The following is a 72,089-nucleotide window of genomic DNA, read 5'->3' on the forward strand; positions in this document are numbered from 1 at the left end:
ATTCTTCAGGTGAGGAGAGAAGGTGGCCAAGGATCATCTGGCCCCTAAGGACGCCAAGATTTAAAGAGGGGGATATGTATGCTAAGATATATAAAGAGGGGGATAAGGAAAAATGTCCACATTCGTTCAAATTATTTTGCTCTTGGTATGTTAGTGCACTGTATTCTGTTTCTGTTTCCACCCACTCCTATTCCTGATCCAAACTGAATGTTTCCTGAGTCCTTTTAACACTCAGGAGAGTGTAGAGCAGTCAGTATCAAGTGGTTTCTCAGGAGCTTTACTTTACTCAGAATAAACTGCATTCCATGCCAGTGTTTCAAGCTACAAAATTATTCTGGTTCCTATAAACACAAAACTTTAAAAAAAAAATTGCTTTTTTTCAGGGCCACACCTGCAGAATATGGAGGTTCCCAGGCTAGGGGTCTAATCCGTGCTACACTGCCAGCCTGCACCATAGCCACAGCAACTCGGGATCCAAGCCACACCTGCAACCTGTACCACAGCTCACTACGGCAACGCCAGACCCTTAAATCACTGAGCAAGGCCAGGGATCAAACCTGCAACTTCATGGTTCCTAGTCGGATTCACTTCTGCTGCTCCATGATGGGAACTCCAAAAAGAAAAATCTTTACTGCCTTAACTCAACTTTGCCACCTGCCCAGAAACATAAAGCTCAAGGCCCAGAAAATGCCAGTAAATCCAAATTACAATAGGTAGGTGCCTAATATCATTATTTTTTAAATTTCCCCAGCTGATTATTATGTGTAACCAGAACTAAGAAAAATTATCCTAAGGCCTTAGGTTCGATGAAAAATTAGGACAAATTCCAGATGCCTAATGGAAATTTACATTTGTATAGCAACTGAATGTTTGGAAAATATCCCCATGCATATTATTCTATTATATTTTTTAGCTTTGGAAATTTAAATTATAATTCCATTTAATTCTCAAATGTGGAAATCGATTTGTCACTCAGAAATTGGCCGGGAATCTACCTACTGTATTACGTGGATTTGAGATAAAGTGGCCTCGTGTTTTCATTGTATGGGTAATATTTTGGGATTGCATGGATGTCAAGGGACTTTCTCTTTTTGGGACAAAGTTCAACTCCAAGCCTATACATAAAACGCACTTGTAATAGGTTACTTGAGAATCATGAGGGTGGTAAAATCTTCAGAGGTAACCCTTTTTTCTCCACCTTCGTATTCTTCAAACTATGCCAAAATTGTATGTATCCTAGAAAGCATTAAAAAGAATGAAGAGACAAACAGGAAAAAGTGAGTCAACGATCACTCACTCAGGAAAAGAACCTGATACCTAGCCTCACCAGAAAGACCCGTACACAGTCATTTCTCAGTACCTGCAGGGGCTGCTACACCAATGCTCAAGTGCCTTATGTAAAAAGACATAGTACAATGAAGACAGTCAGCTTTCTGTGTCCTCGATCCACAGTTGGTTGAATCCTGGGATATGAAACCCATTGATACCAAGAGCCAATTGTATTTAGCCTTTCATAGGCTCTCCTTTCTTCTCTCCACAGGGTCCCCAACCAGAGGAGAATGGCTACAGAAAATCACTCTACAGTCACAGAGTTCATTCTTGGAGGTTTAACCAGTCGGCCAGAGCTCCAGCTCCCCCTCTTCCTCCTCTTTCTTGGGATCTACTCCATCACCACGCTAGGGAACCTGGGCATGGTCACACTGATTTGGCTGAGTGCTCAGCTTCACACCCCCATGTACTACTTCCTCAGCAATCTGTCACTGTGGATCTCTGCTACTCTTCTGTCACTACTCCAAAGATGCTGGTGAACTTCGTGTCAGAGAAGAACACCATCTCCTATGCAGGGTGCATGTGCCAGCTCTACCTCTTCATTGTGTTTGTCGTTGCTGAGTGTTACATGCTGACAGTGATGGCCTATGACCACTGTGTCGCCATCTGCAGACCTCTGTTTTACAACACCATCATGTCTCATCAAGTCTGCTCCCTGCTGGTGGTCACGGTCTATGCCATGGGGCTCATTGACCCAACCGTAGAGACTGACCTCATGAAGCTCTCCTGCTCTAACACCTATGATGTTGAGATGACAACTTTCTTTTTGGCTGGGCTTAACATCATTCCTGCACCTTCATCCTGTCCAGCATCCTCGCATCTGCACCCTAGAGGGAAGATCCAAAGCCTTCAACACCTGTGGCTTCCATTTTGCAGCTGCAGGATTATTTTATGGATCTGCCACATAAATGTACTTAAAACCCTCCACGCTCAATTCCCTGGCCCAGGAGAACGTGGCCTCCGTGTTCTACACCACAATGATCCCCATGCTGAACCCCCTCATCTACAGCCTGAGGAATAAGGAAGTAAAAGCTGCCATGCGTAAAACTCTGAGGAGAAAACTCATTGGGTATAAATATCATTATTCTTTCTCAGGTTGAAAAGTGTGATGTAAATATAGGGGAGGAGCCCCCTAAAAATTTACATACACATGAAGAGGGAACAGCCACTTCGCAGCATGACTGGTAGAATGCATTTACTCATCTTTTCTTCTCTTTCTCCATCTCACATCTCTAATGTCTTATTCTACTTGAATCTTGCTGAATCAAGGTCATGGTTTGTTTGTTTTTTTTCCTTTTGGGATTGGTTGTTCATTTGGTTGGTTTATCCTTTGCCTTCTGGTAAACCTGTATCTATCTTATTATAATGTAAGTTTAGAACTTTCAGCAATGAGTTTAAGAGAGCTGTCCATTCCTCTTCTGTGGAGAAATACTACCCAGACAAATAGTATTTTGCACTTGAGAATGCACAAATGGAGATGAATTCAAAAGTCACAGGAAGTGGCAAATGGTCTTTTTCTTACCCAGACTTAACCCTCTAGTCTCTCTCTTATTATACTGTTACTATCTCCTTATCCTGACAAAATTATTTATAGTCACTCCACTCAATAATTGCCATCATCATCATGTCATCATCATTTAGTTTTTGTGTGAACATGGGTTTTGACTCCTTTGGGCAAATACAAGGACCACAGTTACTGGCTTCTGTGGTAAGAGTATGTTTAGTTGTATGAGAAACTTTCAAACTGTCTTCCAAAATGGCTGTACCTTTTCCCATTCCCACCAGCAATAAATAAGCATTTCTATTGCTCTGAAAATCCTCACCAGCACATAGTGTTGTCAGTGTTCTTGCTTTTGGTCATTCTAATATATATGTAGTAGTATCTCATTGTTTTAATTTGCATTTCTCTAATGACAAATGGTGTGGAGTAATTTTTCATATACTTACTTGCCATCTGTATATCTTCTTTGGAAGGGTGTCTGTTAAGGTCTTAGGTCCTTTGTTTAACCAGATTGTTCCTTTCCTTTTTTTCCATATTTTTTAAATTGAAATATATCTGAGATATAAAATCTTGTAAATTAAAGGTATACACGTTAATTTGATATATTTAAACATTTTTAATATGATCACCATTGTAGCAATAATTAGCACCTCTATCATGTTATATAATTATCATGTCTTTTTAATGGTTGAAGTAATTGAGTTCTGATCTCTTAGCAAGCTTGATGGCTATAATACAACATTGTTGTCTATATTCACCATATTGTGCTTCAGGTCTCTAGGACTTATTTAATACTTATTGCTAACTTTTACCCTGAAACAACGTCTTTCCTATATCCCAACCTCCATCCCCCAATAACCATCATTTTATTCTCAGGTTTTACAAGTTTGGCTTATTTAGACTCCACCCGTAATCATATCATGTAGTATTTGTCTTTCTTTGGCTGACTTATCTTGCTTAGCGAAATATCCTTAAGGTCTATCGAGAGTTTATATGTTTTGGATAACAGTCCTTTATCAGATATGTCTTTTGCAACTCTTTCTCAAGACTGTGGCCTGTCTTTTCACTCTTCTGATAGTGTCGCTCCACGGAGTAGAATTTTGTTTTAATTTTAATGAGGTCCAGCTTATCAACTTTCTTTCATAAATTGTACTTTTGTTGTTCTGCCTAAAAAAGTCACTACCATGCCCAAGGTCACCTAGATCATGCCCAAGGTCACCTAGATTTTTTCTTGTTACCTTCTAGGGGTTTTACTGTTTGCATCTTATGTCTAAGTCTCTGATATATTTTAAGTTAATTTTTGTGAGCTGTGTAAGTTCTAGCCTAATTCACTTTTTTGCCTGTTCATATCAGCACCATTTTTTGTTAACACGATCTTTGCTCAATTGTTTTTTGCCACTTTGTCAAACATCAGTTGGCTATATACATGTGGGTCTATTTCTTGGATCTCTATTCTGTTTCTATTGATCTATTTGTCTATCCTTTCGCCATTACCATACTGTTTTAATTACTATGGCTTTTTAGTAAGTCATAGTAGTGTCAGTTCACCAACTTCCAGTTCAGTTCTACTTCTTCAACTGTTCAACCACTTCTACTATTCTGAGTCTTTTGCCTTTCCATATAAATTTTAGAACAATTTGTCAATATCCAGAAAATTTCCACTGGGATTTTGATTGAAATTATATTAAATCTATATATTAATTTCAGAAGAACTGAAATCTTGACAGTATTGAGTCTTCTAGTCCACAAACATGGAACAGCTCCATTCAGTTTTAGTTTTCCTCATATAGATCTTGTATATATTTCATTAGATTTATACATGGGTATTTCATTTTGGGGGTGCTAATATAAATGGGATTGTATTTATAATTTCAAGTTCTGCTTGGTCTTTGCTGATACAGGAAAGTGATTGACTTTTGTATATTAACCTTATATCCTTCAACCTTGCTGTAGTCACTTATTAGTCCCAGGAATTTTCTTGTTGATTCTTTCACATTTTCTGCATAGACTTATACCATCTGTTAACAAAGACAGTTTTATTTCTTCCTTCACAATCTTTATAATTTTTATTTCCTTTTATTGTCCTACTTCATTAGCTAGGACCAGTATTATATTGAAAAGTAGTCATGAAAGGGCTATCCTTGCCTTGTTCCTAATCTTGGTGGGAAAGCTTCAGGTTTCTCATCATTGAATATAATGTTAGCCTTAGGTTTTGTGTAGATGTTCTTTTTCAAATAGAGAAAGTTCCTCTCTAGATTTAGTTTACTGAGATTTTTTTAATGATTTTTATTTTTTCCATTATACTTGGTTTATAGTATTGTCAGTTTTCTACTATACAGCAAAGTGACCCAGTCACATATATGTGTGTATGTATGTATACACATATATACATTATATGAATGAATACATATGTGTATATATATGTATATACACAATATATTAATGTATATGTATGTATATTCACATACATTCTTTTTATCACATTATCCTCCATCATGCTCCATCATAAGTGGCTAGATATAGTTCCCAGAGCTATACAGCAGGATCTCATTGCTTATCCATTCCAAAGGCAACAGTTTGCATCTATTAACCCCAAAGTCCCCGTCCACCCCATTCCCTCCCCCTCCTCCTTGGCAACCACAAGTCTGCTCTCCAGACTTTCTTTTCTGTGAAAAGTTTCATTTTGCCATATATTAGATTCCAGATATAAGTGATATCATATGGTATTTGTCTTTCTCTTTCTGACTTACTTCACTTACTATGAGAGTCTCTAGTTCCATCCATGTTGCTGCAAATGGCATTATTTTGTTCTTTTTTATGGCCAAGTAGTATTCCAGCCATAAATACTATACTGTGATATATATACCACATCTTCTTAATCCAGTCATCTGTCTGTGGACATTTAGGGTGTTGCCATGTCTTGGCTATTGTGAATAGTGCTGCAATAAACATACGGGTGCATGTGTCTTTTTCAAGTAAAGTTTTGTCTGGATCTATGCCCAAGAGTGGGATTTCTGGGTCATATGGTAGTTCTCTATTTAGTTTTCTGAGGTACCTCCATACTGTTTTCCATAGTGGTTATACTAATTTACATTCCCACCAACAGTGGAGGAGTGTTCCCTTTTCTCCTCACCCTCTGTAGCATTTGTTATTTGTGGACTTATTAATGATGGCCACTCTGACCAGTGTGAGGTGGTGCCTCATAGTAGTTTTGATTTGCATTTCTCTAATAATCAGTGATATTGAGCATTTTTTCATGTACTGAGATGTTTTTATCATAAATGAGTTTTGGACTTTGTCAAATGCTTTTCCTGCATCCATTGATATGATCATATGATTTTTTCTTCTTTAGCCTTCTTATATGATGAATTACCTTACTTGACTTTTGAATGTTGAACCAGCCTTGCATAAAACTGGAAATATACCACATAGTCATGATGTATAATTCTTTTTATATATTGTGGTGCTTTGCTAATATTTTGTTGAGGATTTTTGCGTCTATGTTCATGAGAGATATTAGTCTATAGTTTTTATTTGTTTTTCATGTGCTACCTTTGTCTACTTTTAGTCTTAGAGTGATTCTGTTCTCATAGAATGTGCTAGGAGGTAATTACTCTGCCTCCATCTTTTGAGAGAAATTATAGAGAATTGGTATCATTTCTTTTTCAAATACTTAGTAGAATTCACCATTGAACCCAGATGAGCCTGGACAGGAGAACTAGGGTGTGCTGGAGTTGGGTACTTCCTTTTCTCCACATGGGAGGCTAGAGGAGCTGGAGCTCTCCCCTGTGCGACCTGCCAGGAAAAGCTTTTGTAATTGCCTGTGATCAGGCATGAAAGATCATACATATGTTTTGACCTATGCTTCCAGGGCCTATGCAAGCCACTTCTCTTGGTCCGTCCATCTAACAACCCACAACACTGTTGGTGTGTTCACTCCAGGGGGTTGTCAGGCAGAAGCAAGGGATGTAGATGGCACCTGGGGAAGTAGACTGAGGTGTTTATGCTGTGTGTGTGTTGGTTCCTCACATTGTAAGGAGAGGGAGAATGGGAGTAAGCTATGGCCGATGTGCAGGCAGAGGGAGTAAGCTGTGGCCTATGTGCAGGCAGAGGGAGTAAGCTGTGGCCTATGTGCAGGCACCTGGCTCTGCCAGGCACCGGGTGGTTCTCTCTGTGTTACTACCTTTTGGCATGAAACTTAAGCTTTTCAGGATTCTGAATCTTAATCAGGCCTCCAAGGTTACTAAAGCAATTTGTCAAAGAAAGAGGTAGGAGCATATTTTACTTAACACTGTATTAATTTTGTTTTTATGTACTTTTTATTGTGGTAAAAAAGCACATAACTAAAATTGACCATCTTAATTATTTTATATGCATAGTTCAGGAATGTTAATTATGTGTACAATGTTATAAAAAAGATCTCTGGAAATTTTTCATCTTGCAAGTCTGAAACTACTCCAATTACACACTCCCCTCTTCTTCCTCCCTGCATCCACTGATAACCATTCTACTTCTGTTCCTATAAATTTGACTATTTTGAATAGCTTATATAAGTGGAATCACGCAATATTTGCCTTTTTGTGACTGACCTATTTCTACCTTAATGTCCTCAAGTTTCATCCATGTCATAGCATGTGATTTCCTTACTTTTTAAGGATGAATGACAATTTCTTTGTATGTATATTCTGAATTTTGTTTATTCATTCATTGTCAGTGGGCTCCTCTCACCTCTTGACTATTGTAAATAGTGCTGCATGAACATGGGTATACAGCTGTATCTTTTTGATATTCTACTTTTAATTTTTTTAGATATATGGTGGAAGTAGATACTGAATCATATGGTAGTTCTATTTTCAATTTTTTAAGGAACTTCCATACTGTTTCCGTACTGTTTTACAAACCCACCAATAATGCACAAGTGTTCAAATTTTTCCATATCTTCACCAATACTTACACTTTTCTTGGATTTTTTCTAATAGTAGCCATCCTAATGAGCGTGAGATAACCACTTACTCACTATAACCTCTCATGGTGAAAGGGGCAAGGGAGCAACAAGCCCATTTGTGAGAGTTCTGCCCTCACAAAGGCCTCCACCTCCAAATACCATTACAGTGGGGATTAGATTTTAGCATGAATTTTGGAGGCATACAAACATTCAGTCTGAAGCACAGTCCTTTGCCCACTTTTAAATCAAGCTATTTGGTTTTTTGTTGTTGTATAGTAGGAGTTCTTTATATAATCTGGGTCTTAACTCCTTATCAGATGTATAACTTGCAGATATTTTCTCCCATTCTATATTTTACTTTTTCACTCTTCTGATTTTGCCCTTTGGTTCACAAAAGTTTTCGAGTTTGATGTAGCCGCATTTCTCTGTTTTTACTTTTGTTGCCTCTTTACTCCAACATCCAGTGCATCACCTAGTTGAAGTGCATAACAATGCCTGTCACATAAATACGTTCTGGATAACTGTAATTTCTATTCCCTCTCCATTTCATTTATTTCTCTCAACAAACGTAAGCCACACAAATGTAAACAAACAGAGACAGATAGATATATAGATAGGTAGATACAGACAGACAGATAGCTCTCCTACTGTAATATGTAGTGATGTCTTAATCACTTAACTCTAGTATATGTTAAAGGACAAAATTATTAAAATAACTATAGCCACAATAATTTGTTAATAGATGATATGAAAAGAAATAAGTTGTGGCATCAGAGATGTATAAAAGGGTAGGGTTTTTGTATACAATTGAACATAAGTTGCTGTCCGTTTAAAACAGCGTGTTTATCTATAAAGTATTTTATGCAGGATTCTTGGTAGCCACAAAGCAAAAATCTAAAAGATACATAAAAAATAAAGTAAAGGGAATCAAAGCATACCACTGCAGAAAATTATTCAAAAGGGAAGGTAGCAAGAGAGGAAGAAATGTACAAAAGAGCTACAAAATAACCATAAAACAATAAGATAGGATTAGTGAGTCCTTGTCTATCAATAATTACTCTTAATTTAAATGAGATAAATTCCACAATCAAAAGGCATAGAGTGGCTGGATGCATATACAAACAAAACCCTGAAGAAACTTATTTCATCTTTAAGGACACACATAGGCTCAAAGTAAAAGAATGGAAAAGGATATTTCATGCAAATGGAAATCAAAAGAGAGCAGGAGTAGCTATGGTTTTATCCAATAAAATAGACTTTAAGTTAAAAATTGTCACAATGGACAAAAAAGGGCCATTATATAATAAGAAGGGGCCAGTTCAGTTTATCAAGAGGATATAATAATCATAAAGTGTAGGCATTAAACATTGGAGCACTTGAATGTATTAATCAAATACTAACAGATCTGGAAGTAGTCATTGACAGCAACACAAAAAGAATACAGGAATATTGTAACCTACTTCCAATGATGAATAGATCATCCAGACAGAAAATCAATAAAAAATGTTAAATGATGCTTTAGACCAAATTGACCTAGCAGACATATACAGAATATACCATTCCACAGCAGCAGAATGCACAGTCTTAGGTGCACATAGAACATTTTCTAGGATATATAATATGATAAGCCATAAACAAGTATTAGGAAATTTTTAAAGACTGAAATCATATTAGGCATCTTTTCCATCTACATTGGTGTGAAACTAGAAATCGATAACAAAAGGAAAGCTGGAAAACTTACAAATACATGGAAATTAAACAACACACTCCTGAAAAACCAATGGGTCAAAGAAGATTTTTTTTAAAAATCTTGAAACAAAATGGAAACACAAAATACCAAAACTTAGGGCTAAAGCAAAAAGTCCTATGAGGGAAATTTATAGTGATAAATACTTACCTTAAGAAAAAAAAGATGTGAAATTAAACAACCTAACTTTACACCACAAGGAACTAGAAAAAGAAGAACAATCGGGTCCAGAGTTAGCAGAAGGAAAGAAGTAAAAAAGAGCAGAGCAAGATAAGTGAAATGTAAACTAAAAAATCGATAGTAAAGATCAACAAAATCAAGATCTAGTTTTTAAAAAGATAAAAAATGGAAAAGGAGACATTACAACTGATAACACATAAGTACAAAAGATTATATAGTGTAATAATAATATACCACAAATTGGATAACCCAAAAGAAATGAATAAATTCATAGAAATATGCAACTTCACAAGAATAAATCATGAAGAAATAGAAAAACTGAACAGATCAGTATGATTATGAAGAATGTATGAGTAATCAAAAATCTCCTAACAAAGCAAAGCCTAGGATCAGATGGTTTCTCTGGTGGGTTCTACTGCACATTTTTAAAAAGCTTAACTCCAAACCTCTTAAACTCTTCCAAAAACTGAAGAGGAGGGAATACTCTCAAACTCACTTTATAAGGCCATTATTATCCTGATACCAAATTCAGATAAAGACACTACCAAAAAAAAAAAAAAAAAACTACATGCCAATATCCCTCATGAATATAGATGCAGAAATTACAAACAAAATTCCAGCAAACTGAATTCAAAAGCACATTAAAAGAATTATGAATCATGATTAACCAGGTTTCATCACCTTGTATATGGTTTAACATACAGAAATTAATAAATGTAACATACCATATTAATAGAATTAAAGACAAAAAGTATATGATCATCTCAATAGGTGCAGAAAAAGCTGAAGAGTAACAAGTGTATGGAGTTGTTGAATTTAGAATTATCCAAGTTAGGATGCTCAAATAACAGAAGATAAGAGGACTAGAGCTCTGAACTGTCAGTTTACCAAAAAAAAAAAAAAAACAGAAAAGAATGATTAGACATTATATTTCTAAATAATAAATGGGTCAAGGAAGAAAATATCATGGGGAAAATTGGAAATATTTTGAATTGAGAAAATAATGAAAATAAAATATGAATCTCATCTGAGGAAATAATCAGAAATCTATACCAAAGTTTTAACAGAAAATGATAATTAGAGCATTATTTATAGTAATAAAACATTGGAAGTCGATGCAATTTTAACTTTCAACAATTTGAAAAAAACTTTTTTATATATAATGACTTTTAGTTTTTTCCATTATAGCTGGTTTACAGTGTTCTGTCAGTTTTCTACTGAACAGCATGGTGACCCAGTTACACATACATGTATAGATACTTTTTTCTCATTGTCATGCTCCATCATAAGTGACTAGACATAGTTCCCAGTGCTACGCAGCAGGATCTCATTGCTAATCCATTCTGAAAAAAAAAGCATTAAATGATATATCTATATACGAAATCCTTGAAAAAGTATAATTCAAAAAGTACTTACTTATAAGTAAGTGCTCACATTATAATGCTAAGTTAAACAACATTTTATAACATGAAATATAAAACGTGATTGCACTGAAAGAAAATGTTATATTCCAGATGAGATTCTCCTTTCCTCATTTCTTAATGATGGAGTCTGTCTGTCTGTCATATCTTGTATATAGCAGTCTCACAAAATTTCATCAGAGTACAACAATGAACATTTGCTCTTCACATGTCTGCAAGATCATTGTGATGGTGCATCTTTTCTGGTCATGGGTGGGAAGCTCTGCTTCAAGATGGTCTCCACATGTTCACTGTGAGAATCAGTTTGAAGCAGTGGCAGTTACCTAGGAGAAGCTCCTCCCAAGGCCATGGCAGAAGCAGAAGAGGGCAAGTCCCACCATGCAAACACATCCCATGCACCTGCTTACATCACATGTGCTAATATCCCATTGGCCAAAATAGGTCATATGACCTAGCTGACCATCAGTGAGGCAAGAAAATACACCGTACCTATAATTAAACCATGGCAAGGGTGTATATGCATAATACTACTAAGTGAGTAACAAATTTTGACCAATAATGCAAGCTACCACATTGAAGCATAGTCATCCCTTGGTAACCACAGGGGATTGGTCCCAGGATCCACCTGAGATACCAAAATCTGCAGGTGCTCGAGTCTCATCAGCTTTTCAACATTCTCAGTTTTATAATACCCCCTTTGATCTGTGTCATATTGAAAGGCAAAACTAGTCATTCATCCAAAGTTCCTTTTTCCCCAAAAGAAGAGAATATTCTCAAAAAAAAAAGCTTATAAGACAAAGTGTCTCCTTGGCACTTCTGGTACTTTTCTAGTTCTTTTCCAAAGAACCTTCCTTTATTGCTAATATATATATTATATTATTTTATATTATATTATATGTAAAATGTATGTATTATAATATATATTGGATGTGTATATATTTCTATACCTGGTATATAATATATTCTATATATTTGATTCTATATGTCATATTATACATAATATATGTGTGTGTATATATTCTGTACCTGATACTGATATATTCTATACCTCTTTACCCAGTATTATGGATTTATAAACCAGTTGAGGTGAACTCTCTCTTTTCCACATAGGCCTGCATGAGAAGATCAGTGCAGATTGCAGTGACTTAAAATTCTATGTAAATGGCCCCTTCTAAAAATCAGCTGCTTAGTACTACCTTGATAACTAACTAGATCCCTCAAATTATTTACTCCTCCTTTAGAACTTAGAGACCCTTAGATGATTATCCTGAGCCAGATATTCCTCTGTCATAGCTAAAACACTCAAACTAACCCTTAGGGAAAAAATTCTAAATTCTGACTCACTTTTAGTCTTCAAATAATGTATGAAACTTTCCAATTCAGCATCTTTATAGCCCTAAATCTACAGAAGTTCTAATTCACTAGGCTGGGTCCTTCAGCTAGTGAATTACCATGCTTTACCTGCTATCTGAGACCTACATACTTGCCCCCTACACCACCACAATTTTAACACAACTCTCTGGTGATTTAGCCAAGATCAAGTTCAGTAAATTTTTTGTCTCCCACCCTCTTGAAAAAAAAGTGTAATATTCAAAAATTATTGCAGAGCTCCCATCGTGGCTCAGTGGTTAACAAACCCAATTAGGATCCATGAGGATTTGGGTTCAATCCCTGGCCTTGATCAGTGGGTTAAGGATCCAGTGTTGCTGTGAGCTGTGGTGTAGTTTGCAGATGCGGCTTGGATCTGGTGTTGCTGTGGCTGTGGTGAGGACCAGGAGCTGTAGGTCTGATTGGACCCCTAATCTGGGAACTTCCATATGCTGCAGGTGTGGCCCTAAAAAGCAAAAAAAAAAAAATATATATATATATATATATATATACACACACACATATATGTGTGTGTGTGTGTGTATATATAGTGAAGTTACATTAAATTGCTATAAATAGGATCAGACTTTAATATGCTAATATATCTTAGCATCTGGAATGCAAGCAATGAAATGAAGCAAGAAAACATGACATAAAGGTAAATCAAGGAGTTCCGTTGTGGCTCAGCATATTTAGAACCCAACATAGTGTCTGAGAAGATGTAGGTTCAACCCCTGGTATCACTCAGTGGGTTAGGGATATGCATCTGTTAAGGATGGTAGATGCAGCTTAGATCTACTGTTGCTATAGCTCTGGCAGAGGCCAGCAGCTGCAGCTCCATTTCAGCCCCTAGCCTGAGAATTTCCATGCGCCATGGGTGCGACTAAATAAATAAATAAAGGTAAATCAATTAGATTGGTATTCAAGGGCCTTGATTCCATCCCCAGTTGTCAAAGCAGTTAGTTGTGTGACCCTGGAAAACATATATTTCTAAGTCTCCCTGTCTGCTAAATGAGGAGATTAGATTAAATGATTGACAATGCCCATTCAAGATTGAATTATCTATGATCGTAGAAAATTTTTCATAAAATAATCTTGGAATAGTCAAGTGGGTCAAGGGATAGGGAAAATAGGTCTGTACTAAACACTTGTTTAAACACAAAGACTTCAAATTCTCTTTCTGTACAGGAGAGCAAAAAACTAGAACTGACATCCTTCATTGAAAATACACACACTGGTAAACAAAACATTATAATTCCTTCTTCACATACTTCTCCTTTATCAAGAAAATATTTTTCTTCCCAAGGTTTTCCTCAGAGCAACTTTGACATCCTTGTTCCTCAAACTATAGATCAATGGGTTGAACATGGGCACCACAATGGTATAGAACAGGGAGGCCACTTTCCCTTGGTCAAGGGATAAAATAGAAGGTGGTTTGAGATACATAAAAGCCCCAGAACCAAAGAAAAGAGAAACCACAATCATGTGGGAGCTGCACGTACTGAAAGCTTTGGACCGGCCCTCAGTGGAGTGAATGTGGAGAATGCTGGAGAGGATTAGAGTATAAGAGATGAAGATGGTGACAATGGGCATTCCAATGTCAATGGCCACCACTATAAAGACCACCAACTCATGGTCATAAGTGCTATTGCAGGAGAGCTCAAGGAGAGGAAGAATGTCACACATGAAGTGATTGACAAGGTGGTCAGCACAGAAGGTCAGATTTGCTATGCTTCCTGTGTGGGCCATAGCCCCTAAAAACCCCATCACATAGACACCCAACAAAAGGAGTAAACAGACCTTAGGAGACATGGTGACTGCATACACCAGTGGGTTACAGATGGCAACATATCGGTCATATGCCATCGCTGACAGAATGAAGGACTCAGAGATGACAAAAAAGCAGAAGAAAAAGAGTTGAGTCAAACATCCAGCATGCAAGATGATGTTCTTCTCTGCAACAAAACTCATCAGCATTTTAGGGGTGATAGTAGTTGAGTAACAGATATCTATTAAGGAGAGGTTGAAGAGGAAAAAGTACATGGGGGTGTACAGGTGAGAGTTCAACCCAATCAACATTATCAAGCCCAGGTTACTCACTACAGTGACCATGTAGAAACCTAGAAACAGGAAGAAGAGGGGGATCTGGAGTCCTGGCTCAAATGTTAAGCCAGCAAGGATGAATTCTGTCACAGAAGAGTTCTCAGCTGCCATTCTCCTGTGGGAAAGGGCCTTCCATGGGGAAAAGAAGAGAGAACCACTTAGAAAGAAACACCATCACCACCCTCCAGGTATCCATCCACCCTGGATACTTGAGAATGGAATCCATGGAGAGATTTGAGCTTTAGTATGGAAGGAAGGTTTTTACTCTTCACTATGGATCTATCTTCACAGCCACAGTGCCCTTAACTTCTAGAGAACAAATAAGAGGCTAAAGTTTGCCTCCAGAGTGCGAACTGGCACTCTAGAGAAAGCAGTAATTTATTCGTATTCCAGTTCATTCAAAAATTAGATAGATGTGTTTTAGACCTTTTAGTCAGTCCATTTTATATGTCCTCTCTCTCCTGCCTCTTTTTTGGAGAGAGTCCTAATTGGCAGATGACACTCCAACCTCTGAGTCACCGCTCTCTAATCAAGAAGGTGAGGCCAAGTTTTCCCAAGATCTCTTAGCTCTAGTGGCTTTAGATTTAATGATAATTTTTTAAGCTTACATTTATTTAAGTGGTTATTATGTGAGGCTGTGTACTGAGATATGTGACATTAATATTATCTGCATTCTGCACATGAGACATCCGAGTTAAGTAGCAAGACAAGTCCCAAAGCAACTGACTTGCACACAGTCTGACTCTTACAGTTTGTACTTGTAACCACTGTGTTATATGACTGACCAGGGCCAGGCAGGCACTCACCATCCTTTAGTTTAGAGTTATAATGCTGTATTCTGTCTGTTGTCCATAATTGTCCTGGGAAAGAAAATGAATAGATGACAGCTTTGAATTTAGAACTCTCTCCTCCCAGTCTGGTCCAAAGAATCAGAACCTCTCATTTATCTTATATCTCTTTCTGCATTGAAGAGCATGATTTTTCAATTGTTGATTTGCCCATAATCCCCTCTAGTTACAAGGAAGGAGATAGTGCCTTTTCCTGACCAGAGGATAACAGGAGAATAGATTTTTATCAGGATTACATATCTCAGTAGCTGATCCCTCAGGACCATTTCCTCAGAGATTTTTTTTCCCAGAGGAAGACATGTTTATTTATATCCTTGATAGTGCTTGATTTGGCTTTTAGAGACAATTCTTTCAAAAAACTTTTATCTGGTACAATTAAGAAAAAAATCATTGGAGTTCCCGTCGTGGCGCAGTGGTTAACGAATCCGACGAGGAACCATGAGGTTGCGGGTTCGGTCCCTGCCCTTGCTCAGTGGGTTAACAATCCCGCGTTGCCGTGAGCTGTGGTGTAGGTTGCAGACACGGCTTGGATCCAGCGTTGCTGTGGCTCTGGCGTAGGCTGATGGCTACAGCTCCGATTCGACCCCTAGCCTGGGAACCTCTATATGCTGCAAGAGCGGCCCAAGAAAATGGCAGAAAGACAAAAAAAAAGAAAAGAAAAAGAAAAAAATCGTTGTGGAAAAAAATTACTATCATTACCATTTCTTGAATAGCCAATAATGTGCCTGACACAGATCCTTTACACTGACTTCTGGCTGCCGGGATTCAAACCACCACACAAATAGATTCCTATTCATTCCTAACGATAATGATACTCATTTTAAGGGTAAGTTGCTCACAGAGGCAATGTGTTTCACAGCCCACATACATAGGTCTGTTTAACTCCAGGCCCCTATTTTGTAATCACTAGACCAAACTTCTCCTGACGAGAGCTATGAAATCTATAAAGCCAGGTCCCTGCCACCTCAGAGCTGGTAATTGGTAATCTCTCAGAGAGTAACAAATAAGTATGCAGTAACTTTAATAAAAAGAAGATATGATTAGATCAAGGAAAAATTGACACAAAGAGCTATTATAATTTAGGGTAGGGCACTCAATAATTTATTCATATTCCAGTTTATTCCAGGGATAATTGCTCTATATCTAGCTAAAACAAGAGAGGTTTTTTTCTTCTTCTTTGTTTTTATTTATTTATTTATTTATTTTTTGGTCTTTTGTCTTTAGGGCCACACACATGGCATATGGAGGTTCCCAGGCTAGGGGTCAAATCAGAGCTGTAGCCAATGGCTCATGCCACAGCCACAGCAATGCCATATCCAAGCCGTGTCTGCAACCTACACCACAGCTCATGGCAACACCAGATCCTTAACCCACTAAGTGAGGCCTGGGATTGAACCTGCATCCTCATGGATGCTACTCGGTTTTGTTTCCACTGAGCCACAATGGGAACTCCAGGAAAGGAGATTTCCGTGATTCCCTGCCCTTATCTTCTCATGAGATATTTTAACTTGGTAACAAAGAATCACTATCAAATACCTGCTCTCAACCTCTGCCAAGAGCAGGCTTTTATCTAAATTAAAACTCCCTTGACTTTCCCTGCCTCCCACCCACTTTTCCTCAAGCACTCCTCTTGACGTACTTTCTAGCTTCTCAATGCTCTCAAACTGAATTCTGCTGGATCAGATTCCTGGTGCAAAGGTACATCCAAATTTGTTCTTCCTCTTTGGTTTTCTTTGGTCTTTTTTTATCTTCTTTTTTTTTTTTTTGGCTTTTTTGTTGTTGTTGTTGTTGTTGCTATTTCTTGGGCCGCTCCCGTTAACCCACCGAGCAAGGGCAGGGACCGAACCCGCAACCTCATGGTTCCTAGTCGGATTCGTTAACCACTGCGCCACGACGGGAACTCCCTTTTTTTATCTTCTACTCCCCAATACAATCTTTTGCCTTGTTAAAAATTGCCTATCCCATGTCTCAATCCTTCGGTCTTTACTTACTTTCTTTAACATCAAGCCTACACATGCCTAGAATTTTGACCTGAAAAAACTCAGGAAATTATCAAATCCATTATTTCACAAATCTGACTGAGCACAACAATTACCTAGAGTGTTTATTAAAAAGAAATTCTGAAATAGGTGGGGGAGATGAAGAGGCGTAAACTTCTAGTTGCAAAATTACTTGAGTCATGGGTATGAAATGTATAGTATAGGGAATATAATCAATAAATATGTAATACCTTTGTATGGTGACATGTCAGATCATTATGTTGCATAACAGGAATGAACATAGTATTGTAGGTCAATTATACTTCAAAAACCAAAACCTCACAGAAAAAGAGATCAGATTTGTGGTTAACAGAAGCAGGGGCTGGGGCAGGAGTTGGGGGTGGAGTTGGATGAAAGCAGTCAAAATGGTCAAACATCCAATTATAAGAAGAGTAAGTCTTATGAATGTAATGTACAACATGATAAATATAATTAGCACTGCTGTATGTTGTATATGAAAGTTAAGAGAGTAAATGCTGAGAGTTCTTATCACAAAAAATTTTTTTCTATTTCTTTAATGTCATATCTATATGAGATGATGAACATTCACTAAACTTACGGTAATAGTCATTTCATAATGTACATAAGTCAATTATGCTGAATACCTTAAGTTTATACAATTCTGTATGTCAATTATATCTCAATAAAATTGGAAGAAGAAAAAAAGAAAAATTCCAGGCTCCACCCAAACCCTCTTAATCAGAGTATCTCTGTGGGTATAAATATGATGGCCATATTTTTAATGATTTTTATTTTTTCCACTACGGCTGGTTTACAGTGTTCCATCAGTTTTCTACTGTACAACAAAGTGACCCAGTCATACATATATGTGTACATTGTTTTTCTCACATTTTCGTCCATCATGCTCCATCATAAGTGACTAGATATAGTTCCCAGTGCCATACAGCAGGATCTCACTGCTTATCAATTCCAAAGGCAATAGTTTGCATCTATTAACCCCAAACTCCCAGTCCATCCCACTCCCTCCCCCTCCCCCTTGGCAACCACAAGTCTGTTCTCCATGTCCATGATTTTCTTTTCTGTGGAACAGTTTGTTTGTGCTATATATTAGATTCCAGATATAAGTGATATCATATGGTATTTGGCTTTCTCTTTCTGACTTACTTCACTTACTATGAGTGTCTCTAGATCCAACCATGTTGCTGTCAATTTCATTACTTTGTTCTTTTTTATTGCTGAGTAGTATTCTATTGTGTGTATATAACCACATCTTCTTAATCAGTCATCTGTCAATGGACATTTAGGGTGTTGCCATGTCTTGGCTGTTGTGAATTGTGCTGCAATGTGACTTTTTCAAGTAAAGTTTTGTCTGGATCTATGCCCAAGAGTGGGATTGCTGGGTCATATGGTAGTTCTCTGTTTAGTTTTCTGAGGTACCTCCATACTGTTTTCCATAGTGGTTATACCAATTTACATTCCAACCAATAGTGCAGGAGGGTTCCCTTTTCTCCACACCCCCTCCAGCTTTTGTTGTTTGTGGACTTACTAATGACAGACATTCTGACTGGTGTGAGGTGGTATCTCATAGTGGTATTGATTTGCATTTCTCTAATAGCCAGTGATGTAGAGCATTTTTTCATGTGTTTGTTGGCCATCTGTATATCTCCTTTGGAGAAATGTCTATTCAGGTCTTTTGTCTATTTTTCCATTGGGTTGTTGGCTTGTTTGCTGTTGAGTTGTATAAGTTGTTTCTATATTTTAAACATTAAGTCCTTGTCAGTTGCATTGTTTGAGACTATTTTCTCCCATTCCATAAGTTGTCTTCTTGGGGTTTTTTTGTTTGTTTGTTTTTATGGTTTCCTTTGCTGTGCAAAAGCTTGTCAGTTTGATTAGGTCCCATTGGTTTATTTTTGCTCTTATTTCTATTGCTTTGGGAGACTGACCTGAGAAAACATTTGTAAGGTTGACGTCAGAGAATGTTTTGCCTATGTTCTCTTCCAGGAGTTTAACGGTGTCTTGTCTTACATTTAAGCCTTTAAGCCATTTTGCATTTATTTTTGTGCCTGGTGTGAGGGTGTGTTCCAGGTTCACTGATTTGCATGCAGCTGTCCAGGTTTCCAAGCAATACTTGCTGAAAAGACTGTCTTTTTCCCATTTTATGTTCTTGCCTCCTTTGTCAGAGATTAATTGACCATAGGTGTCTGGGTTTATTTCTGGGTTCTCTCTTCTGTTCCATTGGTCTGTCTGTCTGTTTTGGTACCCATACCACACTGTCCTGATGACTGTGGCTTTGTAATATTGCCTGAAGTCTGGGAGAGTTATGCCTCCTGCTTAGTTTTTGTTCCTCAGGATTGCTGTGGCAATTCTGGGTCTTTTGTGGTTCCGTATAAAATTTTGGATTGTTTGTTCTAGTTCTGTGAAAAATGTCATGGGTTATTTGATAGGGATTGCATTGAATCTGGAGATTGCTTTGGGTAGTATGGCCATTTTTACAATAGTAATTTTTCCAACTCAGGAGCATGGAATATCTTTCCATTTCTTTACCTCTTCTTTAATTTCCTTGGTTAATGTTTTCTAGGTCTCAGCGTCTATGTCTTTCACCTCCTTGGTCAGGTTTATTCCTAGGTATTTGATTTTGGGGAGTGCAATTTTAAAAGGTATTATATTTCTGTATTCCTTTTCTAATATTTCATTGTTAGTATTCAGAAATACAACCGATTTCTGAATGTTAATCTTGTATCCTGTTACTTTCCTGAATTCGTTGATCAGTTCGAGTAGTTTTTGTGTGGAGTCCTTAGAGTTTTCTATATATAGTGTCATGTCATCTGCGTACAGTGACAATTTTACCTCTTCTCTTCCTACTTGGATATTTCTTTTGGTTGTCTGATTTCTGCAGTAGGACTTCCAATACCTTGTTGAATAAAAGTGGTGAGATGGGCATCCTTGTCTTGTTGAAGATTTTAGCAGAAAGGCTTTCAACTCTTCTCCATTGAGTATTATATTTGCTGTGGGTTTGTCATAAATGGCTGTCATATTAAGATATGTTCCCTCTATACCCACTTTGATATGAGTTTGTATTGTGAATGAATGTTGGACTTTGTCAAATGCTTTTCCTGTATCTATTGAGATGATCATGTGATTTTTGACTTTTGTTAATGTGGTGTATGACGTTGACTGATTCGCACATGTCGAACCATCCTTGTGAACCTGGGATGAATCCTACCTGGTCATGTTGTACACTCATTTTTATATGTTGTTGGATTCATATGGCTAAAATTTTGTTGAGAATTTTTGTGTCTATACTCATCAAAGATATTAGCCTATAATTTTCTTTTTTGGTAGTGTCTTTGGTTTTGGTATTAGGGTGATGGTGGCTTCCTAGAATGTCTTTGGGAGTGTTCCTTCTTCTTCAACCTTTTGGAAAAGTTTAAGGAGTATGGGTTTAAGTTCCTCTTTGTACATTTAGTAGAATTCCCCTGTGAAGCCATCTTGTCCTGGACTTTTGTTTGTAGGGAATGTTTTTATGACATATTCAATTTTGTCTATAATGATCGGTCAGTTCAGTTTATCTATTGCTTCTTGATTTAGTTTTGGCAGGCTGTAAGTCTCTAGAAAGTTGTACATTTCTTCTGGGTTTTCAAATTTGTTGGCAAATAATTTTTCATAGTATTCTCTTAGGGTTTTTTGTATTTCTGCAGTATCTGTTGTGACTTCTCCTTTTTCATTTCTTATTTTGTGTATTTGGGTTTTTTCTCTCCTCTTCTTGGTGAGTCTGACCAGAGGTTTGTCAATTTTGTTTACCTTTTCAAAGAACCAGCTCTTCGTTTTATTGATTTTTTTCTACTGTTTTTTGAATCTCTATTTTATTGATTTCTTCTCTGATCTTTATGATTTCCTTCCTTCTTTAAGTTTATTTGTTCTTTTTCTGATTCACTTAGGTAGTGGGTTAATTTGTCAGTTTGAGATTTTTCTTCTTTTTTCACTATGAATTTCCCTCTAAGCACTGCCTTTGCAGCATCCCTAGATTTTGAAAGGTTGTGTCTTCATTATCATTTTTCCTTGAGGTATATTTTTAATTTCCTTTTTAATTTCCTTTTTGATTTCCTCATTGACCCATTGGTTTTTTTAGTAGGATATTGGGGGTTTTTTTGTTTTTTGTCTTTTTGCCTTTTCTAGGGCTGCACCCACGGCACATGAGGTTCCCAGGCTAGGGGTCTAATCGGAGCTGTAGCCGTCAGCCTACACCAGAGCCACAGCAATGCGGGATACGAGCTGCATCTGCAACCTACACCACAGCTCATGGCAATGCCGGATCCTTAATCCACTGAGCAAGGGCAGGGACTGAACCTGCAACCTCATGGTTCCTAGTCGGATTCATTAACCACTGAGCCACAACGGGAACTCCAAATAGTGTTTTGTTTAGTCTCCATGTCGTTAGTGTTTTCTCATTTCTTTTCCTGTGGTTTATTTCTAGTTTCAACTCATTACTGTCAGAGGAGATACTTGAAATAATTTCTACACCCTTAAATTTGTTGAGGTTAGTTTTGCGCCCCAGTGTGTGGTCATTCCTTGAGAATATTCCATGTGCACTTGAGAAGAATGTATATTCTGATTTTTGGGGATGTAATGTCCTTAAAATGTCAATGAGGTCTAACTTTTCTATTGCATCATTTAGGATCTCTGTTGCCTTATTGATTTTCTGTCTAGAGAATCTGTCCATTCATGTGAATGGGGTGTTAAAGTCTCCTACTATTATTGTTTTCTCATCCATGTCTCTTTTTTGTCTGCTAGTATCTGTTGTATATATTTGGGTGCTCCTATATTAGGGGCATATATATTGACTATTGTAATAACCTCTTCTTGAATGGATCCTTTTACCATTAAATAGTGTCCTTATTTGTCTTTCTTAATGGCCTTCATTTTAGTCTGTTTTTGTCTGATAGGAGTATTGCAACTCCTGCTTCCCTGTCTTGTTCACTGGCGTGAAATATCTTTTCCCGTCCCCTCACTTTCAATCTGTACGTGTCCTTTGCCCTAAGGTGAGTCTCTTGTAGACAGCATATTGTGGGTTCTTGCTTTTTCATCCAATCTGCCACTCTGTGTTTTTTGATTAGAGCATTCAGTCCATTGACATTTAAGGTAATTATTGTTAAATATGTATTTATTGACATTTTAAACCTTGTTTTCCAATTGATTCTATATTTCTCTTTTGTTCCTTTCTGGTTTTGGTTGGATGATATTTTATTTTATGCTTGCATCCCTTTCTTTTTAGCTTTTATGAATGTAGTGTTTGGTTTTGATTTGTGGTTGCCCTGTTTTTTAAGTATGTTAACCCCTTCCTATATTTGCTGGATTTAGCCTGATTATCATATAGGATCAAACATATTATTTAAAAAAAAAAAAGAATCTAGATTTTCTTACTTTCCTTTCCCACATTCTATGATTTTGAAGTCCTTTTTAACCTCTTCATGTTTGTCCTTTTGCTGTTCCTTGTGTTTACTGTCACTTTTACAATAGGTTTTTTTCTCTTGATCTGTATATTGGCTTATTTCAGTGATTGCTCTCCCATTGTGATTTCCTCCATCCCATTTCTTCGTACTTCTTTTTTATTTAGATAAGCCCTTTCAGTATGTCTTTTAGAATGGGTTTAGTATTGCAGTATGCTTGTAACTTTTGTTTGTTGGAGAAATTCTTTATTTCTCCTTCTATTTTAAATGATATTCTTTCTGGGTAGAGTATTCTAGGCTGAAAATTTTCGCTTTTATAACTTGAATATATATTGCCACTCTTTTCTGGCCTGTAGTGTTTCTGTAGAAAAATCAGCTGATAGCCTTATGGGGGTTCCCTTATAATTAATGCTTTGTGTTTCTCATGCTACCTTTAGAATCCTCTCTTTAGCTTTTGCCATTTTTGTTATAATATGTCTTGGTGTGGGCCTGTTTGGGTTCTACTTGTTCGGGGCCCTCTGTACTTCCTCTATCTTGATATCTGTTTTCTTCAGATTCAGAAAGTTTCAGACATAATTTCTTCAAATATATTTTCAATGCCCTTTTATTTTTCTTCTCCTTCTGGAATGCCTGTTATGCATAGATTGGCCCACTTTGTGTTATCCCATAGATCTTTTATATTCCTTTCATGTTTTTTCATTTGGTTTTCTGTCTGCTGTCCTGATTGGGTGATTTCCATTATTCTATCTTCCAAGTCACTAATTCATTCCTCTGCATTATTCATTCTGCTCTTTAGTGCCTTTAGCTCAGTTTGTGTCTCTGCAGATGAATTTTCTAATTTTTCTATGTTCCTCCTTGTATTTTCTAGTTCCTTTCTAAAGGAATCTGCATTACTGTTTCTATCTGCTCTTAATTCCTTCATATTCACCCTGAAGTGCTTCAGTATTTTCACTATCTCCCTTTTGAACTCAGTGTCTATCAGATTGCAGAGGTCTGTTTCATTGTTTGCTACTTCAGGTAAATTCTCCTCTTCTTTTAAACTGGCTATAGTTCCTGAGCTTCATCATATTGCTTATGTTTTCTTTTTCTGTGAGTTTGGAGAAACCAAACTGTAGTCTTGGAGGGCTATTTCTATGCAAGAGCAGCCCTTTGTATTTTGTGGGGGATTACTATTTATTTTTGGTGTGGGAGTTTGGAATCTTGCTGTCTCTTTCTTTGGTGCAAGCAGGCTTTTATCCCCAGGGTGCTGAGTGTGTTTCTAGGGAGAGGGAGGAAATGGGTAGGGCTAGTAGTCAGTGTCTGGTAACTGGGCACTTGACAGTAGCAAGGACTCGGAGGAAGGTGGCTCAAGCTACTCCTAGTTGCAGGGCCCTAGGAAGTGTTAATGAGCCTTAGTCAGATTGAGGAGTTGCCCAGAGCATTTTGCAGTGAGAGAGGCAAGGTGTGTGGTTCCCAGGGGAGTGAGAACAACAGGTGGTGTTCGGTCACAGTGCCCTCTTCTGTGGTGCCCTATGAGGTGATTGGGGCCTCAAGTGGTGTCTGTTCACAGACCCCTAGTGGGGGTGGCCACTCCTACTTCTGGAGTCAGAGATAACTGCAGTGGTTTGCCCCCACAACATGTCGACCACACAAGAAGCACCCATTCTTCTTAGCCCATGCAGGAGGTGCTGCACAGACTGCTTCTAATTATAGGGTCCTTAGAAGGAACAGTGATCAAGCGTGTGGGCCCTGCCCTGTGTGTTTGGCTGTGGCAACAGCAAGGCAGCTGTGTTCCCAGGGAAGTGAAAGCATCAGCATGTGGTACTCAGTTGCCATGCCCTCTTTTTTGCTGAACTCTGAGGTGACTGGGCTGCAGGTGGAGCCTGTTCATAGACCCCTTAGTGGTGGCAAGATACACCTCCCTCTGGTTTCCGAGATGACTTCTGTGGTTTGTCCTGCCGCCTGTAGATCATGCAAGAGGCACCATGTTGCGCTTAGCCCCCTGCTGCCCTTAGCCCACGCAAGAGATGCCTGGCCACCCATAGCCAGAGAAAGAAGGGCCTGGTCTCCCATAGCTTGAGCAAGTGGCTACTCGCCACCCATAGCCTGTGCCAGAGGCACCCTGCCCTCTGAGAGCCTATGCATGCACAGGGAGATTTCTATGGCAGTGTACCCTTCCTAACGATGGTGTCTTGCTTCTCCTATGGGCCTAGACCTCCTCCTGTGTTCCCTCTGCTGTGGCCTTCCACTGCCTAGCCCATGGCACACAGCTTCTTATCCCTTCAGACTGTCTCCACACAGCCAATCCTAGTCCTCTCCCCGGAACTGACCTCTGGAGCCTGAGTCTCAGAGCCAAGTCCCCGCCCAAGTGACTCAGGCTGTGGTGTCCAGGGTGGTGGTACAGATGATCTGTTCAGCTCTCACTCTGCTTTTCCCCCCTCAGTCCAGCTGCTGTTTTTTTCTCAGCAACTTTGAGGTCCTTCCATCTCAGCTGATCTCCCCGTGGGTTAGGTGGCTTCCCAGGGTGTGGATTCCTTTTCTCTTTCACAGTTCCCTCTCATGAATGCTAGTCTGGTCATGATTCCTTTTTTCTCTCTCTGTTTCTCTCTTATTTCTTTTTTTCTACCCAGTTATGTCGAGGGTTTCTTGCCCTTTTTGGAGGTTTAAGTTCTTCTGCCAGTTTTCAGTAGATGTTCTGTGCAAATCATTCTACATATAGATGTGTTTTTTTTATGTGTTTGTGGGAGAAGGTGAGCGCCACATCTTACTCCTCCGCTATCTTGACCCTTCCCCTCTCATGGCCGTATTTTTTAATCTTCCCTAGTGATTCCAGTGCCAGCAACTTGCATATCCACAGAACTACTATTTATCCTCATCTTATGAACAAAGACAAAGATCCAAGAGAGTAAAGCCATTTTTCCAAGGTCATAGACCTAGTTTGTCTCCAGGTTTTCAGTCTTTTTTTTTTTGTCTTTTTGCCATTTCTTGAGCCGCTCCCACGGCATATGGAGGTTCCCAGGCTAGGGGTCGAATCGAAGCTGTAGCTGCCAGCCTACACCAGAGCCATAGCAACGCGGGATCCAAGCTCCGTCTGCGACCTACACCACAGCTCACGGCAATGCCAGATCCTTAACCCACTGAGCAAGGGCAGGGATCGAACCCACAGCCTCATAGTTCTTAGTCAGATTCATTAACCACTGTGCCACAACGGGAACTCCCAGGTTTTCAGTCTTTACTAGTTCGCATTCCCATATGACCTTCAGCTTGGCTGACACACAAGGAACAAGTAACTAAAAAGTAAGCAGTCAGGCTTCTCATTTTTATGCAGTTCATTTACTGCATCCCAGAACAAAATCCAACACTCTGTAGAGAATAACATAATCCACTATCTCTACATTATATGCACAATTTCCAGCATCTTAAAATTAAAAATTACTATAAGTACAAAAAAAACCCAGGAAAGTATGACTCATAATCAAGAAAAAAAAACATTCAGGAGTTTGTCGTGGCACAGCAGAAGTGAATCCAACTAGGAACCATGAGATTGCAGGTTCAATCCCTGGCCTCGCTCAGTGGATTAAGGATCCAGTGTTGCTGTGAGCTGTGGTGTAGATTGCAGGTGCTGCTTGGATCTTGTGTTGCTATGGCTGTAATGTAGGCCAGCAGCTACAGGTCCAGTTAGACCCTTAGCCTGGGAACTTCCATATGCCAAGGGTGTGGCCCCAAGAAGACAAAAGAAAAAAAAAAGCATAAAACATATATATATATGTATATATATATATATTCAATAAAAGCAGATCAACATATGACCTGAATGTTGCAATTAGCAAATAATTTACATTATAATCATTTATTTAACTATTATAATCATTTATTCAAATGTAGATAAAAGAAATGCAAGTTTGATGAATGATGAAACATTCCAACAGATTTATAAATACAATAAAAATAAAGGAAATTCTCAAAAAATTCAAAACTGAAAAATACAATACTGGAAATAAGGAATTCATTAGGTTGACTTAATAGCATTGTCGGCAGAGCCAAAAAAAGAATTGTTGAAAGCAAAATAGATGAGTAGAAATTATCATACTACAATACAGGTAGGAAAAAAAAACAACATAACATCCAGAATCTTCAGGACAGTGCCAATATATGCATAATTGGAGTTTCAAAGGTGAGTTAAAAAAAGTTCCCTTCATGACTCAGCAGTAATGAACCTGACTAGTATCCACGAGGACACGGGTTCAAACCCTGGCCTCACTCAGTGGGTTAGGGATCTAGCATTGCCATAAGCCGAAGCATAGTTCACAGATGCAGCTCAGATCTGGTGCTGCTGTGGCTATGGCATAGGCTGGTGGCAACAGCTCTAATTGGACTGCTAGCCTGGGAACTTCCATATACCTCCAGTGCAGCCCTAAAAAAGACCAAAAAAATTGCTGTGCTTTGTTTACAGATATCTCCCTTGGGCCGTGATCTAGAAAGTGACTCCAGATAAAGATTCAGGGTGAATAGAGGGCTTACCTGATTTGTTCCTCTTCTGCCCAAGACCATAGTCTAGCATCACTGCTGTCCAATGTCTAAAAACAATAATTGTATCTATTTTGTCCAGTTTTCATTGCTTATGGACAGAACACAATTCAGACCATAGCACATGGCCACAACTGAATGAATATTATTACATTCTATCAAAATCAGCTAAAATACATTTTGAAAATGCTGCAAGGAATGAAGGAGCAACAACACTCAGAACTGGAAAAACTCAAATGCTACAAGAAATGAAGGAGCAACAAAACTCAGAATTGGAAAAACTCAATAATTACTAAAACTCAACAACTCAAGAAATTACTAGAAATAAAAGAAAAATAATTTAGGAAAATAAACTAAAAAGTAATAAAAAAGCTAATAAACACAAAAGATAATACATTAGGAGAAACAGAAGGTAAAAAAAGGAAATGAAGAAATGTACGGGAAGTAACATGTAGATACAAGTCAAAGATCTCATCTATGTTAAGTAGGAGCACAAAGAAAAAAGAAAACCAAAGCAAGGGGCAGAACAAATAATGAAAACTATAATTCAAGGAACTTTTCCCAGTGTTAAATAGATATAAATATGGATATGGAGATACACACACACACACACATATACTTATCTGTCTTCTGCCCCTCAATGCCCTGTCAATCTGCAGGTGCAGCAGCAGGGTGACAAATTTAGCATTCCTTTTAAATGAACATTCCTTTACTGAAATTATACTCTTGATTTTATTAAAATATTCAAATCTGGTTTTAAAACCTTTTTAAATAAACATTTTAAGGGTAGTTGATTATGCCCAGTGGTCAGTAACTAATGTTGAATGACAACCCTAATGATAATGACTGGTGATGTAGTTGATGGTAAAGATGAAGGTGGTTGTGGTGATGGTTGTGGTGATGATGATGGTGGTGATGAGGTTACTGGTCAAAAAAATTGAATGGAGCATTAGAGTCTAAGTTTCCCAACCTCCTAGTTGATTCTCCCGATAAAAGGAAAATTAATACACCTGGGAGACAAAAGCATAATTCACAGCACAGTTAATTGCTTCTTTTTTCAGAACTCCAGTCTAAAGTGACTGCATCCCAGGAGGAGTTCTGCTCATATACATAAACAGGCCCCCAAGTCTCCCAATCTCAGTGAGGCATTTTTTATGACAGTGCGGGGCCCTTTGAGTGAATGGAGCCCTAGATATAAATGTCTATGGTCCTCTCATTGCCTGATACTTATTTCCTGACTCTTGACACCAAAGTAACCACTAAAATTTTGACACTTTGTTCCAGTTTTTCTCAGAACAGGTGTTTCATTACAGATTTTAAGGTATTGTATGAGAACTCTTCCTTCCACGATGACTGTTTCTAATGTAGGCTGTTTTCAACGAAATATTTGCCTTCACCTTTAAGTGTTCTTCCTTTGTATGCTGTGTTCATATTGATAGCCATCCTGAGTGTCTGATGGTCTCATAGAACAAGAGTTAATAGTTGTAGTAACTGATATCAAATATATCAGATACATGGGTCATGTTTTCCCATTTTATATGACTAGATGTTGATGGAAGTAAATTATTAAATCAGTTCTGTCTAGGATTTTCACATGTGCACTGCCTAAGTGAATGGTATTCACACTATACTGCTCTTTAAAACACTTTGATTTCTGGTAATGGTGTATTCAAGGTGGATTTTCTATGTTTCTTATTGTTTTAAGAGGTAGAAACTGAGTACAAGGGGGTATGTAAGATATTTTTAACCTAGTCTTGTGACCTAGAAGAATGTTTTTTTTCCGTTGTAATAAATGGAAGTAATATTCAAAAAATCCTAGCTTCATATAACAGCAGTTATTATGAAGTTAACAATTTAACCACCAATAATTTAACATGTAGAGTTACAGTGCAGCGCAGATTTTCTTGTCTTCACACCGCAACGTAAGGATTTTGAGACTTATTACCCCCAGAAAGGGAAATAGAGTTAGTGCTAGAGTTTCTATTACTAGAGGCATCAAATGAGACAGTGTGAGCTGTAGCCGCCAGCCTATGCCAGAGCTGCAGCAACACAGGATCCGAGCCACGTCTGCGACGTACAGCTCACAGCAATGCCAGATCCTTACCCCACTGAACAAGGCCAGGGATCGAACCTACAACCTCATGGTTCCTAGTTGAATTCGTTAACCACTGCGCCATGACGGGAACTCTGAGACAGTGTATTTTAAAGTGCTGCATTTTAAAAAGCAGATTACAAAAAGGTTTTTAAATACATATAGGTCACACATAGGTAAATATATACCTGCATTGACAAAAATCTGAAAGAATAGTGAGTACTGTACCTTGTCTCCAAAGAGGAGAAAAATGGTATTTTATTTTTGCTTATTTATGTATCTGATTTTCTACAAAGCACATATACTGCCTTGATAAACTTCTTTAATGCATCTGAAACTAGTCCAAGAATTCAGTAAGTTAAGTATACTAACTAATAAGAATCTCCTACACAAAGATAGCATCCTATAGCAAAGCAACATAGTTTGGTGAAAACCCAACAGACTGGTGGTCCCAAGTCCTAGAGTGTAGACCCAGTTCTGTGTCTTGGTAGTTTTATGACATGGCTAACTCGTTTACCTTTCAGAGCTTCAGTTTCCTAAAGATTAGGAAAATAATATAACCTTCCCCTTTTTTACATGCTATGCAGAAGCTAAGACATCAAGTATAAAGCATGTTCAACCACACCATTGCATTGAGCTGTAAGTGTGCAAATTTATAAGGCTACACACATAGACCAAGGGAAGAAGCTCAAGATCAGAATAAAATAGATGATAACTAGTAGGTATTTGGCAGATAAGTTAGTGTTTGGCACGTCAGTTTTCTCAATGTGTAAAGAAGAATTCTACTCTAGACACAATTCTTCTCATATCCAGTACTTTGGGAAGGTATTAGTGACACTGACCTTTTAAGAGCAGTATACAAAAGTTATAATTATGTAGGAAAGCAATTCAAATAGTGCATAGTCAATGTTTTCAGCTTAAGAAATACATGTCAGGGGAGGGATAACAATAGGTATCACACCCAGCAATGATGATCTGTGGGCCATGGCTATGACTTTAATATTTTGTCATTAGAAGATAATGTGGCCATGGTTTGATGTTATAATCTGAAAACAAAAACAACAACAATAATGATAAAAGTAGCTATCAAGCACTTACTCTGGACCATACTAAGAGCCAGGGCCCAAGCTTCACCACAGATGAATTAATCAGAACCTCTGTGGGTGGATCACAACCATCAATAGTTTTTAAATTCTCCAGGGGATTATAATATATAAGGAATATTGAGAACCACTGCCTTAGAAACTGAAGTCTGATAAAAAGCAAAGAGCACATTCCAGGTGCCTAATGGCAACTCACGTTTTTATAGGAACTGAGTTCTTTAAAAATGACTAAAGGAATTCCCATCATGGCTCAGTGACGAATCCAACTAGTATCCATGAGGATGCGGGTTCGATCCCTGACCTTGCTTTGTGGGTAAAGATCCAGCATTGCCCTGAGAGTTGTGGTGTTGGTCACAGACACGGCTTGGATCCCACGTTGCTGTGGCTGTGGTGTAGGCAATCAGCTACAGTACTGATTCCACCCCTAGCCGGGGAACTTACATATGTGGCAGGTGCAGCCCTAAAATGACAACAATAAATGACTAAATATGCATTATTATTTTTTACAATCACCTCTGGAGTTGGTATTACTAATTTTTACATCTTTCAGATATATATAGTGACTTGTAAGTCAGTGATACAGCTCTATCATATCACCTTGACACTGCATCAATTTCAGATAGATATTCATAGATTCACATTCAGTGAATATTTAAGACCTGCGTAACTGACAAGGGAATTTCATTTATGAAGCAAAATACATCTCCAACCATAAGCAATGAAATGTACTATTTTCATGACCTTTGAAAGACCCAAGGTCTGGCCTTACTCTAAAAACAAAGAGTAGGAAGAAAGGAATATACACCAGGAAGAAGCCCAGGATCACCCGGCTAGCCCCAGTAGCTCAGAACTAACTTCACCTAGGAGTGCAACATGCAGCCTTTCACGGAGATCCTCTCTCCCATCCCCACAGAGCCCCCAGCCAGAGGAGAATGGCTACAGAAAATCACTCTACAGTCACAGAGTTCATTCTTGGAGGTTTAACCAGTCGGCCAGAGCTCCAGCTCCCCCTCTTCCTCCTCTTTCTTGGGATCTACTCCATCACCATGCTAGGGAACCTGGGCATGATCACACTGATTTGGCTGAGTGCTCAGCTTCACACCCCCATGTACTACTTCCTCAGCAATCTGTCACTCGTGGATCTCTGCTACTCTTCTGTCACTACTCCAAAGATGCTGGTGAACTTTGTGTCAGAGAAGAACACCATCTCCTATGCAGGGTGCATGTGCCAGCTCTACTTCTTCCTTGTGTTTGTCATTGCTGAGTGTTACATGCTGACAGCGATGGCCTGTGACCGCTATGTCGCCATCTGCAGACCTCTGTTTTACAACACCATCATGTCTCATCAAGTCTGCTCCCTGCTGGTGGTCACGGTCTATGCCATAGCCCTCATTGACTCAACCATAGAGACTGGCCTCATATTGAAACTGTCCTATTGTGAGCCCCTCATCAGTCATTACTTCTGTGACATCCTCCCCCTCATGAAGCTTTCCTGCTCTAACACCTATCATACTGAGGTGACAGTCTTCTTTTTGGCTGGATTCAACATTGTAGTCACTGGCTTAATGGTCCTCATTTCCTATGCCTTCATCCTGTCCAGCATCCTCCACATCAGCACCACAGAGGGAAGGTCCAAAGCCTTCAGCACCTGCAGCTCCCACCTTATGGCAGTTGGGATGTTCTATGGAACAACAGCATTCATGTACTTGAAACCCTCCACAGCCAGTTCCCTGGCCCAGGAGAACGTGGCCTCCGTGTTCTACACCACAGTCATCCCCATGCTGAACCCCCTCATCTACAGCCTGAGGAATAAGGAGGTAAAGGCTGCCATGCAGAAAACTCTGAGAGGAAAGCTTAATTGAGCTCTCGGCCTTAGCGCCATCTTCTGAGAAACCTCCGCGCCATGAGAGCGAAGTGGAGGAAGAAGTGAATGCGCAGGCTGAAGCGCAAAAGAAGAAAGATGAGGCAGAGGTCCAAGTAAACTTGTACACTGTGGAAGCCACAGGAGCAGAAACGAGGAAATCCCAGAGGCCAGGGACGTTGGTACAATTTGTTGGACTGCATGCCTTCTGTCTAGAACTTGTCTCAATGGATCTAGAACAACTTTTCGCCGTTCTGATCGCCTGGACCACTCTGAGACCCACCTTGCTCATATCAAAATGGTCCCTTTTGGTTTTTTGCCCTGGACCTGTGACTTTCTGGACTAGTTCTGTTCTCAGTTGTGGCTGAATGTAACACGTGTACAATAAATTATCTGCTGTTTTAGCTGAAAAAAAAAAAAAGCTTAATTGATGCAAATGTTATTTTTCCTTCTCAATTAAAAATCAACTTAAAAATAAGTTCCCGTGATGGAAACCAGTCCCTTCTCTGCATGGCTGGGTGGTTGCCTCCTTCCTCCTTCCCTCTTCCTTCCTTCCCTCTCTCTACTCTCATTTCTGTTTGAAGCTAGCTGATTTCAAGTTGATGCTTTCTTTCATTTTCACTATTCTGCACCCCTTGGTAAACCCTACTATCTTAATTATAATTTAACATAAATATTAAGCTTTTACAAACTCACAGATACAGAGACCAACTAGTGGTTAGCAATAGGGAATTGGAAGAGGGGAAGGGCAAGTTAGGTGTAGGGAATTAAGAGAGAGACACTCTATAAAATGAATAGTCAACAAGGATCTATTGTACAGCACAGGGAAATACAGGCACTTTTGCATAGTAACCTTAAATGCAGTTAACTATAAAAATAGGGAGTCACCATGTTGTACCCCTGAAACTATGTAACTTTGTGAGTCAACAATACTGCATGCAGTTAAAAAATGTAAACTCTCATCAGAGTTGAGCTTGAGAGTCATTCACTGTTTTATTGCCTTCTACGTAGAAAATAATCCTCAACCCAGTTCCTACATTTTTGCACTTGGTAGTACACAAGGCAGAGAGTGTGGATTTGAAAGTCACCAAGAGATGATACCCAGAGTCTTTTCATCCAGACTTGTTCCTGTCTCCTCTTTTATTCCTCTCTACTGATCCATACCCAAGAACTTCTACCTGGACCTTTTATGTGACTTCCTTAGTGACAGTAATAATAATGCCAGCCTCTAACATGTTTTTGGATGCTTACCCCAAGCCACACAACTCTTCTAAAGTCTTTGTATGAAATATTTCAATTATAGGTCGCAACAGATAGGGACTATTGTTGTGGAACTCCCTGTGGAATTTGTCCATTTCCCTGTGGGAACTTGTCCAAATGTGGAATCTCCCCTCTATCCCTGAACTCAAGCAACCACTAACTTATATTCTTTCTTTAGGTGTTGCTTAGTTTGGCCTAATGTCTTAGAATTTCATGTAAATAAAATCCTACAAAAATTACGCTCTTGTGTCTGGTGTCTTTTTCTCAGCCCAGTGCTTTTGATTTTTTTTTTTTCTATTGTGTGTATCTGTAATACACTTTTTTATTGATTAGCAGTCACCCATTGCTTGAACATATCTACAAATTGTTTACCTACATATAGATGGACAGTTGGTTGTTTCCATCTGGGGCTGTTGTGAATAAAGGAGATTTAGGCGTTTGTGTTCAGAACTCTTTGTGAATGTATTTTCCATTTATCTTGGATAAATTTCTAAGAGTAGAATTGTTCGGCCATAGGCAGGTTCATAAGAAATTACCAAATTTTTTACAAAGAGGTGGGCTTTCTCCTTGTGTTGAGTTTTTTTTAACTTTTTATCAAAGTATAGTTGATTTAGAATGTTCTGTCAATGTCTGCTGTACAGCAAAGTGACCCAGTCACACATACATACACATTCTTTTTCTCATACTATCTTCCATTGCGTTCTACCCCAAGAAATTGGACATAGTTCTTTACCTTTCCAACAGCAGTGTATAAAACATTCACTTACCTGCCTTCTCAGTAAAACTTGGATTTTCAGGTTTTTAAATTTTAACATCTCTAGTGGCTACATAATGTTAGGTCAGTGTCTTTTTAGTTTATATTTACCTGATGCCTAAAAATGGTAAGCGGTTTTTCATATGTTTCCTGACTATTTGAATTCCTTCTTTTTTTATTAAGGTATAGTTGACTTACAATGTTGTACCAGTTTCTGCAGTACAGCAAAGTGACTCAGTCATATATATATACACACATATATATTCTTATGTGTATAATACAGATATTCTTTTTACTATTATCTTCCATCGGGGACTATCTCAGGAGATTAGCTAGAGTTCTCTGTGCTATACAATAGAACCTTGTTGTTTGTCAGTTCTAAATTGTTCATATCTACTAACGGAATTTGGGGTTATTTGAATTTCTTCTTTTGTGAAGTGTCATTCCAGATTTTTGGTTCAATTTTAACTAGTTACTTACCTTCTTGATTAGTGGGTTGTGGGAACTCTTTCTATGTTCTGCATTCAAGTCCTTTGACATTGAATATCTTCCCCTTCCCAACATCTGTGTCTTGTCTCTTCATTTCTTTAATAGTCTATTGCAAACAATAGAAGTTTGGGGAGTTCCCTTATGGCACAGCAGATTAAGGATCCAGCATTGTCACTGCAGCAGTCTTGGCCACTGCTGTGGCATGAGTTTGATCTCTGGTTCTAGATCTTCCACATGCCATGGGGGTAGCCAAAAAAATAGAATTTTTTTTCTTAAGTCCCATTGTCGTCTTTTGTCTTTTACGGTGAGTGCTTTTGTACTTCTTCTAAAATCTCTTAACCTGTACCAACATCATGAAAATTTTGTTTTTTCCTCTAGAAGTTTCAAAGTCTTTGCTTTTACTCTTAGATCTATCATCTATTTTAAGTTATAATTTTAATATAAAAACTTTAAATGTATACAGAATAAACAGAATGGTTTACCAAACCCTCTTGTGCCCAACACCCAGCAAATAGTTATCAACCTTTTGTATTTTTTTTATCATCTCTATCTCTACCTATCAAGCATAAAATGTTTTAGCCATTGTATCTTCAAATATTTGCTTCCTTTCTTCCTCTGGAACTCTAATTACACAGGTGTTAGACTTCTTGGTAATGTTCTACATGTTATTGAGTTTGTCCATTTTTTTCTGTGTGGTTTAGTTTTAATGGGTTCTATTGCTCTAACAGTGATTTTTCTTCTTCCATGTCAAATCTACTATTAAGCAATTTCAGTAAAGTTTTACTTCATATTTTTCATCTCTAGAACTACTATTTCAGATGCAGCCTGTTTCCTTTGGAATTGATTAGCAATAAGATCCCGCTGTGTAGCACTATGTCTATTCACTTATGATGGAGCATGGTAATGTGAGAAAAAAGAGTGTATGCATGTATGTGTAACTGGGTCACCATGCTGTACAGTAGGAAAAAAATGTATTGGGGAAATAACAATTGATTAAAATAAAAAAGTAAAATAAAATAAAACTACTGTTTCATTCTTTTTGAAAAAAATCTTCCATTTTTCTTTTTATTATGTTCATATCTTCATTTAAATTCTTGGGTAAATTTATAATACCTGTTTTAAAACTCTTGTCTTAATTTCATCAGATTTGATATTTCTATTTACTCATGTTCATCTTCTTTTCTTTTTTTCATTTTTTAAAGTTTTGTTGTATAGTTGATTTACAATATTGATATAATTTCTGCTGTACAATAAAGTGACTCAGTTATATACATATACACACATCTCTTCCAGCAGAATACTGGGTGGAGTTCTCTGTGCTATCCAGCAGGTTCCCGTTGGCCCATCATTCTATAAACCTCAGTGTGCATATGCCAGTCCCAAACCCCCAGTCCATCCCTCCCTCCCCCCGACCTGTCCCCTTTGGTAACCATACGTTTGTCTTCAAAGTCTGTGAATTGGTTTCTGTTCTGCAAATGGGTTCATTTGTATCCATTTTTTAGATTCTACCTACAAGTGATAGCATATGATGTTTATCTTTCACCATCTGACTGTCTTCACTCAGTATAATAATCTCTAAATCCACCCATGTTGCTGCTAATGGCAGTGTTACATTCTGTTTATGTACCACCTTTTCCTTATCCACTCCTCTTGAGGTTGTTTCCATATTTTGGCTGTTTTAAATAGAGCTTCAAAGAACATCGCATTGTGTGTATCTTTTCAAATATGGTTTCCTTCAGATGGATACCCAGGAGTGGGATCGCTGGATCATAGGGTAGTTGTATTTTCAGTTTGTTGAGGATCCTGCAAACTTGTTTTCCATAGTGGTTATACCAATTTACATTACCACAGACAGTGTAGGCGGGTGCTGTTTTCTTCACACCCTCTCTGACGTTCACTCTTTGTATACTTTTTGATGATGATCATTCTGGCTGGCTTAAGGTGGGACCTCGTAGTAGTTTTGATTTGCATTTATCTTATAATTAGCTTTGTTGAACATCTTTTCATGTGGTTTTTATTTGGCAATTTATATGTCTTTGGATAAATGTCTATTTAGATCTTCTGCCTATTTTTTTTTTTTTTTTGAGCTGTAAAAGTTGTTTGTGTATTTTGGAAATTACCCCCTTGTCAATTGCTTCATTTGCAAATATTTCTCACATTCTATGGGTTATGATTCCATCTTATAGTTTCCTTTGCTGTGCAAAAACTTTTACATTTAATTAGGTCCCACTGGTTTTTGTTTTTATTTTCATTACTCTAGGAGGTATATCTGAGAAGATATTGCTGCAGTTTATGTCAGAGAGTATGCTGCCTGTGTTTTCCTCTAAGAGTTTTATAGTGTCCAGTCTTATATTAAGGTTTTTAATCCACTTTGAGTTTATTTTGGGGATGGTTTTAGAGAGTGTTCTAATGTCATTCTTCAACATGTGGTTGTGGGTTTCCCAGAACCACTGACTTTTCTCCACTGTATGTTCTTGCCTCCTTTGTTGTAAATTAGTTGACTCAAGGCAGGTAGCTTTATTTCTGGGCTACCTATCATCTCCTGCTTTTCTTGCATATTTCCCTGCTTATCTGAATATCTGATAATTTTCTATAGCTACTGAACATTTATCAACCTCTTAATTGTTTCTTGTTTCTCAAAAATATCTTAAAAACTGTTTTGGCATCCAGCTAAACTACCTGTAGATTTTCTTGATGCTTTTGAGGTTGAATTTAAGTTTTGTTAGTACATACCAAGTATAGCTTTTATTCCAGAGCTAACTCAGCCCTAATGTTAAGATATAAACCTTCTTGGTCTCTAGGAAGCACTGCAGGCCTTCAAGGAAATCTCCTTCTTGGTTGCTTCTACCACAGACATCACACAGTCCTTTGTGAGCTCTGACAATTAATTATTTAGCTTACAATTTCCAGATATTTATTCTTTGTCCAGCTTCATGGAGTTTTATCTTAGAGATCATAGCCTAGAGAGTTCCCTTCGTGGCTCAGTGGGCTACAAACCCAACTAGTATCCATGAGGATGCAGGTTCGATCCCTGACCTCGCTCAGTGGGTTAAGGATACCGAGTTGCTGTGAGCTGTGGTGTAGGTCACAGACACGGTTTTGATCCCATGTTGTTGTGGCTGTAGTGTAAGCCAGCAGCTGCAGCTCCGATTCTACCCCTAGCCTGGGAATTTCCATATGCCACAGGTGCAGCCCTAAAAAACAAACAAAAAAAAAAGACAAAGAGAGAGAGAGAGAAAGGAAGGAAGGAAGGAAGGAAGGAAGGAAGGAAGGAAGGAAGGAAGGAAGGAAGGAAGGAATTAATAGCCTAGACAAAGCTCAGACAAAGACACAAGGAGACCCGTATGCAGATTCCTACAGTCCTTTCTTCATGGCTTCAATATGCTTCACTATCCATTCCAGCTACTTCAGCCTCCCAACACTTTGGTCTTCTCAACATCAAAATGCTTTGTTTTCATATGTCTTCTTTTGGCAATGGGCTAGAAAGTGTCTCCAGACAAAGATTCAGGGTGAATATAGGGCCCCCTTATTTGTTCCTCTCCTGTCTGAGACCATCACTTAGCATCCCTCATTGTCCAATATCTAAAAACAAAAATTTTATATATAATGTCCAGTTTTAATTGCTTCTGCTGGAGAGAACACAGTTCAATTCATAGCACATGCCCACAAATGAATGAATACAAGGTATACAAGGTAGGAAAGAGCAACAAAATTTAGAATTAGAAAAACAATAATTATGAAATAACTCAGGAAATTACTAAAAATAAAAGACAAAATAATTAGGAGATAAACTGAGTTAGAAGTAATAGAAGAAAGAGTTCCTGTTATGGTTTAATGGGTCGAGAACCCAACATAGTGTCCATAAGGATGCAGGTTTGATCCCTGGCCTAGTTCAGTGGGTTAAGGAGCCAGCATTGCCACAAACTGTGGCACTGATTGGAACCCTAGCCCAGGAACTTCCATATGCCACGGCCATTAAAAATTTTTTTTAATTAAAAGAAGAGCAAATAAACACAACAGGTAATACTTTAGGAGAAACATAAGGTGAAAAGTGTGAAAAGGAAAAGAAATGAAGAAATCTATGGAAAGTAACAAGTGTAAATACAAGGCAAAAAAGATCTCATCTATGGAGAGTAGGAGCCACAAAGAAAACCAAAGCAAGGGACAGAACAAATAATATAAACAATAATTCAAGCAACTTTTCCCAGTGTTAAATATATATTTTTTTAATTTGATATGTCAATAAGAAACATCACACCTAAGAAAACTGCTAAAGAATGCATACCAAAATATATCCTATTAAAATTATGAGAACCATGCAATCCACATGTTTGAGTTCTTTTTGAAAAGTCCTAGAAACAATAACTAACCCAGAAGGAGTTATTAATCTCTATAGTGCCTGATTTTTTGCCTTGAAACACTATTTCACCACTAAAAGAAACCAAGATCCTTGGAGAAATGATTGAGTTCTGGTCTAAAGAATGAAACACGTGAGAGGAGCTCAGAACATCTTGTCACATCTGATAGTAAATAATATTAGAAACTAATAGCACTGTGTCCAAAAGTCTCAAGAGACCACTTGAAGAAAATTCCACAGGCCAAAGACAAAAAATCTTGAGCAGCAGAAGGATAGAAATGGCAATGAATTGAAACCCATAAAATATGATTAAATTAGTGAGCCTGTAAAGATAGTGAAGAAAAATAGTGAAGAAAAATCCTCTTTGGAGGATAAGAAGAAACCAAATTATTATATTGAAAATTAGAAAATGAAGCCAATATAAGTGTTTTTACCTGAACTGTAATGGTGGATACATGAATCTATGCATGTCCTAAAATTGCACTGAAGTAAATGTACACACACACAAATGAGTATAAATAAACCTTGGAAATTTCAAGTAAAACTAGTGGACTGTTTATGACAATATGCAGTATCCTGGGTGTGATACTGTACTATAGTTTTTGCAAAATTTACCACTGGAGGAAACTGCATAAGGGTGCACAGGATCCCTCTATATTATTTCTTTTTTTTCAATATTCTTTTTCTAATTTTTTTTTCTGGTCTTTTTAGGGCCGCACTCGTGGCATATGAAGGTTCCCAGGCTAGGGGTCCAGTCAGAGCCTACACCAGAGCCACAGCAACATGGGATCCAAGCCATGTCTACAACCTGCACCACAGCTCACAGCAATGCTGGATCCTTAACCCACTGAGCAGGACTAGGGATCAAACCCGCATTCTCATGGATGCTAATTGGGTATTAACTGCTGAGCCATGATGGGAACTCCCCCCCACCCCAACCTTTTTTTTTTTTTTTTTTTGGTCTTCCCATGGCATGTGGAGTTCCCAGGCCAGGGATCAGATCCAAGTCGCAGTTGTGACCCACACCACAGCTGTGGCAATGCTGGGCTGGGGATTGAACCTGAATCCCGGCTCTCCAGAGACCCCGCCAATCCCATTGCACCACAGGGGGAACTCCCCTCTATGTTATTTCTTATACCTCCATGTGAATCCACAATTATCTCAAAAGTTTAATGTAAAAATCTTCATTAGCAACTTTACATGATATGTATTACTGAAGGTATTGTTGAAAAGCACATATTCTTATAAACATCTTTCCCTTCTGACTGAGAATATATGAGTAAAGACTTCTTATAAGTCCACCTTCCTCTGTCCTCAACATCCTGCCATTCTGTACTGTCAGTCTACAGGTGCAGGAGCACAGTGACAAATTTAGCATTCCTTTTAAATTAACATTCCTTTACTGAAATTATACAGTTGGTTTTATTAAAATATTCAAATCTATCTTTAAAACCCTTTAAAATAAGCATTTTAAGCCTCATTGATTATGTGCAGTTGTGATAACTAATGATGAGTAGCAGCCATACTATAGTGATTGATGATTATGTTTATGGTAATGAGGGGAGGTAGTTATGATGGTTACTGGTGATTATGATGGTGGTGGTGATGAGGTTATTGGTCATAAAATATTTGCATGGAGCTTTAGACTCTAAGTTTCCTTATCTGCAAGTTGATTCTCCCAATAAAAGGAAAATTAACACACCTGGGAGAAAAAAAAAAAAAAAAAACATGATTTGCAGCACAGGTGTAAACCAAGACTCTAATTGCTCCTTTCCTAAGGACTCCAGTCTCTGAAGTGACTGCATCCCAGGGGTTCTGCTCATATATATAAACAGATCCCCAATCTCAGTGACCTATTTTTATGACACTGCTGACCCCTTTGAGTAAATAGAAGACTAGATATAAATCTATACAGTCCTTTCATTTCCTGATATTTATTTTCCTGATTCTTGAAACCAAAGGAACCCCTAAAATTTTCAGAAGACTCTTTTCCATTTTTTCTCAGCACAGGTATTTGATTACAGATTTAAAGTTATTGTATGAGAAAAAATATTTCTCCCATGAACTTCTTTTTCTAATGCATTTTGTTTTCAACCAAATATTTACCTTCCTCTCTTAAGTGTTTTTTCTTAGTGTGCTGTGTCCTTATTGGCAGCAATCCCGAGTCACTGATATAACTAGAGATAATAATTGTAGTAACTGATGACAAATATGTTGGTCATGTTTTCCCATTTTATATTATTAGATGATTGTGGGAGTAAATAATTAAATCAATGCTGTTTAGAATTTTCCTATATGCACCACCTCACTGGATGGTATTCATTCTGTACTGCTCTGTAAAAGGCTTTGATTTCTGGTAATAGTTTATTCAAGGTGGCTCCTCTATGTTTCTTATTGTTTTAAGAGGTAGAACTTGAGGAGTTCCCTTAGTGGCACAGTGATTAACGAATCCGACTAGGAGCCATGAGGTTGCGGGTTCAATCCCTGGCCTTGCTCAGTGGGTTAAGGATCTGCCATTGCCATGAGCTGTGGTATGAGTCGCAGATGCAGCTCAGATCCTGCATTGCTGTGGCTGTGGTGTAGGCCGGTGGCTACAGCTCCGATTAGACCCCTAGCCTGGGAACCTCCATATGCCACAGGAGCGGCTCAAGAAAAGGCAAAAAGACAAAAAAAAAGAGGTAGAACTTGAATAAAAGGGGATATATAAGATATTTTATCCTATTGTTGAGATCTAGAACATTTTCTCCTTTGTAATAAATGGGAATAATATTCAAAAAATCTTCGTAACCTGTGATAGTAGTTATAATGAAGTTAACAATTTAACCACAAATAATTTTACATGCAAAGTTACAAAGCAGTCTGGATTTTCATGTCTTTACTCCATATCCTGAGGATTTCAAGACTCTTACCACTGGAAAGGTAAATATGGTTAGTGCTAGAGTTTCTATTAGTATAGGAATCATATGAGACAAAGTATTCTAAAGTACTACATTTTAAAAAGCAGGTTACAAAAATTTCTTTTGTAGCTCAGCTGGTTAAGGACCCAACCTTGGCTCTGTGAGGATACAGGTTCACCTCACTCAGTGGATTAAGGAAACTGCATTGACTTAAGCTTTGGTTTAGATTCAGATACAGCTCTGATCGGGTGTTGCTCTGGCTGTGGCACAGGCCCCAGGTATAACTCTGATATAACCTGTGGGCCAGAGAACTTCCATATGCCCCAGGTGCAGCCATAAAAAAAAAAAAAAGAGGCAGGTTACAAAAAATTTGAAAATGCGTATTTGCTTATACACATGTACTACATATATGCATTGAAAAAATTAAAAGAATAGTGATTACTATAGCTTGTCTACAAGGAACAATAAAAATGGTATTTTATTTTTGCTTATCTGTATGTCTGATTTTCTACAAAGCATATATACTGCCTTGATAAATTTTTTAATGCATCTGAAACTGGCAATAAAATCTATCCTATATGTCCAAAAGTTCAATAAATTATAATTACTATTTAATAATAAAATGCCAAAGGAAAGATAACATAGTTTGGTGAAAACAAAACAGACTGGTGGTCAGAAGTCCTGGGGTTTACACTCAGTTGTGTGTCTTGCTAGTTTTACGACCTGAGTAAATCCTTTAAGTTTTAGAGCTTCAATTTCCTAAAGATGAGGAAAATAATATTGCCTTCCTCTTTTTTACATGCTGTGCAGAAGCTATCAAATATAAAGCATGTTCAGCCAAAACATTGCTTAGAGCTGTAGGTGTGCAGATTGATAAGGCTACACACTTGGGCCAAGGGAAGAAGCTTATGATCAGAGGAAAGCCGAATTCTAAGTCCCAGGTAATTAGTAGGTCTTTGGTGAGTCACTTAGTGTTTGGCACTTCAGTTTTCTCAATGTGAAAATGGGAATAAAAATTCTAATCTACACACATTTTCCTGATACCCACAACTTTTAAGAGGAGTTAGTGACACTGACCAAAGAAGAGCATTATACAAAATTAATAATGGTATAAGGGAGCAACTACAACAGTGAAATGTGTTCTATTGGCATCAGGGAAGGGATGCCAATAGAAATCATATCCAGCAATGATGATCTATGCTTCCTGGGGCCATGTCTATGATTTGAATACTTGGTCATTAGGGAGACCATGGGGCCATGGTTTGGTATTAAAATCTGAAAATAAAAATAACAATGACAATAATAAAAGTATCAGTTGAGCACTTACTCTGGACCGCACTATGGCCCAGGGCCCAGACTTCACCACAAATGCATTAATCAGAACCTCTGTGGGTACAACACAACCATCAATAATTTTAAGTGCTCCGGGTGATTATAATATACACCCACTATCGAGAACCATGGCCTTAGGGTCTGAAATCTGTTGAAAAATAAAGAGCAAATTCCAGATACCTAATGACAACTCACGTTATTATAGGAACTGAGTTCTTGAAAACAAAGACTAAATGTGTATTATTATTTTTTACAGTCCCCTATGGAAGTTGTATTACTAACTTCTTCATCTTTCAGATACCTACAGAAATTGTCTTGTAACTCAGTGACACACCTGTAACTAACATATCACCTTGACACTGCATCACCTTGAGAAAAGTATTCATAGGCTCACATTCAGTGAATACTTAGGACTTGCATGGATGACAAGGGAATTTCATTTCTGAAGCAAAATACATCCCCAACCATAAGATGTGAAATATACTGCTTCTTACCTATAGGGTGAGGGTTCTCAAACTTGAGCATACATCAGCATCACCTGGAGAGAGTGTAAAACACAGATTGCTAGGCCCCATCTTCAGAGTTTCTGAGTCGACAGGTCTAGGGCGAGGCCCAAGAATTTGCATCTCTGACATCTTCAAATGGTGCCAGTGATGCTGGTCCAGGGACTACACTCTAAGAACCGTGGCCTAGGATATTGAGAACCATGAAAGTGGTAAAAGGTCCAGATCTTGCCCCCTTTGTCCTCTCATCTCCATGACCTTTCAAAGACCCCGGATCTGGTCTTCCTCCCAAAGCAAATAGCAGGATTAGGGGAGCATTCATCAGGAAGAAACCTGGGATCGCTTATCTGGCCCCAGCAGCTCAAAACCAGCTTCACCTAGGAGTGCAACATGCAGCCTTTCACAGAGATCCTCTCTCCCATCCCCACAGAGCCCCCAGCCAGAGGAGAATGGCTACAGAAAATCACTCTACAGTCACAGAGTTCATTCTTGGAGGTTTAACCAGTCGGCCAGAGCTCCAGCTCCCCCTCTTCCTCCTCTTTCTTGGGATCTACTCCATCACCATGCTAGGGAACCTGGGCATGGTCACACTGATTTGGCTGAGTGCTCAGCTTCACACCCCCATGTACTACTTCCTCAGCAATCTGTCACTCGTGGATCTCTGCTACTCTTCTGTCACTACCCCAAAGATGCTGGTGAACTTTGTGTCAGAGAAGAACACCATCTCCTATGCAGGGTGCATGTGCCAGCTCTACCTCTTCATTGTGTTTGTCGTTGCTGAGTGTTACATGCTGACAGTGATGGCCTATGACCGCTATGTCGCCATCTGCAGACCTCTGTTTTACAACACCATCATGTCTCATCAAGTCTGCTCCCTGCTGGTGGTCACGGCCTATGCCATGGGGCTCATTGGCTCAACCATAGAGACTGGCATGATGTTGAAAGTGCCCTATTGTGAGCTCCTCATCAGTCATTACTTCTGTGATATTGTCCCCCTCATGAAGCTCTCCTGCTCTAACACCTATCATATTGAGATGACAATCTTCTTTTTGGCTGGATTCAACATTGTAGTCACTGGCTTAATGGTCCTCATTTCCTATGCCTTCATCCTGTCCAGCATCCTCCACATCAGCACCACAGAGGGAAGGTCCAAAGCCTTCAGCACCTGCAGCTCCCACCTTATGGCAGTTGGGATGTTCTATGGAACAACAGCATTCATGTACTTGAAACCCTCCACAGCCAGTTCCCTGGCCCAGGAGAACGTGGCCTCCGTGTTCTACACCACAGTCATCCCCATGCTGAACCCCCTCATCTATAGCCTGAGGAATAAGGAGGTAAAGGCTGCCATGCAGAAAACTCTGAGAGGAAAGCTTAATTGATGCAAATGTTATTTTTCCTTCTCAATTAAAAATCAACTTAAAAATAAGTTCCCGTGATGGAAACCAGTCCCTTCTCTGCATGGCTGGGTGATTGCCTCCTTCCTCCTTCCCTCTTCCTTCCTTCCCTCTCTCTACTCTCATTTCTGTTTGAAGCTAGCTGATTTCAAGTTGATGCTTTCATTTATTTGGGATCTGTTTCCTCTATTCTGAGCCAATTGATAAACTCTGTTTTAACAGTAGTTTGACACAAATTTTAAGCTTTTAGTCTCAGAAATAGAGAACAAACTAGTGGTAACTGGGCTGGTTGAGTGCCACGTCCAGCACTGCAGGGCAACGGGGAATCCTGGAAGAGGAATAACAAAATACACAGACTCTTACATTTAGAAAGTGAGGGACCAGGCGACAATCTGGCAATCTGCTCTGCAGAACAAAGATACCTAGGCTTTAGCCCATATGACTTTTATTAAAGAAGGTGATGAGATTATTATTAGCGGGATTAAGGAAGGTGACAAGATTAGCGGGCAGGAACAGGCATAGGCAGTATCAAGAGGTTATCTTCTTAGTGATATCAAAGAGAATATCCTTTTGGACATAGTGCAGCTGTTCATAGAATAACATGGTTAATGCATAAGTCCTTCTTTATCTTGTCTTTGAAGGAGACTCTACTTTAGAATTCTGTGTCCATAGGTATTTGCCTTCTGCAGAATTCAGCTGTTCTGTGGTCTCCAACATCTCCCCCTTTTTTATTTATTTGTTGCATAAGGACAGTCATTATAAATTTTGGGGTTTTTGGGGGGGTTTTTTTTGTCTTTTTTTTTTGCTATTTCTTTGGGCCGCTCCCGCAGCATATGGAGGGTCCCAGGCTAGGGGTCGAATCGGAGCTGCAGCCACCGGCCTACGCCAGAGCCACAGCAACACGGGATCCCAGCCGTGACTGCAACCTACACCACAGCTCACAGCAACGCCAGACCGTTAACCCACTGAGCAAGGGCAGGGAGCGAACCCACAACCTCATGGTTCCTAGTCGGATTCATTAACCACTGCGCCACGATGGGAACTCCTATAAATTTTGATTGTAGGGCGTTCATTAGGTTTCTAGGGACCAATCCATGGTTCTGCAGACCATGTCCACAGCAGGTCTCCAAGGTGAACAGTCACATTCTGGGGGTGGAGGTCGGTCTCCATCTTCCTGGGAACCTATTAATCCAGTGTTTTTTTTATATGGGATGGGGCGACAGTCCTCTCTTCTGTAGCTACTTCCTGCTGGTTAGGGGCGACGAGTACTGAGTGGCTGGACATGGTAGGTTCCTACTATGGATGATGGGAAGAAAAAAATGAGATTAAACAGAGGTTTGGAATTTAGATTGAAGGAGGAGTGTAGTTTTAAATAACAGCAACTATTGGTCCTTATACATGTCACCTTTCTGTTGTTATAAGAGGACACCTTTAAAATGTAAGGTTGCAGCTGCCAGCTGATGCTGCTTTGAGAACAGCTGGTAGCATCAAGTCTGACAGGGCACATAAACCTTAAGTTCTTAGCAATATAAAGACTTGTCTAAAATTACTCCCATAATATTTCCTACTATTACCTTGGATGTCTGTCCCACAGCTGCTCCATTCTGCCTTTTATTTCTAATGGCCAGTGCAGATGATGATTTCTGGTTTTCTAGAAAAGAGAAGATGCAAGAATTTGGACCCATGAAATCCTTACCTAAAATCTAATTATCTGAGGGCCTGTTCCGTCAGTTTTCCCAGAGCATAGAGTGCCTCATTCCTGGTTTCCATGCTAAGTTCTACTCAGGGGGTGCTGCAGGTTGGCAGCTGCAGTAGCTCATGTTTTACTCCATGTAGAGGCTGATGCCAAGTGCCAAGTTTCAGTTCACAGTGCTCACCCATGGTCATATATTCTACCATAGTTTGGGAAGGCATATCATGACCATTTCATCCCACGGTGCTAGGAATGAATATTCCCAGATCAAGCAAAGATTTCACTGATAAGCAACGCAATATACTGCTACTGGACTAGGCCTTATTAACAGTAGCCAAAAGTCTCTGGACCACCTATCTTCCTAGTCTATTATGGTCCAGGAAAATATTCCCTCTTGTTGCATTTTCCCATATCTAGAGATCACTGACCTCATATGGAACTGTATATCATTTTATCAGAGACTCAGCTACAAATTCAGCAATGTGAGAAATAGCAATTTTGTGAAAACAGTTAATAAAATATAGATAGCAGTATTAGTAAAGTCATAATCAAAATTTTAAGTTAAGAGCTTAACTTAAAATTACATTAGATGAAAATGTATTTATGGTCTGGGTCAGCCAGGTGAGGGGGTCCCACCTAGTAACATCAATAATAAGAGCCTTGGAGGGGAGAAACCCACCAGGGTAAATCAGAAGTTAAACAAATAACCATACAAGTCAGGTGACAGTCTTGGGTTAGTGAACTCCTTCTGATGTTGTCTTCTTTTTGTCCATGCATTGGTGTTTTTCTTATTAGAGTCTTATTTTAGGGTGAGTTAGAAGTTCAGTAGTTCTCTCCATAGACTAGTCCAATACAGAGGCCCTTCTTAAGTGAGAAATATAAATTTAAGAGTTAATTTTCTTCACCCCTTCACATGGCACTTAAGAACTCCTGAGAAGAAACTTTTTAATCTAGGCTGGAGACAAGCCTTTAAATGATACTTTTCCAGAATGTATATGTATTCCCCTGGTTATCATGGGACGTCTGATATTTGCCCAGAGACAGATTACACCAATCAGCTTCAGAAACAATCTTAGATTATTTTTCTTAATAATTCAGTTAAAGTTTATAATAATGTAACATAGCGGCAAACAACTATTAGGGAGGTGAGTTTTAAACAGTATAAATAGTAATCTTAATATACAAAACTAGAATATGAATCAAAGCACTCTTTTTTACAGTTACCCTCATTTTTACCAAATATAGCCAGATTAGGACTGTAGAAAGTCTTCCCCAAATGGAAAAACACATTTTCTAAGCATTTCTTTTTCATTATTGGGATTGCCAGGGAACTGGGAAGAACCAAGCGGCCGTCTTGGATTTCCCATAGCCCTGACTTAAGAAAACCTTTTTTTAATAGAGCCCATATCCAAATTCAAATTTTGCACTAGCTTACTTTTAAAATTAGTTTACTGAAATTTTCAACTAGCCCCAACCATGCACAAAATTCTTTTCTCATTGTCCACTTCCCACAAACCCTCCATCACTTTCTGTATCCCTATTACTCTGTCCCCCATCTTTCCATTCAAAATAACAAGCTATAAGACAGACTCTTCCCTTTTAATAAAATAGTTACATTCCTTTATTAAACCTAGGTACAATAAGGTATTTTACTTAATGTTGATGACTCTAAAGACATGTCTATATTAATTAGATCAACAAATATTAACATCTAATAATGAATATCAAATACTGAATATTTTCCAGTTCATGTGAACCAAAAATTAGTTTATGTTTTTTCATAATTTATGTAAGTGCTTAATTTCCTTTAAGGCAATTAATTAGAGCTCTTTTATGGATTTATTTTGGCAATGCCATACATATACAACACAAAGACACATACAAACAAGCAAAACAAAGACCTCATATTTTCCATTCTGAAGCTTCAGGTATGAATAAGGTACAAATGTGTAAAACAAGGCTCTTCCCTGAAACCTTAAAGCCATGTCAAGTAAGACCAGGAATGGAGTTTGTGGGGCCTGTTCTAATTTTTGTAGTTTTTGTCTATTAGGGGAAGCCTGGCTTATAAAATGGACTTCAAAAGTGGCCTGTCCTTTTATAAAGCCAGAATACCTAATGTAGCATTATGTTGACCCTATGCTCCCAGTGTCATTCATTGGAAGTCGCATGTCAGTTGGTCTTCCTCCATGCCACTGTTTCACACACCTGCCAGGAACCCAAAAAAGTGTAGTAGCCACTGTTTCTGGAAAGACACAAGCATAACCTCTTCCCCAAGTTATTAAAGGATCAGGGCCTTTCCATGCATTTTCCTCAGGTGTTTTCCAGTATACTAATGGTGAGGTACCAGGAATAAGCTGGCCATAGTGCCTTTCCATGGGCATTATTCTTTGTTCACTACAGGTGAAAAAATTTAAAGCAAGCAAAGCTTGTCTTACTAATCTTGTGGGAAGGAGCCTTCTTGTTCCCCCTTTTGTTTTTTAAGTTGGAGTTTCAATTTATGATGTGCTCGTTCTACTATAGCTTGTCCTTGGGGATTATAAGGGATGCCAGTGACATACCCAATTTGACAAAATTCAGCAAAAGTCTTACTAGCATAAGCAGGACCATTATCAGTTTTAATACGCTGTTAAAGGCCCAAAACAGCAAAAGCTTCCAAACAATGGTTTTTGACATGTCGAAAGGTCTCACCTGCCTGAGCTGAGGCCCATAGAACAGAGGAATATGTGTCAACAATAACATGAACAAATTTCAAATGACCAAAACTATTAATATGAGTAACATCCATTTGCCATAGTTGATTACTTTTTAGTCCTCTAGGATTAACTCCATCATTGGTAGACACTTGGGCTAAACTTTGACGTGATGGACAAGATTTAATAATATATTGGGCAACAGCATGAGACAGACTAAACTGTCTACGCAGCATTGCTGTGGGCTGATGCAGAAGTGCATGTGAAGCACGAGCAGTTTAAAAGATAGAGGTTATAAGCTGGTCCACCTTTTGATTACCAACATGTAAAGGACCTGGTAAAGAAGTATGAGAACGTATATGAGTAATAAGAAATAGTAATGTCCTCTGTCCGATAATTTGTTGTGTGCAAAAAAAGTAGCTGAAATAACTCTACATTTAGTTCTTTCAATTTTGCTGTTTCTAGTTTTTGTACTAATTGTACCACATATTGAGAGTCTAAAACAATATTACAAGGATATGAGATTATTTTTAAAACTTGTTGAACAGCCACTAGTTCTGCCTTTTGAGCTGATGTGTAAGAAGTTTGTATAATTTTAGTAATATTTGGACCTGAATACCAGCTTTACCATTTGAAGATCCATCTGTAAAATAAGTAAGAGCTTTAGCAATAGGCCATGATCTGATAACTTTTGGAAATATAAAAGAGGTCTCTTGTAGGAATTTTTTAAGTTTATTTTTGGGTGGATGATTATCAAGTTCTCCTGTATATCCAGCTAAAGCCTTCTGCCATGGCAACAAGGTTTAGAATAAAGTTTCTCTCATGAATTTATCTAGAGGGACATGTATAACATTTGGATCCACTCCAGTCAATTGTTTAAGACGGCGTCTGCCTCAGATAATAATCTTAGCTATGAGGTCCACATAAAGTGTTGCCGTTTTTACTTTTTGATTAGAAAGATGGATCCAAATGCCAAACTGTGGCATTTCCTGAACTAGGACTGCTGTAGGTGAATTTATGGAAGGCAACATGATCAGAATAATAGGATTATCATAATCAATAAGTTGCAACTATGCCTCATTTATTTTTTCCTCAACCAGCTGTAATTCTTTGAGGGCTTCAGGAGACAACAGTTAGGTAAGGTCAGGAAGTCAGGATCACCCTTCAATGTTTTAAAAAGATGAGTTAATTGATTTGTAGTAACTCCTAAATAAAGTCATAGCCAATTAATATCTGCCAATAATTTTTGAAAATCATTTAATGTATTCAGTTGTTCCCTGCGAATTTGCATTTTCTGTGGCCGAATAGTGTGGTCTTCTACCAAAGTTCCTAAATATTGAAATGGAGGGGTCTTTTGAATTTTATCTGGGGCTATAATAAGCCCTTTTTTATTAAGATATACTTCAGTATCTAGCAAGATGTTTAAAAACTTGTTTTTCTTTTGGAGCAGAGAGGAGAATATCATCCATGTAATGAATAATGTAGGCTTTGGGATATTTAAGTCTAACAGGAGTTAAGGCTCGATCCACAAATTTTTGGCAAATGGTAGATCTGTTCTTCATGCCCTGTAGCAATACTTTCCATTGATATGGTTCTTAGGCACTTTGTTATCTAAAGCAGGAATAGAGAAAGCAAATCTGCGTTTATCTTGAGGGGCTAATGGTATGGTGAAAAAACTATCTTTTAAATCTATAACAATTAAGGCCCAATCTAAGAGAACTGCAGTAGAAGACCAACCTTGTTGCAAGGCTCCCATAGTGTACATTGTTTTATTAATTTCTCTTAAATCATGTAATAGCCTCCATTTACCTGATTTTTTAGGAATAGTAAAAATAGGAGTATTCCATGGGCTGTTAGTTTCCTCAATATGTCCTGCTTGCAATTGCTGAGCTATTAGCTCATGTATTTTAGTCAGTTTCTCCTGAGTTAGGGGCCACTGATCTACCCAAATTGGGTCATCATTAATCCATTGTATAGGATCTGCATGGGCTAGCAAGAATTTTCAATGGTCCCTATTAAAAATCCTCATCAAATCCTATTCCATGTTTACTCAGCTTAATGGGCAAGTTTATAGGTTCTTTTATGCCTTGATTATTGTTTCCTAAACCTGTTTGTTTCTGATATCCTAATTTTTTCATTAGTTTCCATTTTAGGGAAGAATCATTAGAATTGCCACAATAGACATCCTCAGTTGTTAATTTAAGTCTCATAGCAGACAGATCTCTTCCCCATAAAGTGAAGGGTATATCAGCAAACCTAAGGTTTAAAATAACCCATTTTTCCTTCTGGCCCCACCCAGGAAAGCATTGCTGACTTTGATGGACAGTAGTTGGAACTCCTAATCCCCTCAACTTCATTTCAGGGGTAATTAAAGGCCATGTTGGATGCCAATCATGACAAATAAGGAAACATTGACTCCAATATCTGTTAATCCCCTTATATTTTTTCCATTAACCTTAATAGTCATTTGTGTTTGTTTAGTTGTGACTTCCTGAGTCCAAAAAACCTTAGAAGTCCCTGAACTTCCAAATCCTGATGTTCCCCTTTCTTTCTGGCAGCTCTGTCCTATTTTAAGATTTTAAACAGTCAAACAATTTTCATTCCAGGTTGCAATGTATGTATGGTTTCAATTTCACCATTACCTTAATCGCTCCTTGATAGTTTGCATCTATCACCCCAGGCAAACTTTCAAGGTTAGGCCATTTCTTCCTATAATAAGGCCTATGGTGTTAGGAGGAAAAGGGCCATAGATTCCAGTTGGAAGAGCCTGAATGCCCTGTTCACATATTAAAACTGCTGCTGTAGTGCAGAGTAAATCCAACCCTGCACTGACACTGCCAGGAGTAGCCCTTTTAAGGGATTGGATTCCTATTCGGTTTGAGCCATAAATGCCCTCACTGGTTGACGGGCACTGGAGTTGTTAATGGAATGCCGTTTTTTTTTGTTTGTTTGTTTGTTTTTTATAAGATTTTTTTTTTGTCGTTGTTGTTGTTGTTGTTGTTGCTATTTCTTGGGCCGCTCCCGCGGCATATGGAGGTTCCCAGGCTAGGGGTTGAATCGGAGCTGCAGCCACCGGCCTACGCCAGAGCCACAGCCACACGGGATCCGAGCCACGTCTGCAACCTACACCACAGCTCACGGCAACGCCGGATCGTTAACCCACTGAGCAAGGGCAGGGACCGAACCCGCAACCTCATGGTTCCTAGTCGGATTCGTTAACCACTGCGCCACAACGGGAACTCCGGAATGCCGTTTTTGATGAAACAGACGTTGTTTAGCCCAGTGATTTCCTTTCTGACAACAAGGACATAAACCAGAGTTATGACTAGGTCCTGGAGATGATCCCGTTGCTAGGGATGATTTCTCTTTTAATTGAGCTTGACATTCTCTCTGAAAATGTCCTGTTTTTCCACAATTAAAACATTTCTTTCCTGAGCTGCTAAGCATTCCTTTTAATGCTGCAGCATCTTGATACACCTTAATAAAATCAGAGATGCCTCCCAAATTTCTTACAGGGGCCATTGCCCTTTTACAGTCTTTATTTGCATTTTCGTATGCCAATTGTTTAATTAAAATATCAGCTGCCTGAGAATGTGCTACTTGGTGACATACCCGCGCTCGAGTTAGTCCACAAACTGTGGGTAAGGCTCTGTAGGGCCTTTGAAGACATTGTACAAAAGATCCTTGTGGATTTCCTTTCTCAGGAGTTGTCATCCATGCTCTTTGGGCAGCCAGGCTCAGCTGCTCATATGCCCAAGGATCTGTAAGTCAGTTGTTTTGCTAAGTCGAGAAAAGGGCCAGTCCCAACCAACATTTCAAAAGTAATTGGAATATTGTTTCTTTGATTTAAGCAAGCCTGTTCCTGACAAAAATCTGAAAGGCTAGACTTCCAAATTAAATAGTCCCCACCATCTAGAGTGGTTTTAGCTATCATATGCCAATCCCATGGGGGGAGCTGAAGTGTCCCCATACTTTCTACCATACTCATAGTAAAAGGAGCTGTAACTCCATTCTGTATTACACTCTCCCAAAGAGCTTTAAGAGCTTTAAAATCAAAAGAGTTATGCATATGGATATTTTGTCCTGGGACTTGAGGATTGGGGGTAGTAGTTTTAGGGCATGCTAAAAAGGTCTGATCTTCTAAACTCACAGATTTTAGGGCTGATTGAAGGGGAGTTAATGTTTCCTCCACAGCTACAGGCTTATTTAAACTCTCATCAAGAAAGGGATCAATCTGAGGTGGAACTTTCCCTATGCTCCTGCAAGGGTTCCAAAGCATGTTTTACTAGTCACCACATAGAAAAAAAAAGAAACAGGAAGAGAAGCCCCAGACCGATGGGCACGCTTTAAATTTTCCCCCACAAGATCCCAACATTCTGGGTCCACAGTACCCTCGCTGGAAACCAAGGGTTATATTTGATCACAGCTTCTAACAATTCCTGTATCTCAGACTCTGTTACCTGAACCTCTGACTGTCTTAACATACATTTAAGCAGTTGAATATAATGTTTAGTTTAATGTGATTGATTCTGCCCCATTGTTACCTGGTTTAAAGTTTCTACTTGCCTACTCCCAGTGGCAACACTGTCGAGTGCAAGGCTACCATCTCGCCATCTGTAGTTTTACCTTTTCCTGCTCATGGCAGACCTTCTCTTCCGGCCCCACGTTGGGTGCCACTCTGCTGCATCCAGTGCTTCAGGGCAACAGGGAACCCTGGAAGAGGGATGGCACAGAATAACAAAATACACAAGACTCTTACACTTAGAAACTGGGGGACCAGGGGGCACTCTGTTCCTCAGAACAAAGGCGCCTAGGCTTTAGCCCACATGACTTTTCTTAAAGAAGGTGATGAGATTATTATTAGTGGGATTAAGGAAGGTGACAAGACTAGGGCAGGAACAGGCATAGGCAGTATCTAAGAGGATATCTTCTTAGTGATATCAAAGGGGATATCCTTAGGGCATAGTGCAGCTGTTCATAGAATAACATGGTTAATGCATAAATGCTTCTTTATCTTGTCTTTGAAGGAGACTCTGTACTTTAGAACTCTGTGTCCATAGATATTTGCCTTCTGCAGAATTCAGCTGTTCCATGGTCTCCAACAGGGGAAGGGGGGAAAAGATAGGGGTGGGAAAGTAAAAGGTACAAACTACTACCTATGAAATAAATAAACTGCAATGATGTATTGAACAGCACAGAGAAATTTACCCATTATTTTACAACAACTTTAAATGGAGTAATTCTAAAAATATTGAATCAATTTTGTGCACAGGAAACTAATATTTTGAATCGATTACACTATAATTTTTTATAGTCATTATTTTGATACACCTCACAAATGGTAGGTACTATTGTTTTCCCCCATTTCATTGTGGAAGCTTGGTTTAGTAAATAAACAACTGAAGCCTGGAATTGAGCATCTTCTGGTATTTTGTTAGAAGTGCACATGTGGGGCTCCTGCTTCACAGCTACCAAGTTACTGGGCAGGGCCCAGCAATCTGTGTTTTATTTTTTTGTTTTTTTTAGGGCCACACCCGAGGCATATGGAGGTTCCCAGGCTAGGGGTCTAATCAGAGGTACAGCTGCCGGCCTACACCACAGCCACAGAAACACCAGATCCGAGCTGTGTCTGTGACCTACACCACAGTGCACAGCAATACTGGATCCTTAACCCACTGAGCAAGGCCAAGGATGGAACCTGCAACCTAATGATTCCTAGGCAGATTCGTTTCCACTCTGCCATGACGGGAACTCCAGTAATCTCTGTTTTAATGGCCCCCCTGATCATTCTGATATACATTAAAGAGTGGAAACACCTCACAAAAATGCTTTAATTAGTGGAAACTAATTCACATCTATGGCTCTAACTATAAGAGGATCTGGGATATGTAATTTTCAGCTTGTTAACCTGATCAGAAGGAGGGTGGAGTGGATATTGAGAGAGCCCTTCCTAAGTGTCTACTATTTTTCCTGACCTTTACTCAGCAAGAGATATGACCTCTACCACTATGGATCCCCTCTAATTAGAAGAATATGCAGAAAAAAAATCTTTGTTGTCTAAAGGTAAGAAAATGTAAAGCTAAATAAACTGGTGAATTTGACTCTATCAAAAATTAGGATTTGGGAGAGTTCCTGTTGTGGCTTAGCAGATTAAGAACCCAACATATGGAATGGATTTACAATGAGATCTTGCTGTGTTGCATTGAGAACTATGTCTAGATACTTATATTGCAACACAACAATGGGAGGAAAAAGTGTGTATATATGTATGTGTAACTTGATCCCCATGCTATACAGTGGAAAGAAAGAAAGAAACAAACAAACAAACCCAACATAGTGTCCATGAGGATGTGGATTCGCTCCCTAGCCTCACTCAGTGGGTTAAGGATCCGGTGTGGTTGCAGGCTGTGGCATAGGTCAAAGATGCAGCTTGGATCCAGTGTTGCTGTGGCTGTAGTGTAGGTCTCAGCTGCAGCTCTGATTCAACTCTTAGCCCCAGAACTCCATATGACACAGGTGTGGCCATAAAAAAAAAAAAAAAAAAGGATTTTTGTTCATCAAAGGATACAACAGATAGAGGTTAATTGTAATATCACAGGATGGAAGAAGAAATCTAACTAGCATGTATTAGAAACTCAACATCAACAGAAAAAAAAAATGCAGTGTATACAGAACAATTGACAAAAGAGAAAGCCTAAAGTGCCACTGAGCATATGAGGATCTGCTCAAAGCAATTACTAATCAGAACAGTGCAAAATAAAACAAGATATCTCTTTACACCCACCTCTGTGCCAGTAAATAGGTCAATTGTAGTGGAAACTTTGCAGCAGTTAGGAGAGGATTGGCTCTAGGCTGTATAGCAGAGAGCTATAGCTCCATGTGAGCAAAGTAAGAAAGATAATGAGATATAAAACTCAATATCATTTGCGCATATTTGAATTACATGGACACAAACCAGAAAAAAAAATGCATTTAGAAAAAGAGGGCGTGCCTGCCCTTAACATTGTGGGGCCTAAGGAAAGACTTTCTAAATATTTAGAAGTTAAAAATATCATTAAAAAAATGTTAAATACTTCTTCCTACCCTGATGGATATACCTATATTACAAGCTGGAGGGCCAAGTCCAAATTTGAAAGTTCAGGGAGTTCCCTGGTGGCCTAGCAGTTAAGGATTCGGCATTGTCACTGCTGTTGCTCGGGTTCGTCCCTTCCCAGGAACTTGTGCATGCTGCAGATGTGTCAAAGAAAAAAAAAAGAAAGAAATTTCAGAATTCTAAGAATTTCATGCCATAGCACAATCCTAAAGGAAGGCTCTCCATGGTCTCTATGCCCCTTGCCCACAGCCACAGCTTGCCCCGTCCACTTCTCACTACCCCCATACTGTCCCACTCCACAAGAACTCGGTCCATGTCCCTGCACACAGCCATCCTTCACTCTCAGAGTGAACACCCAGCTGTCTGGTCTCCCTTTAGCGAATGGGGATGGGCCTTGGGAAGAGCATTAGAAGCAGGTACAAACCCTTGGATCTGATCACCCCTTGGGGCTGGGTACTGCCAGAGAAGGGCCGAGGACAGGGACCTCCCACCAAGTCTGAGAAGGTTACTGTGGCTGCTGTGCACAGAGGTGACCCTGTCCCTGTGTTTGCCAGTAGCCGCTTCCCTCCCCAACTGGCAAGTCCCACAGTTGAGGTAAGATGTGTGTGTCCCTCATATTACAGTTTTGCAAAGCATCTTTTTTTAAAGTGAATTCAAATGTATATGTTGAAGACCATCTTTGTGGGACTTCATATTAAATTCAAGATGAATTTTATTTCAGCTTTCTCAGGGTAGTGTTTTCCCTTATTACGGGTGGCATAGTGTTTTCCTAAAAAGAGGAGAAGGCTGTGTGAATGTGTGTTTCATACTCATTCATTTTTCATATCCTTAGAAACGAAAGAAATAGGTTCTGAAATGTGTCCTCTGAGAAGTCCACACAGCCGAAACCTCAAAGAGTCTCCTTTTTTGCCTATAGATATCAATACTGTATTGTATGCTTAAAATTTTGAAAATTGGGTGGATCTTATGTTAAGTGATCTTACAATAAATAAAAAGGACAGGAAGAGACTTTTGAAGGTGATAGATGTGTTTTTGGCATTGATTGTGGTGATGGCTTCACAGATGTATACTTATCTATAAACTCATAAATTTGTATATATTAAGTACAACTTTTTGTATATCTTATCCTCAATAAAACGGTTCTTTAAAAAAAAAAAAAAGGCATCTTAGAGTTCTGCTGTGTCGCAATGGAAGCAAATCCAGCTAGTATCCTTGAGGACACAGGTCTGATCCCTGGCCTTGCTCAGTGGGTTAAGGATCCAGCTTTGCCATGAGCTGTGGTGTAGGTGGAAGATGCAGTTCGGATCCTGCATTGCTGTGCCTCTGGCGTACGACGGCAGCAGTAGCTCCAATTAGACCCCTAGCCTGGGAACTTCCATATGTAGCAGGTATGTCCCTAAAGAGCAAAAAAAAAATTTTTTTTTTAATTTAAAAGACATCTTGAGTTCCTGTCACAGCTCAGTGGAATGGAATCTGACAAGAACCCATGAGGACGCAGGTTCAATCTCTTGCCTCACTCAATGGGTTAAGGATCTGGTGTCAACATGCTCTGTGTTGTAGGTCACAGAACTGGCTTGGATCTGGCACTTGCTGTGGCTGTGGAGTAGGCCAGTGGCTCCAACTCCGATTCATCCCCTAGCCTGGGAACCTCCATATGTCATGGGTGTGGCTTTCCTAAGAAGACAAAATTAATAAATTAAATAATTTTAAATAAGGCATCTTAGCACTCAATATCAATCAATGCTTGCAGTCTTGTGAGATCATCTATACTTTGTTTACAGGTAAAAGAAATGGAGCTAAGTGACTTGTCCAAAGTATGGAATATACAAAAACCACCTAATGATAACAAATTAAGGCTATATATTCAGAACTTGCCCTAGCAAGAGACCCATCCACCATCACTCACCTTTGAGAGAGACTCAGAAGCAAGTAGAAATGATATAACCAACCTTATAAAACAGAAACAGTCTCAAAGATTTCAAAACCAAACTATGTTTTCCAAAGGAGACAGTGGGGGAGGGTTAAATTAGGGAGTTGGTAGTGATATATACACACTACTATATATAAAATAGATGGATTACAAGCACTTACAGTATAGCACTGGGAAATTCACTCAATACTGTGTGATTATATGGGAAAAGAATCTGTGTATGCATAGCTGATTTACTTTGCTATATGACTGAAATTAACAGAACTTTGTAAATTAACCATATTCCAATAAGAGAAATTTAAAAAAGAGGCAGAGTGGGGAAGCTTTATAGTGAAGAAAGGGGAAGCCTTCACATGTGCTCTGATTGGACATTGTTGGCCTGGAGAAACTGGAGGAAGGACATCCCTTTGTGATTGGTTTGGGACCATATTTGGCTTTTCCTGATTGATGCCAAGTTGCAAGCAGGGGTTAAAAATGGAGAAAGAAGCTGGCAGGCAAGAATCAAGACCTGCCCTTTCTGGGATGATTATTGTAGAGACTGTGGTTTGGCTTCTTATTCTGGGTGCCGCAGAGGTTGTGGGTAGGGATTCTGTTTTTACACATCATCTGGCCATTATGTGTTTGTAAATTCAGCTTCTCACATCACACAGTAAATAACTAGTACTACCATCTCTGGTCTTTTGACAGCAGCTTTGAAAGCTCATGCCCTTTCTACTTCTGTACCCAGCCATACATTCCACTGCTTTTCAGAGGATCTAATGTAGTTTAAACTGCTTAGAAAAGGTCTAGGGTGGGGGTGCAGGAAGGGTAGCCTTTGTCATCATTAAATGGATAGCAGTTTGGGAATAGGAATCGCAGCCCTGAATTGGGAAAAAAGGAATATAATGCAGGGGTATCCTGCCGGGGCCAGCTCAGCAGGATGGGGCTGAAGAACGGGTGCTGTGGAACTTAAGGAAAAAAGTTAACGTAAAACAAGACACAGAGACATTTATCTTAAGTAAAGGTGGGAGCCGGGGACTCAAGGTCTCAGGGACCAAGAGCGCCCTGCCTCAAGAAACCACACTGCTTTTATTGTGCTCTTTAGATGAGATCAAGTGAGGAGTGGCTATGGGTGGATGGTACAGGGTTTGTTTACTTTTATATAAGTTCTTTTACTATTTAAAAGGCCACTTAGGTGGTAAAGGGTTAAGCTCTTACTCTGACCTCTAGACACATAACAGTTCTTAAGCTTAAGTCACTTATGTCTTTAGGTCTTTGTTCTTAAGCTTAAGTCATTTACCAGTACTGCACTGTTTTTCAAAGCGGGAAGATGGGATAAAGTAAGACAAGAAGATGGGATAAAGACAAGAAGATGGGATAAAGTAAAGAAGAACAAGATGGAGTTTTCAAGGAAACATGTCTTGCGACAGTATCCCAAGCAGAGTCTTGGGGCTCCATCCTCATTCAGTACAGTCAAGCAATTTCCACACCAACTACATAGAGTTTCTAGCCCCATAGGCTCTCTTTCCCCATCACCTTACTTAAAAATTCTCATTTGCAAGCACTTCGCACAAAATAATGGGGAACTGCTAGCTCAGAGACAGCTCACGGTAAGCAGCCTGGCACTAGTCCCACCTGAAGTTGGATCCTCCTCCAGCAAAGACCAGCTCAAAGCCAATGAGGCCAAGCCTCCCTCTAATTACAAGGGGCCTGGCCTGCTCCTGGCATAGATACCTGCACAGAGCCAGCTGCCTAAAATGGTCATGCCCTCATCCTGCCTGTCCTGGGGTTCCTATCCCCCTTCTCTGTCCGGAAATCTGCCATTGTTTGAGTCTTAGTTGAAATCTCCCCACATGGTAGCTAGTAAGGCCAGATACTCACTCTTCAGGCCTCTAAAATGTACAGAAGGACACTCAATCTCAGTCATTCAGATGCTCCCACTCAGAACATTACTTCTGCAGCAAGTGGTATTAAGAAGCAATGAGAATTTTGAGTCCATTATGAAAAGACAGAGATGACACCCTCTTGCAACCAGCTATGCTACATCAGGTATTGGTTGTCTCAGTGGGAAGAGTCAGTGGCCAGTGCCACTTAAAGCAATACTTCTCTTACTTATGGCCTTAGTTGTGATTCTAGCCACCTGGTTTTCCCAGGTAAGGAATTTAATTCTGTAAATTATCCCATATCTTTCCAACAAATTTATTTCCTGCTGAAGTTGAAGTATCGGGTTGTTTTTCTCAGCCAGCAATTGTCCCTGGATATAACAGATGCTAACAAGATAGAGCACCCAAGGGTCGGGAATGGGGAGGAAGGCACTGCAGGCTCGGGGGAGTGTTCTCACTCCTTGCAGCGGTCAAAGGGCTCTGTACCATCTTCCTGATAAAATGGAAACAGCCCTTCCTTCTTCTTTCCGCACAATACTTATGTTTTAAAACTTGTTATTCCCTTCCACAATCTTTTTGTTGGTGTATTAAGGGGGAGGGAGATGTACAAATAGATCAGATTCCAAGATTATTATTTTTCCAGAGACTAACATCTTCAGGGAAGAGGGGAGGAAGTCTGTAAGCCATTTGTCTCACAAGAGCTACACTTTTTAAATTTTTAGATGAATTTTTATTTTGTATTGAATATAGTTGATTTATAATGTTGTATTACCTTCAGGTGTACACCAAAGTAAATCAGTTATACATATACATATATCCTTTTTTTTTTTTTCTTTTCTCTTTAGGGGATGAATTCCTGGCATAGAGAGGTTCCCAGGCTAGGGGTCAAGAGCCACAGCCACAGCAATGCCAGGTCCGAACAATGTCTGCAACCTACACCACAGCTCATGGCAATGCTGGATCCTTAACCCACTGAGCAGCAAGGCCAGAAATCAAACCTGAAACCTCATGGTTCCTAGTCAGATTCGTTTCCTATTGTAGCATATTGAGTAGAATTCCCTGTAGGTCCTTGTTGATTAGTGGTGTATATATGTTAATCCCAAACTCCTATTTTATCCTTCCATCCCACCTTTCCTCTTTGGTAATCATAGTTTGTTTTTGAAGTCTGTGTCTGTTTCTGTTTTGTAAATAAATTCATTTGTATCATTTTATAAGATTCTACTTACTTCACTTGGTATGATAATCTCTAGGTCCATCCACGTTGCTGCAAAAGGCATTATTTCATTCTTTTTTATGGCTGAGTAATATTCCATTCCATATATCACAACTTCTTTATCCATTCCTCCATCTATGGACATTTAGGTTGCCTCTATATCTTGGCTCTTGTAAATAGTGCTGCAATGAATTTTGGGGTACATGTATCTTTTCAAATTATTGTTTTCTACCGACATATACCTAGGAGTGGAATTGCTGGGTCATGTGGTAACTCTATTTTTAGTCTTTTAGGGAACGTCCATATTGTTCTCCATAGTGGCTGCACCAATTTACATTCCCACCAACAGTGTAGGAGGGTTCCCTTTTCTCCACACCTCCTCCAGCATTTATTGCTTGTAAACTTTTTCATAATGGCCATTCTGACTGGTGTGAGGTGATATCTAATTGTAGTTTTAGTTGCATTTCTCTAATACTTAGCAGTTTTGAGCATCTTTTCATGTGCATGTTGGACATCTGTATTCTTCTTTGAAGAAATGTCTATTTAGGTCTTGTGTCTATTTTTTGATTAGGTTGTTTGGTTGCTTTGTTTTTGGGGTTTTACATATATATATAAAGAGAGAGGGAGAGGGATCTATGTGAGCTGTTTGTGTATCTTGGAGATAAATCCCTTGTCGGTCACATTATTTGCAAATATTTTCTCCCATTTCATAGGTTGTCTTTTCATTGTGTCTATGGTTTTCTTTGCTGTGCAAAAGCTTTTAAGTTTAATTAGGTCCCATTTGTTTATTTTTGTTTGTATTTTCATTACCATAAGAGGTGGATCCAAAAAAATATTGCTGCAGTTTAGGTCAAAGAGTGTTCTGCCTATGTTTTCTTCTAGCTGTTTTATAGTATCCAGTCTTATATTTAGGTCTTTAATCCATTTTGAGTTTATTTTTATGTATGGAGTTAGAGAATATTCTTATTTTCATTCTTTTATATGAAGCTGTCCAGTTTTCCCAGCACCACTTTTCTCTATTATATATTCTTGCCTCTTTTGCTGTAGATTAATTGACCATAGGAGCTACATTTTAAAAAGATAAACCAAACATTAATGGTCTAATATCAGTAAAGCAACTATAAACATGTTTATTTAATACATACACATACACACACATATGTATATATAAATCAGCTCAAACTTTACTGGAAAACATCTTAATTTTATACATCCCCAGAATTTTTTCCAAAATCACATAAGCTAATGACATTATTATTGTTTAAATGTTTAATATGTCACATAGTTAGCTTTTGTATTTTAAACACCGCTGTTATAGTAGAGGCCTGTGTTTCATGTAACACACACATGCGCTCACACATACGTACACCCTTTGTTGTCTGTTGAGGTACTTTATGTAATCAATACAAGCAGTAGTTCATTGCCCATTTTATAAAGCTCATTTTATGGTTTTGATTTTCAGATTATTATAGCTCATAATGTATGGTATGTCTTCACTTTTATTACAGATAATTGGCCATACCTTTATTTTATACTCAGTTTCTCGGAAACTGTGTCCTATTTTTTAATATCATTTCTATGGGACTACACAATTAATTTTATCATTTGCTGAGAACTCATTGCTCTGAGTCCTGAATGATAAGTAGGTGACCAGCAGAGGATCAGGGAGGCATCCAGGCAGAGATAACAACATAAAATAAGGCATGAAGTTACAAAATACCCAATTATATTTAGGGAAAGGTTGGTGACATTATGATGAAATCACTGAATCTACTGAAGAGTGAAACAGAAGAGCTCTGGGGAAGAGTGGTATGATTGCTCAATTTATATGTCAGCTTGGCTATATCATGCCAGGTAGAAGTATGGATTTGGTATTGTCCTTATTTGGAGATTAAGTGTGGTTCAAGGAGATGTGTATGGATGCCTACCTGGCAAAGGGTAAACCATTTCAGTTAACTTTATGTGTTATCTTGGTTAGGCTATGATGTCCACTTTTTTGGTGAAACACTAGTCTAGATGTTGCTGTGAATATATTTTGTAGGTATGACTAGGCTTTATGACCAGTTGACTTTAAGTAAAGCAGATTATCTTCCATACTGTGAGTAAGCCTCATCCAAGTAGGCCTTAAGAGCAAAGAAGTTTCCCTGAGCAAAAGGAATTTTTCCCCAAGACTATAAAATAGAATCCTGCTTGAGTTTTTAGACTGCCTGCACGTGGGTTTGAAATTCAAAACTAACATCAGCTCTTACCTGAATTTCCAAAATGCTAGCCTGCCCTACAAATTTTAGACTTGCTAAGCTTCACAATTACTTGAGCCAATTGCTTAAAACAAATCTCTATACAGATAGATGCAGAGATAGATATTGGTTAGATGAGGGTTTAGTGCACAGGCTCCATGGAGAAGAAGAAATCTGTGTGTTTGGTGAGGCAGAGATAACAAGGAGTCCTGGCAAATGAGACACAGAAACTAGAAAAGTAAAAGCAGGAAGGAATACTTGAATCTGGGAAGGAGTCATTCTCCTCCTCCTTGGTGATCCTTCCATACGTGGTAAATCCTCAATCAGATTTATTTCCCAGAGAGGGAGCAAGTGAGGTACAAGGTTGGAGTCCAGGTCAAGGAAATTGAGGGTTTGCCCAGAAAACCAAGACAGTATCCCTCAGAGTCCCATATAAAACAGCACACTCAAATTGGATGATTTACCCTGGACTATAGTTCCAAGAAATCCCTGAAGTACATGAATACTAAAGAGGGGAAGGGTGCGTAAGAGAGAAGGAAGAAGAGGAAGAGAAAGTGACCAGGACCTAATAGAGTCTGCAGGTACTGAACTTTGGGTAAGTCCTCATCAAAGATGAAGCCTAAGGTGGTAAAATGAATGAAAACACAAGCTGATGTTGCTGGGACTGGGAACCATGAAGTTAACACCCATGGCATGAAAGCCACCAGCTGTGACATAGGTGCTAATTCGGGAGACTGGAGGAAGAGAGCTACATGGCACACTCATGAACACTGCTGCTCTTGTAATCACAAAACATGTTCAGTCCATGTCTCTTGGTCAAGTCAAGGCTCTAGAAAACATGGCAAAATAGGAACCAAGCATGAACAGGAAAGAATCCTTACAGAACATAGCCTCAGGAGTGACCACAAGCCACTAGTATCAAAACTCTGTGAGGAGTTCCCTGGTGGCCTATTGGGTTAAGGATCCGGCATTGGGTTAAGTCACTGCTGTGGTTCAAGTCACTGCTGTGACCCGGGTTCGTTCCCTGGCCCAAGAACTTCTGCATGCCATGGGTGTGGGGAAAAAAATTTTTAATTAAAAAAAATATGTTAAAAATCAGTGACCATCGATGACAAAGAATGGCATAAAAGATCTAAGTCTTGCACTTTACATAATTGACAATGATTTTAAAGTCCTGATATCATTTTGGGTAAATGGAAAGATGAATAAAAGAGATCAATGAAGAAGCTAAAGAAAGAACATGGCTTGTTGAGTGACTCAGCACAGTTAGGGTGGTGAAGCCCTGGCTTCCCTAAGATCAAGAGGAAGTAAAGGGCTACAGCTCTGGTCTATGTGTGAACTCAGCAGGGATCAGCAGTCACAGCTGAGCCACCCCCTTCTGGGAAGTGATCTCTAGGTTTAGAAAAGAAGACCTTTATTAGGCATAGAACTGGTTCCTTACCTCCAGAAGAATTTCTTTCTCTGTATCAAGAGAATGGCTAATCTTTGTGTAGAGGAAGAGGATTGAGGTCTCTTGCCTCCTTGCACACTTAAGTGTGCCCTTCCCTTAAACTCATCTACAGGTATTACTTGACTATAGGTCTTCACCCCCCACTCAGGGCACATCACCAGTCCAGGCTGGTCTGCTCTAGGCTGTGTACCAGAATCCAGTCCACACAGCATCTCAGAGCGATTCTGTCATTGCCTAGGCTACTCAGAACTTGGCCTTGAACCAGGTCCAAAGACTGAGACATGGGAAGAGATCTAGAGACATTACGATTTCTCCTTCCTCGCTTCAGTGTCCCTTACCCCAGATCAAACAAGGGGAGGGGATAAATCCAAACCAAAATCCAAATCCAAAACCTTCCAATTCATGACTCTAAGTTAAGAAGGGTTTAAAGACTTGTGGGGTGCAGCCATTCTCCCACCAGTATCATCAGTGAGGATCCTGTAGTGCTTTCTCACCTGTTCCCAGAAGAGAAAAGGCTCAGATAAGGGAGGAGGGGACAGCCCTGAGCCTAGAGCACTTCTTTTATCTGTTGTAACAGCTGGGAAAAGAAAAGCCTAGTCCCTTTGTTTGCATTATCCTGGCAGGGACTCTGAACTAAAAACCATGATTTTTTTTTTTTGTCTTTTTAGAGGTGCATCCACAGCATATGGATGTTCCCAGGCTAGGGGTCCAATTGGAGCTGTAGCCACTGGCCTATCACAGCCACAGCAACACCAGATCTGAGCCACGTCTACAATCTACACCACAGCTCATGGCAATGCTGGATCCTTAACCCACTGGGTGAGGCCAAGGATCGAACCTGGATCCTCATTAATACTAATCAGATTCCTTTCCGCTGAACCACCACAGGAACTCCTAAAGACCATGATTTCTGATTAAGGCTCTGCCCGGGTTTCTCCAAATGACGGAGGGAAACACCATTTGTCCATGTCATTGTGGCCATAAGATGATATTTTTTAAAGAGTTTTATTTCACATGTAAATATATCAGAGGTCTAAGTAGTAATCAAAAGTCAGTTCCCTCAAATACTCTTCTAGGGTTACTATAGAAAACAAGAAGTTGTGGCCTTTGAGTCCACACCTGAAGCATACTTTAAGCATGACTATGCACAGTTTCACTTCAGCCCTGGCACTGTTAACCCAAGAACAGTGGATAGATGTACCTAGTCTGTCCTCCTCCCCACTTTGGTCCCAGGACCAGGGTTGATGCTGGTGGGAATCCCTGCACTGGATCTCTACAAAAATGACCAAAATTCAGTGACACAATTTGTGGACCTGGACATTGGGCAGGGCTTTAATATTTTCCACACGATAAACCCTAGTCTTGCTTTTTAAAATAAATATTTAGGGGTTCCTGTCGTGGCGCAGTGGAAACGAATCTGACTGGGAACCATGAGGTTTCGGGTTTGATTCCTGGCCTTGCTCAGTGGGTTAATGATCCGGCGTTGCCGTGGGCCGTGGTGTAGGTCGCAGACGGAGCTCGGATCCCGCACTGCTATGGCTGTGGCGTAGGCCAGTGGCTGCAGCTCCAGTTGGACCCCTAGCCTGGGAGCCTCCATATGCTGCGGGTGCAGCCCTAAAAAGACCAAAAATAAGTTAATTAATTAAATAAAATAAAATAAATATTTAAAATACATTGTATATAAATATTTGTGTACTGTGTATATTATATATGTATATATGTTACCCCACTATATAAATTATATGTATATATGTGTGTATATAAAATACAAATATACATATATGTTATATATATATATGTGTGGGAATATATATATATGTATACATTTACATTTTAAAAAGTAGAAGGCAGTGTTCAAACACCAGCAAAGGCCTAAACATCTTCAATGTCAATTCAGAGACAATGACTCCTTATGCCACCTGGTGGCAACATGCCTAAAATTCAAGGACCGGAATCAAAGAATCACCTTTGAGTCCAAGAAACACTTGGCAATTACACAGCAAGTTCCAAAGCACATAGAAAGCCCAGATTTGATTTACAAGTACATCTGTATGGGCACTGCGGTGAGTATGAGGACAGAGATGAGCAACGAATGGTATCACATTTGGAAATGAACACCAGCCCTTAAAGGGAGACAGGAAGAGATGACAGAAATCTACTTCACTGGTTAAAAAATTTTTACAGTGAAAGGAAAGGGAGAGAAAGGGCACTGGGAGGAATATTTTTAGAGTAGTGAAGGTACACTGATGTTTGTACACTGAAGAAAAGAGTTTGTAGAGAAGAGAATATTGAAGGTACAAAGAAGAAAATTGATTTGAGGATTTAAGACACCTGAGGGAATGGGAAGGCATAAGACCATGGGCAGATGGAAAGGCTTTTGACCAAAGTCAATAACCATTCATTATTTTAAATATTAAATGAAGCAGAAATTGATAAATTAAGAACATTCTTAATGTAAAAATATTCATTGCTATAATGAGCCAAATTGTGTCCCCCTCAAAATTCATATGTCAAAACCTCAATATCTCAGAATCTTTAGAGATAAAGAATTTAAAGAGGTAATTAAGTTACAACGAGGCCACTAGAGTGTGCCCTAATCCAGTCCGACTGGTGTCCTTTTATATGACATTTGGACACAATGAGGTGTGGACACACCAGGTGAGGACATAAGGCAACCATCTACAGGCCAAGCAGGGAGTCCTCAGGGGAAACCAAAGATACTGACACCTTGATCTTGGACTTGTAGCTTCCAACTCTGTAACAACATAAATCTCTGTTGTTTAAGCCACCCAGTCTGTCGTATTTTGTTACGACAGCCCCAGCAAACTAGTACAGATGCATTCCTGTTAAAATCTGAACCAAAAACAGGATGCACATCATCTCTTCTGTTACTTAATATTGTATGGAAACAAAAAGAAAATGCCATTAGGGAAGGGAAAAGAAAATGCCATTAGACAAGAGGAGGATTTAGAGGCGGAAGAATCAGAAAGGAAATGTTAAAACTACCTGTATATGCAGATGGCATTATTTTATATCCAGAAACGTCAAAAAATCAATAAAAATATACTAAAAATAATACCAGTAATATTGCAGGAATAAAGTTAGATATCAGCAAACTTCATGTACAGAAGATGGTAGAATAGAAGGACTGGAGCTCAACTTCTCTCCTAAAAACAACAAAGTTCACAACTAAAGACTGAGCACTCTTCACCCAAATGGACTAGAAACCTTAAAAAAGATACCCTACTCCAGAAGAAAAAGAGGAGGACACATCAAGAGGTAGGAGCGGCGATTTCATGATATAAACAACCCCATACCTCCTGGAGGGGAAGCTCCACAGACTGGAAACTAACTGGTTCACAGAGACTCACCTACAGGAGTGAGAGTTCTGAGCCACACATCAAACTCTCACGTGTGGGGATTTCAAATGGGGAGAAAGAACCCCGGAGCATCTGGCATTGAAGACCAGTGGGGCTTGTGCACAGGAGCTCCATAACACTGGGGGAAACGGAGACCCCATTCTTAAAAGGGGCAAACAGACTTTCACGTGCACTGGGTTCCAGGGCAAAGCAAAGTCTCCATGGGAATCTGGGTCAAACCTGACTGCAGTTCTTGGAGGACATCCTGGGAAAACAGGGGTGAACGTGGCTTGTTGTGAGGGAAGGACATAAGCAAAGCTCTCAGGAATATTCAGCAGCCAAAGTGCCTTTCTCAGGAGGTGGCCATTTTGGGGAAAATCTGGCTCCACCCATCAGTCAGCTGCTGAGAAGCCCCAGGGCAAACAACCCAGGTGGGCTCACAGCCCCACCCCTCAGTAAACAGGCTACCTAAAGAGCCCTCAGGCACACAGCTGCCTCTAATCCCATCCAGAGACTAAGCCCCACCCATCAGGGGGATTAAAATTGGCTCCACCTACCAGGGGACAGGCATCAGCCCCTCCCATCAGGAAGCATACAGCAAGCCCCCCATACCGACTTCAGCCACAGGGGGGCAGACATCAGAAGTAAGAGAGGCTACAACTCTATTATGTGTAAAAAGGTCACCACACCAAAAACCTATAAAAACGAAAAGACAGAGAACAATAACTCAGATGAGGAAGAAAGGAAAAACCCCAGAAAAACAGCTAAGCGAGGAGGAGATTCTTAGCCTCCAGAAAAAAGACTTTAGATGATGCAAGACATTGGAAATAAACTGGAGGCAAAGATGGATAACTAACAGGAAACACTGACCAAAGAGATACAAGATATAAAACTTAAACAAGAAAAGATGCAAAATACAATAACTGAAATAAAAAATTCACTAGAAGCAGCTAACAGCAGAATACAGGAGGCAGAAGAACGAATAAGTGAGGTGGAGAACAGATTAGTGGAAATTACGGATGCGGAACAGAAAAGAGAAAAAAGATTGAAAACAAATGAAGAGAGTCTCAGAGAACTCTGGGACAATGTTAAATGCACCAACCTCTGTATTATAGGGGTGCCAGAAGGAGAAGAGAGAGAGAAAAGGACAGAAAAAAATATTCAAAGAGATAGTAGCCAAAAACTTCCCTAACATGGGGAAGGAGTCACTCACTCCAATCCAGGAAACACAACAAGTACCATATAAAATAAACCCAAGGAGGAACACCCCGAGACACATACTAATCAAACTGACCAAAATTAAAGACAAAGAGAAAATCTTGAAAGCAGCTAGGGAAAAGAAATCACATACAAGGGAACCCCAATAAGGTTATCAGCAGATTTTTCAGCAGAAACTCTGCAGGCCAGAAGGGAGTGGCATGATACACTTAATGAAATGAAAGGAAAAAACCTCCAACCAAGATTACTCTACCCAGCAAGCTCTCATTCAGATCTGAAGGAGAAATCAAAACCTTCACAGATAAGCAAAAGCTGAGAGAATTCAGCAACACTAAACCAGCCTTACAACAAATACTAAAGGAACTTCTCTAGGCAGAAAAGAACAAGAGAAGAAGGAAAGAAAAAATAGCAGCAAAAACAAATCCAAAGTAATAAAATGGCAATAAGAACGTATATATCAATAATTACCTTAAATGTGAATGGACTAAATGCCCCAACCAAAAGACATAGACTGGCTGAATGGATACAAAAACAAGACCCATATATATGCTGTCTTCAAGAGACCCACTTCACTTCTAGGGACACATACAAATTGAAAATGAGAGGATGGAAGAAAATATTTCATGCAAATGGGGATCAAAAGAAAGCTGGAGTAGCAATACTCCTATCAGACAAAATAGACTATAAAATGAAGAATCTTTTAAGGGACAAAGAAGGACATTACATAATGATCAAAGGATCAATCCAAGAAAATAATATTACAATTTTAAATATCTACACACCCAAGTCAGGTTCACCACAATATATAAGGCAACTGATAACAACCTTAAAAGGACAAATCAACAATAACACAATAATAGTGGGGGACTTTAACAGCCCACTTACAGCAATGGACACATCAACCAGACAGAAAATCAATAAGGAAACACAGGAGTTCCCGTGGTGGCGCAGTGGTTAACGAATCCGACTAGGAACCATGAGGTTGCGGGTTCAGTCCCTGCCCTTGCTCAGTGGGTTAACGATCCGGCGTTGCCGTGAGCTGTGGTGTAGGTTGCAGACGCGGCTCGGATCCCGCGTTGCTGTGGCTCTGGCGTAGGCCGGTGGCTGCAGCTCCGATTCAACCCCTAGCCTGGGAACCTCCATATGCCACGGGAGCAGCCCAAGAAATAGCAAAAGGACAAAAAAAAAAAGGAAACACAGGCCCTGAATGAAGCATTAAACCAGATGGACTTAAGAGATATTTATAGGACATTTCAACCAAAAGCAACAGAATACACATTCTACTCAAGTGCACATGGAACGTTCTCTAAGATTGATCATATCCTGGGCTACAAATCCAACCTCAGTAACTTTAAGAAAATCGAAATCATATCAAGCATATTTTCTGACCACAATGCTATACGACTAGAAATCAACAACAAGAAAAAACTGCAAAAAACACAAATAGGTGGAGACTAAACAACATGCTGCTAAACAACCAATGGATCACTGAAGAAATCAAAGAGGAAATTTAAAAATACCTAGCAGCAAATGACAATGAAGATATGACACTCCAAAACCTATGGGATGCAGCAAAAGCCATTCTAACAGGAAAGTTTATAGCAATACAAGCCCACCTCAGGAAACAAAAAAAAGCTCAAATAAACAAGCTAACTTTACATCTAAAGCAGCTCAAGAGAGAACAGACAAGACCTAAAGTTAGTAGAAGGAAAGAAATCATAAAGATCAGAGCAGAAATCAATGAAACAGAAACAAAGAAAACCATACAAAAGATCAATGAAACGACAAGCTGGTTCATTGAAAAAATCAACCAAATTGATAAACCCCTAGCCAGACTTATCAAGCAAAAAAGAGAGAGGACTCAAATCAGTAAAATTAGAAATGAAAAAGAAGTAGCAACAGACATC

General features: G+C 39.1%; 3 protein-coding genes and 1 pseudogene across 3 annotated transcripts; 3 read left to right on the forward strand and 1 right to left on the reverse strand.

The window, feature by feature from the left end:
- The first annotated feature begins 1,556 nt into the window (after nucleotides 1–1,556).
- LOC125112130 (olfactory receptor 8A1-like) lies at nucleotides 1,557–2,429 on the forward strand (annotated as a pseudogene).
- Nucleotides 2,430–13,770: 11,341 nt separating this feature from the next.
- On the reverse strand, nucleotides 13,771–14,714 carry LOC125111588 (olfactory receptor 8B12). Its single transcript, XM_047753582.1, has one exon. It carries the CDS (start codon nucleotides 14,703–14,705, stop codon nucleotides 13,773–13,775), a length of 933 nt encoding a protein of 310 aa, XP_047609538.1. The 5' UTR covers nucleotides 14,706–14,714; the 3' UTR covers nucleotides 13,771–13,772.
- Nucleotides 14,715–31,445: 16,731 nt separating this feature from the next.
- Nucleotides 31,446–32,534, forward strand: LOC125110846 (olfactory receptor 8A1-like). The gene has a single exon (XM_047752488.1). It carries the CDS (start codon nucleotides 31,523–31,525, stop codon nucleotides 32,450–32,452), a length of 930 nt encoding a protein of 309 aa, XP_047608444.1. The 5' UTR covers nucleotides 31,446–31,522; the 3' UTR covers nucleotides 32,453–32,534.
- An 11,928-nt stretch (nucleotides 32,535–44,462) lies between these two features.
- LOC125111602 (olfactory receptor 8A1-like) lies at nucleotides 44,463–45,422 on the forward strand. The gene has a single exon (XM_047753604.1). The coding sequence runs from the start codon at nucleotides 44,493–44,495 to the stop codon at nucleotides 45,420–45,422; it is 930 nt and encodes a 309-aa protein (XP_047609560.1). The 5' UTR covers nucleotides 44,463–44,492.
- Nucleotides 45,423–72,089: the final 26,667 nt, after the last annotated feature.

This window comes from Phacochoerus africanus, chromosome 11 (assembly GCF_016906955.1).
Source record: "Phacochoerus africanus isolate WHEZ1 chromosome 11, ROS_Pafr_v1, whole genome shotgun sequence".
NCBI lineage: Eukaryota > Metazoa > Chordata > Mammalia > Artiodactyla > Suidae > Phacochoerus > Phacochoerus africanus.

Excerpts from the sequence above, each read along its gene's own strand:
- LOC125111602 (XM_047753604.1), top strand. The coding sequence starts at position 44,493 with ATGGCTACAGAAAATCACTCTACAGTCACAGAGTTCATTCTTGGAGGT.
- LOC125110846 (XM_047752488.1), top strand. The coding sequence starts at position 31,523 with ATGGCTACAGAAAATCACTCTACAGTCACAGAGTTCATTCTTGGAGGT.
- LOC125111588 (XM_047753582.1), bottom strand. The coding sequence starts at position 14,705 with ATGGCAGCTGAGAACTCTTCTGTGACAGAATTCATCCTTGCTGGCTTA.